The sequence below is a fragment of the Nelumbo nucifera genome, chromosome 4 (assembly GCF_055504915.1).
Source record: "Nelumbo nucifera cultivar China Antique chromosome 4, China Antique-T2T, whole genome shotgun sequence".
In the NCBI taxonomy this organism is placed as follows: domain Eukaryota; kingdom Viridiplantae; phylum Streptophyta; class Magnoliopsida; order Proteales; family Nelumbonaceae; genus Nelumbo; species Nelumbo nucifera.
In genome coordinates, this window is record NC_142652.1 from 20,584,040 (window position 1) to 20,654,124 (window position 70,085).

The following is a 70,085-nucleotide window of genomic DNA, read 5'->3' on the forward strand; positions in this document are numbered from 1 at the left end:
AGGGGGCGATGTTTTGAAAACTGGATCGAACCGGATGATCAGATCGGAAAACTGGGAACTGATCACTTGACTGGTTCTATTTCACCCTTAAATTGCTTTTTGGCCAAAAACTGTTGACTTGGTTAGTGAACTACTGACCTAGGCAGTCGAATCATCAAACCGGACAACGGTTTTTAAAAACCTTGGGCAGGGAGTGTGTGCCTTGCCTTGATCCCACTCAACACTAGGGATAGGGCAAGGAAAATTTGAGGATTCCTAGTTCTGGATGAGGAGTGTGTGCCTTACCCTGAACTCATATGACATCAAGGACGAGGTGGAGAAATTCAAGGATTCTCTGTTCCAAACGAGGAGTGGGTGTCTTGCCCTGAACCCACCTGACAATAGGGACAAGGTGGGGATGGGGTAAAATGTCTTGACTACAGGGTGGGGATAGGGATGGGGTGCCTTGCCCCCTTGCCATTCCTATATAATTGTTAATTATTAGTGAAATTAATAAAAATGTTAGCTTCTATAATTATTTTTATTTATGTAAAATCAATCAAAATTTCATTTAAAAATAATGAAATTAACAAACTATTACTACAAATGATTATAGTTATTAAAATTACTACAAATGATTAATAAAATTAAATTTATTAAAAAATATTTGTTGATAATAAATTAACAATAATTATTTTCTATAAATCAACATTAAATAAAAAATATAATTATTAAAATTTTAAATATTATCAATAACTTTGAACACTTTTAATTAATTAACAGAAAAAATTGATTATTAATTTATCAATTAATTAATAATAAATAAAATTATTCAACCATTCGGATTTTCCTATACATTGTATGGGTCCCCACTAATTAATTAAACTTTAGATCTCCTCTCTAAGAGAACTCTATCCACGTCTACTCACAATACACTACCCCATAAATTGGAAACATATGAGCATAATTTGTGTGGGCAGAATGACAATGGGATGTGGCTGTAAAGTCGGTACGAGGAACTTATTGCAAGGAGCAGATCCCAATTCCTACGGTCAGAGGACAAATTTTATGAGGAATGAGGATGGATACGCCCACTAGTGAGAATTCGGATCACCTGCCAGCAAAACACGTTCCAACCCTCTAGCTACCAACTTCATCTAATACCGCACATCTCATCATGGGACGTGTTTTGTTGGCAGGTCTCAACTCCACTTGTGATAGACTGATAGGTTAAGTAGCCCGTTTTATTGTGCCAACAGCAGATCCCGTACTGATCCCGACGCCTGATATAACCGGACGGGATCCGACCCTACACAGTCATCAACATCAACTTTGGTACTGAAGACTGAAAAAAGTTTATGAGATCAAAATGGTCGTCATCATCAAAGCAAATGGAGACATGGAGAGACTGGATTCTGTGGGACGTCAATTCCTTACTATTCGTGGTTGTCGTGCTGGATAAAGCTACTTATCAAATTCAACTCACTCCAGTTTGACAGATAAGGAAAAGCGATTGGTTGACTCGGAAAGTTTGACGAAGTAACGAAGTTGCTTGTTTTTCGGCGGGAGGAAGGACTTCCCTCGCATGGTTCCAAAGATTCCAGGTATACTGTATCTGTTTTTTTAGATTATATTTATTCCAATAGATTCTATCCCAACTGAGTTGAAGAGGATTCGGAGCTCATCTCAATTCACCTGCATCTTTTGAGTTCTCTTGGTGTCTTGGGCTCCGCTTCCATCTCTCTCTGCAACTACTTTACTTCAAAGTTGTACGATCAGTAAGAAAACTCTGTTAAATCGGCTTTAGAAAGATAAACCGACTTTTGGAGAGAATCCGAGGTTGGTATCTATGATATTGATGTTTATTGGAGATTTTATTCATTTGGCCTGGTTTATATACCATTTGAAGTACAGTGTTTCTTGTAGTGTCTTTCTTTCTTCTCCTTGCAGTTAGTTTGCTCCTTGTAAGGATCAATAAGTGCGGCTTCTGATAGTGTCTGCACTATAATTATTTTCATGTATTCCCTTATTCATTTATTTTCTGTGGATGGTCTTTTTTTTTCTTTTTCTAAATTTATTGCTCATAGGTGTTGTTGTTGATTGATTGGGGGAGTTTCAACTTAACTGGGTATTCCAAATTTTGTTTTACTACAATACTGTTGGGGCAGGGAATTTACAGATTGATATTCCTCGGTAGTTTTTGTTGAAGTTCTCCTTAAGAGTTTTGTTCCAGTATTCAAGGCTGATAGAGCTTTCAATTTTGCAATCATACTATGAGGATCTGTCTTTCTTTTTCAAAGTATCTTTTTGCCAACTGTTGTCTTCCAGGCAGTGGTCTGCTAAATTTCACTAAAAAGGAGATAAGAGGGTAGGGTCTTATGGTTACTTCTTCCTACAGGATTTTTCTTGTGTTGGTTCTCTGCTTCCCCTTTCAATCGAGAGTATCAATTTTGCTGTGTTGAAGATGTATGTGGTGGAGAGCAAAGGGGGTGCCATAGCCTGCATGTTGCTTGCCCTTTTCTTCTTGGGTACTTGGCCTGCTATATTGACTCTTCTGGAGAGAAGGGGTCGGCTTCCTCAGCATACTTACCTTGATTACACCATCACAAATTTCTTAGCTGCCATAATAATTGCTTTGACCTTTGGGGAGATTGGCAAAAGCAAACATGGCATGCCAAACTTCATAACTCAGCTTTCTCAGGTGAGTTCCTCCTTTTCTACTTTCTCTTTTTATTATCATTGCTTTTGGTTTTTTCCCATATCAAGCTAGTTTTATAACGTTTTGGCCCATTTCAGCGTAGAACTGTTGAAGAATTTATTGTCTGATCCTTTGCAGTTTAAGTTGTGAATTCAAGCTTGAGATTTTGCTATTGTAATTTTTTTGTTCTTCTATTGTTTTTACTAACTACTTCTCATGTGTATGTGTTTGCATTGCATATATATCTGGTTATTATATATCATATCTATGTATGTCAGTATACATTTATCTAGATAAACTCTTTCTGGTTCTTTATTGTGCAAACTTTACTAAGTATTGTAGGAATGGCGATAAAGCACCATAAAAGCATAATTGTTTCAGGAGAAATGTGGGTCTCATGGCAGTGATCATGTCACAGTTATCTTATCTTTCCTAGCCTGATACATTACACTACTTAATAAATCTCGGTTTCAATTTACCAGGAATCTCATGGGTTACTCATTTTCACTCTAAAATATAATGCTTCTTGTAGACATCCTGCTGAATTTGGTATGCAATGGTTTAACAAGATTGGATCCAATTATTTTGATCTAGTTATTGCTCTATGGGGCCAATTTTTATTTTACCTAGGAAGTATAGTCCATCTCTTTATTTCATTTTGGACACATATCACTTGAACTTGATCTTAAATATTTTTTATCACTTTAATGCAGGACAATTGGCCCAGTGTGATGTTTGCAATGGCAGGTGGAATAGTTCTTAGCCTTGGGAACCTGTCTACCCAATATGCATGGGCTTTTGTTGGTTTGTCAGTAACAGAGGTTATCACTTCAAGCATAACTGTAGTTATAGGTATATTTTACTTGAAACAATTTACATTTTCATAGATCATTGAGATTCCTTTGAAAATTATGCTGTATCATCACAGTACATTATTAGTATTACATTCTGTGTATAAATGTTTAGAATAGATAATATTGCGGCAAAAAGTTAAATCTTTCGCCATACTGGATGCAACAGGAACAACATTAAATTACTTTTTAGATGACAAGATTAACAAAGCCGAGATTCTTTTCCCTGGTGCTGCATGCTTCCTGATTGCAGTTTGTCTTGGATCTGCTGTTCACTCCTCCAATGCAGCAGATAATAAAGCAAAGCTCAAAGAACTGTCAAATAATTACAAGCATGGAACACGGTATAGTTTTAGCCTCTCTATACATCTTCCCAAGATAGGACTAGAAAGTATCAATAGCCAACATTCCCTAACATGTCAATCTTATTTTTTAATGCATGCTGCTCTTACTTCATCTATATTTTTTGGTGAAATCAACTTCACATATCACCTAATTTCACCAATGCTCTACTGGAATTTGTCACAGGTTTTCTCTTTCTTTAGCATATCTTCTGTTTTTCCAATATCTGGTTGTCAGGTTTATTATATTTCTGTCCATTCTTAAGTTTCTCATACAAAACTTTAAACTATTTCCATTTTCCCCTATTACTTGTATATTTGGAAACAAAATTTAATTTTTATTGCCACCTCCTATCCTATCATCCAGTCTTCATAACAAAACTTACATCCTCCAAAATTCAACATTTGTCAGGAATGTAGAAATTTCAGTGCTTAAAGAAACATTTCCAAACAATGGTAAGTATCTCTTTGGAGATCAGACATTTGATAATTGGGTCGGTCTCTTATTGCTGAACAAATTGGTAATATTCAACATTTCCTGGAAACATTGAATACTGATAGATAAGACAAAGGATCTGGAGAATGGAGATAAGTTTTCAGAGAAGACAAAGTTTGGAACGGCAGATTTTCTCGTGGAACTTGAAAACAGAAGAGCTATCAAGGTTAGTGTTAGAACACTTTAACATGTATCCAAATGTGATTGCTTTGGGAACTCAACAATGTGTGAGCACCATTCTGCCTGCATATTCATAAAAACACGCATACTGGTCATTGATGCCACCAAGACTTGTTCAGTAGATGATAACTGATTATTCCGGATGCATTAAGGACAGATAATGCAGCAAATCTAGACTGTCTAGATTTAGTGTTTCTTTTTTGTGTATAATACATGTCATTACATACATATCAGTACGAATTTACTTCCATAAGATTATTATTTTCTTTTATGTGTTTAATTTGCTACTGCTTCCAAGATCTAGGCAAAAATATCCTCTTTCTTGAATAGCAGCTAGACTAAACTGATGCTCCTCTTATTTAACAGGTGTTTGGAAAGAGTATTTTGATTGGACTGGGCATAACCTTCTTTGCTGGTTTTTGTTTCTCCCTCTTCTCACCAGCATTCAACCTGGCAACAAATGACCAGTGGCGCACATTGAAAGAAGGGGTTCCTCATTTGGTCGTGTACACTGCATTCTTCTATTTCTCGGCCTCTTGTTTCGCCATTGCCATCATCCTAAACATCACCTTCCTTTACCACCCTGTACTCAACCTACCAAAATCATCAATAAAAGCTTATCTAAGGGATTGGAATGGCAGAAATTGGGCCTTTTTGGCAGGACTGTTGTGTGGGTTTGGGAATGGTTTGCAGTTCATGGGGGGTCAAGCTGCAGGGTATGCTGCAGCTGATGCTGTACAGGTTAGTACATGTGGTGAATGCAAATGTGTTACACTTAAGGCTCTTTATACATAATGAAAATTAAGAATGAAGCAAACTTGGCCATCAATCAGGATTACCTGAATACTGGGCCGCCCAGGTTTTGTTGCAAGGGCAGATAAAGCTGTCTGCCTATGCAGAACCAATAATCACTGTGTGAAGAAATGGAACTCTGAATGTGGTCAAAACATTTGGTGGCCTATGGGTAATCCAGATTATTGGAAATGATTGTCCTTGAATGTTGTATTGTTGAATAGTCTGAAGTGTTCAGTTATATAGCTAATGCCTTTGTTAAAAAATAAAAAGCTAATGTATTTGTTCATGCATATCTACATATATACACTTCCATTAATATGCTATATGCAAGCATTTCTTGTTTATCTAAATACTATCGATTTACTCGTTTAAATTGCATATATTGCAGGCACTTCCACTTGTGAGCACCTTTTGGGGCATACTTGTGTTTGGAGAGTACAGGAGGTCATCCAGAAGAACATATATTTTGCTCGCGAGCATGTTGTTCATGTTTGTTGTGGCTGTAGCAGTGCTGATGGCATCATCAGGACATAGGAAAACATAATGTTAATAAGCATAGAAATGCAGGATCCTTAAATCTATAGAAATTTCCATGGAAATTAAAAGCAGTTACCATGACAAAAGAGATTGAACAAGGATTAAATGCTCTAAAGATTGTAAACTAATCTTCAAGGCATCCATTTGGAAAAGAAGTCTTTAATCAATTGTAATGCATTTATTATCAGATATCTTTTACTTCAATAAATACATGTTTTCTTTCTCTTTCTTTGATTACTCGTAAGGCTCAGTTTGGAAGGAGTACAAATGCAAATATGTACAGTACAAATATATACAAAGGGAAAACCTATGATGTGGAAAATAATACAAAATATAAGGTTTTGCACTCTACAAATTTGTATTTGTGCTCCTTTCAAACTGAGCATAAGCATTCCAATTTGGATTGGCATGTATATTCGTGTAAACAGACTAAAAGATTTAGGAAGGTTGAGCATGTGAATTTGGGCTGCATTTGTTTGCACACAGTATGAAGGGAAGGAAGACAAATGGAGATATTAGAGCAGAGTTACAAAGTTACAAGTTACAACCCGAAGAATGTATCCATGTCTCTTTGTATATATTAACAAAAAGGGAAAGAAAAAAAAGGAACACGAATTATTGCTTCTTGAAACTTCATTTGGTGACAAATCTATTTGAAACTTTGAAACTGTAAGGAGGTGTTTGACAATATGGTTGGTTTTGTTTTTTGAAAACCAAAAACAACTGTCACATTAGCAAAATTATATTATTTTTTGCTATGAAGTTGTTTTGTGTTTTTAAAAAACAAAACCAACCATGTGATTGTAGAAAACGAGAAATAGCATAGGCTCAGGGTTTCTTTTGTAATTTCTCTTTTGATTAATTTGATCAAATGGATGTTATAATGTCATTTCGTTACTCCCATTTATGAAAAAAATCATAAATAAAATGGTTGCAAAATGCAGACTAAAGGGGGCGTCTATGTAAATGACCCTTTATATTAGCATTCCTAAGACAAATTCTAATGCCTTTAAATGCCCCCATTAACTTGCAAGGGCCAGCACCATGCAACAGTGGATCTGTTCTTATTAACCCAAAGTAAGTAATTGTGAGGCCCAAGTTTTTGCCCTAATCATTACAGAATAAAAGGGTATTGTAAAATTTCAAGGATTAAAATATCGATATATTTCACACCCTCAAGTGGGTATTGGTGCATATTAATATGACCATAAAACATTGTTTTTTATTTATTTTTTATGTTTTTTTTTAATTTTACAGTTATTAAAGGGTGCTGCAGTGTGTTATAAAGTTTTCAAAAAAAAAAACTTTTATATCAGTATATCCACCCATATCTGGACGCATGCACATCACTTGTATCGATATTTTAATCCTTACGAAATATACCGAGGTTTTAAAAAGATAAAAAAAAAAAAAGAAAATGAATAACAATGATCTTTTACCTAGAGGCCCATTATTATCTAATGAGCACAGAGCAACCCTTAAACATCTTTGAATTCATACTGTTGCTTGGAAAGAACCCCTCATTGACTCCAAAGTGTGCTTTTCTTTGGAGTCAACGCATTAAGACACAGAGACCAAAAGCAAGGGGCGACCTATGCTAGAGCCGCCTGCAGTGGGCCAGTGGACCCACTGGTCAAACCAAGGGTGAACCCCAAATTTAATTTAAAGGGAGTTTTCAGTGGCCCGAGTTCTCTCTGCTACATGTTATGGGCGGCAGGTGGTATGAGACCCGTTTGCATGAGAAATCTTTACATAATCCAAGAGATTCAGGACCAGGAGAGCTTGACTGGTCTGACAGCTTGTGGGCTGTGATTGTCCATTAAAAAATTTTTACAGTTCGATTATCCAATCCGATCCAATTTTAAAAACCATGGTCTATAAAAATGTCTTGTGCTGGTTGCTCATAATCTATGAAAACGAGCGACTTCTTGTATCCGAAGTTCATACCTTAAGGATGGCATTGCTCTTACCAGATCCGAAGCTTGTAGCAATGCATCATAAGCCAACAGGTTGCTCGAAAGATGAGTTTGGCTGATTTTCAGACATGGGCAGTTTTAGACTCCGGCCCAACTATTGACTGGGCTTTGAGTCCAATACTGGCCCATAAGACTTAAAGAGTTATGAAATGACAAACCTGATATCTGAAACGATTAATAAATAGAAAAAAAACAGTGATTCAACAGCACACAAAGTTTCAGGTGTTTTCGTAGTGTGGTTGTGGCTCTTATCGTTGATACCAAAACACATCACAGAGAAAATGCATTTTTTATGGAATGGTGCATAGGAGTGTAAATGGATCAAATTCGAATCGAAATCATGTAATATTCAAATTTGAATTTGATCAGAAAATTTGATTCAATATCCATCAGATATTGAAAATTGATATTCGATTCTATTCGAATTCGATTAATTAATTATTTTAGGTAATTAATAAATATATAAAATAAATATTTTATTTATATAAAGTATATAATATATAAATTATTTATATAATTTAATTATTTTATATATAAATTATATAAAATATTTAAGTATTTTATATATTATATATAAGAATTAAATAATCAATCGAATTCAGATATTTATTGAATCAAATTAGGTCATATCTAAATTTGAATCCAAGTAGCTATTCGATAAGAATAGTAGAATATGATATCTGAATTTGAGTGATTAGATATTTGAATTAGCCGTATTCAATTTGATTATATCGAATCTCAAGTTCAAAATCAAATTTTCGAATACCGTTGATACTCCTAATGGTGCATCTTAGGTTGAGCTAGGGGGGGGGGGGGGGGGTTGGAATTGAATATATTTGCAAAATTTGAACTACAAAAAAATCTTATATTCTTTTTTTCTGGGTATTTGGTGCCACGTACCACTAATAACCCCTCTTTCCCCAAATGGGTGGTTGCAGGAATTGATTCCACGTCAATGCTGAAACGAACCAGCTAACATATCAACAAGCCACCCCTTAGTTGGTTCTAAAATCTTATGTTCTCAAACCCATCATACTGTTAGATAGGGGTGCAAATTGGGCGGGCCTAGCCCAAGCCTAAACCAACCCAATCCAGAATTTTACACAGGCTAGGCTTGGATTTTCAGTCCTCAAGCTGGGCTTTGGGCCTAGCCCTTAGGTAGCCCGATCCAGGCCCAACTATATACATTTATACATACATGTGTATATATGTAATAATGTAAATGTTGCATACATATTTACATATAGATATATACATATTTGTATACATATTTTGCATACATATTTGAGTTCAGATCTGTGCCCCACAATGTCCCACATCACATCCCCGTCGTGCATTAGGAACATCTCCCGATGATGACATCATTATTTCTGACATATCATCGGGAGATGTTCCCAATGCACGACGGGGATGTACTGTGGGACGTTGTGGAGCACCCCCTTGTGAGGCGCAAATATGAACTCTACATATATATATATATATATATATATATTACATAAATTACTGTGCGGGCTGAGCTTGGGTTGAAAAAATCAAGTTTGAACCTGGGCTCGAACCTTAAACTCAAATTTTAAGACCGGGCCTAGATTGACCATAAACCCGACCCAATCCACCCGACTTACATCCCTACTGTTAGAACACTTAAGACAATGATTTGAGATATTTTAATAAAATACATGTATTCCAAATCTCAAGGCTTTGAAACACATCAGGGCCTAGTGGCCTACAACATGTATTCCATTACGGAAAACCCCCCTTTAATGTGGTTCAACCTTATGTCTATTATCTAAGGGAGGAGTAGAAATCTATTATATCAATGAAAGAACAAAGGCTGTTGATGTTCAGCCTCTCACAAACCCTAGTGTCCTATATAGTATATACAACCATAAAACCCTTCCTCTCTCAATCTATCTGTGTCATTAAAGCCCTATAAGAGGATGCATGTATACAGGGCCCATAAAGTGAAAATAATAAGGTCCATACCGGAGGAATGCACCTTCATATAACATTCAAGAACAAGTTGAACAAAGCAACACTCATTGAGCTTGCATCCTCAATATGAAAATGAGAGGCATTTTCTGAAAATGGTGTTGCATGGACATCGTTTTTTCAGAAATTAAGAAAACATTTTTTGGGTTATTTATTTGGTGCCATTGTCGTTACTGTCACATAAAATGTTTTTCGATGCCATGTCAGCATAATATTACTATCAACGGTAAAAAAACCAGAAAATACCACAAATAGTGTTTTCTAATACCACACATTTCCCCATTTCAAGACATGGCCTGAGAAATCATTTTTGAAAAAAAAAAACAGCTAACCAAATCAAGGTTCAACATATTAATACGTCTGATATGCCGGTAGAATCGTATCAGGCAGTATTGGTGGTTTTTTTAGCTTTTTTTCAAATCCAGTTCAGAGGAATTGGTTTAAGTCCGTTCACCCTCTAAACCAATTAAAACCCCGATACACCTTCTATAAAAACATATCGAAAAGCTCATGATACATATGAATATTTTGAACCTTAAACCAAACCATTTTCCAAATAAATAGAATTCAGACATAATACTGATGTGATACTATTTTTCCGAAAAAACAGTATTAATGCCAAACACCTAATTAATTATTGGATGGCAGTTCAACTATGCCCTCTCTCTCTCCTTGTCATGCATGCACATGGCCGTGAAATAAGGGATGGTTCATGGTTGGTAGCCTCCCAAGTCATGACACCAGGCTATAGGCTGAGTTGGTTTAAATTTGTTTTGTAGTTAGTTACTCAACCAATCACGTTTATAAATTTGGTTTCCTCTATTTTTCTAATTGTTTAATGCTTGTTGTTTAGGCATACATTGGCGATAGTTTCTGGAAATATCTTCCATCCCTATCCTGATCTCTACCACATAATCCTCGCACATGTTTTTGGATGGATCGATGGCTTCCTTCCCCAGTCCCTACCCACTGCCAGCCTCACCCCCTTCCTGCAAATGCCCCATCAATTGATTTGACACGTTGATCCTTCCAATAAATCATTCATTTGGTTATATAAACACTGTCAGTCATATTGATTTTTCTTCTACTTTTGTCTGGTAATTCTCGTGCTTAGAGTTGGAGGCTTGGGTCCAATTTATAATTTATAGCTGTACGAGGGACCATTGAATGTATATGAGGCATATGACTTGCCACCTGTCCTATACTAGAATGTTCAGGACCCACCAAATCCTAATAGGCCCATCTCTTGTGTGTTTGTTAGGGATGTCAATGGTATTCGAAAATTTTTTATTTCAAATTTAAGATTCGACATAATTGAAATTGAATTAAATTTTGATAATTTAAATAGTTAATTGGTTGAATTCAGATATCCTAATCATACCAAAAAGTTATTCGGATTTAAATTCAGATATGATCTAATTCCATTCCATAAATATTCAAATTCAATCGATTATTTATTTCTTATATATAATATATAAAATTTTTAAATGCTTTATATAATTTGTATATATAATAATTAAATTCTATAAATAATTTATATATTTATATATTTTATATAAATAAAATATTTATTAATTACCTAAAATAATTAATTAATCGAATTTGAATTGGATCGAATATTTAATAGGATTCAGATTCAAATATTAATTTTTAATATCCGTCGAATATTGAATCGAATTCAGATATTAAATTTTTTAATTAAATTCACATTTGGATATTGCCTGATATTATTTGAATTCATTCCGTTTACACCCCTGACCTGTTACAAATCAGCTATTCCACTCTAAGTAGCTCTGAGCTAAAATAATGAAATCATGGCTTTAGTTAGATGCATTGCTGTGGCCCCACTTAATGTAAGGTGCACATGGACCGGATCATGATCCGGTTGATTCAAAATCCGATCTTATGTATTATATGTATTCATAAATATATTATTTATATTATTTATTTTTTATGAAAACATATATATATATATATGTCGGGATTTTCTGTATTTCTGTTATGTGGGCCCCAGACCACCCGAACCCGAAGCAGATTCATTAAACAGGTCATTGCGAGATGAGCGATGCGGAAAATGGAGAACCGATACTGACGTCTAACCGGACACTTTTGTTTTTTACTTCATTACTTAGTTGGAATTCTATTCGTGGGTCATGGCCTTAGTCCTCCCTTTCATTTCTTTGCACGCGTCCAAAAATGCTTGGTTGTTTGGTTTATTCTTTATCCAGAGACATCGATAATTACTGAAAATACAAGTTGGGCTAGATCTTTGTTTTCTTTCTGTGTCTGATGCTTCAATTTTATATTCAACAAACATGTGCTTCTTAGTAGACCACTAAGTGTCAACTGAACTTTTTTTCCATCAAACTTATCATGATTGTATCACTACATGAAAATGTGTTAAGTATATTTTAACTTTGTTTAATGAAGTAGTAATTTTATCTGATCGAAGGCTGTATCAGTAGCATTAGCAGAGTAGAACTGGGAACTTCATATATAGATATGTAGAGATTGCCTGTGGCCTTCAAACTCTTCTGTGTTCGGGTTTTCTAGTTCCCTGGTGAGTTGCGATTCTCAGATGACCTCCCTTCTCTTCCCTGCAGACAATGGGTTTGGGGTCTATTTTGATTTGAAATGGTTATATATCTAAGAGTCTTACCTCTTTTTCTGTAACTGACTTACTGCCCAGTTCTGTTCTTATGATTACTTCTGCAGGAGTTTTGTTGGTATTGATTGCTTGATATATCGCTCAGCTAAGAGGGTTGAAGATGTATACAGTGGAGGGTAAAGAAGGTGCCATAATTTGCATGTCGCTTGCCCTGTTCTGCTTGGGCACTTGGCCTGCTTTAATGACTCTTTTAGAGAGAAGGGGTCGGCTTCCTCAGCATTCTTACCTTGATTATTCTATCTCAAATCTCTTGGCTGCCGTGATCATTGCTTTGTCCTTTGGGCAGATTGGTGACAGCAAAACCGGCATACCAAATTTCATCACTCAGCTCTCTCAGTTTCAAGTGAGTTCCTTGTTTTCACCTTTTTCTTTCTTGTAAGCATCACTAATTTTATGTACTCCACCAAGCAAAATTTGCTGGGCTTTGGCTGAACTGAGATATTCTTTTTTCTTTTTTGTTGAATTTGATATCTTACAATGGAAGAATGAGGTATCTGTTTTCTTCCAATTTTTTCTTAAGAAGGTATTATGTGATTGGGTGGAGATTTGAGTGGGAGAGATCATTCTATTTTTACTCCTGTAACTTCTATTCTTGCTATTATTCTTCAAGAGTGATTGTCATTAACTATTTGTGGTTCTTCACTGAGTAAAACTTCATTGAGAATTGCAGATGGGACATCTGATTAGTTATAAGATGGAGTAGGACATCTGGTTTGCAATAATTCAAGGGTTCTTCATCTTCACAACCCACAACATTATTCAATTAAAAGAGTATTCCCTGGTCACAGTAACTGTATAAGAGGTCATTCTTCGCTCACACCAACTTAGAGCCTCATGACGAGCTAGATGGTGCAGCCTTGTAGTCTGTGTTTCGGGACATTGTTCCTAAACTAAAAAGCTAACAGGAATAATTCATTTTGTTATAACAAGAATGGATGTGAAAACAGGATGAAGGAATCCCCACCCCCCAATTCACATTCTGATGACTTCCACAGAGGAAACTACTTAAACATCCTGAATAAAACTCACATTCTGATGCTTTTGATGTAGGACAATTGGCCCTGTGTTTTATTTGCACTAGCCAGTGGGATCGTTCTGAGCCTTGGGGACTTAGCTGTACAGTTTGCCTGGGCTTTTGTTGGTCTTTCAGTAACGGAGGTGATTGCAGCAAGCATAAGTGTTGTTATAGGTACATCTTATTAAGTAACACACACAGACACACACACAAACAGATACGGAAACAAAGTTTTTGGTGAGGTTGCTTGGATATCTTAACATATTTAAATCAGATTGTACATAGTTAACTCAAGCATCACACTGAATGTAACAGGATCAACCTTGAACTACTTCTTAGATGGCAGAATCAACAAAGCTGAGGTGCTTTTCCCTGGTGTTGGATGCTTCCTTGTTGCAGTTTTTCTTGGTTTTGCTGTTAACTCCTCGAATGCAGCAGACAACAAAGCAAAGCTCAATGGTTTCTCAAATGGTTGCAAGACTGGGACAGGGTATGTCTTATTGTCTGTTCTTTCTGGAAAGTCTTCCCAAAGATATAACTGAGAAACCGACTTTTGAGATTGTCATTGATTGAGTGATACTAACTTCACATCATTTAAGCTCATAAATCCTCCAATGGTCTTTCTCATTGGTTTTCTCTTCTTTTGGTTTCTAAATACATTATAAAACTTGCACATTTTAAATCAATATTTAGTTTTGTTATTATTTTGTATCATCCAATCTTCATGATAAAATGATATACTTCAATACTCATTCTGTGCCAGGACTCTAGACTCTCCATTGCTTAAAGAAACATTTGAAAATGGAGGTAAGTAATGTTGTTTAGTTGGGTTCATTGGACCCCCATCTCTAAATACGTGGATAATATATGATACCTTCCATTAACAATGGAAAATGCTAGATGGTACGAAAGATGTGGAGAATGGAAATCTTCTTACAGAGAAAACAAAAGTTGGAACTGCAGACTTCCTCATAGAAGTTGAAAACAAAAGAGCAATCAAGGTTGGTGACTCCACATTTTGGCAATATACCCACATGATATTTAGGTACTCATACACATGCACATGTATAAGCATTCCTCATAAATATCATAAATGTCTCTGTACTTCTGCAAACTGTGTATTTACAATTTGACATGTATATAAAATGAAAGTCATATCAACATGTTAGTGGGAATTTTCTATAGTCAGATTCATCACATTTTTATAGTTTATAGTCTTCCAAGTACTGATCTCCTTTCCTAGGGTACTAACAAGGCTACTGGTCTGGCAGGTGCTTGGGAAGAGTATTTTGATTGGACTGAGCATCACTTTCTTTGCTGGTGTCTGTTTTGCACTATTTTCACCTGCATTCAACCTGGCAACAAATGATCAGTTCCACACAATGAAAGAAGGGGTTACACATTTGGCCACATACACTGCTTTTTTCTATTTCTCAGTATCTTTTGTTATTGTTGCCGTTGTTCTGAATATCAACTTCCTCTACTATCCCATACTTGGCCTGCCGCAATCATCACTAACAGCTTATCTTAAGGATTCATGTGGCAGAAGTTGGGCCCTTTTGGCAGGGCTATTGTGTGGATTTGGGAATGGCTTTCTGTTCATGGGGGGTCAGGCCGCAGGATATGCAGCAGCCAATGCTGCTCAGGTTAGTATATACTGTGTAGATAGGGAGCTACTGTTAGTCTGTTACTACTCTCCTTTTTGTTTGGGTCTCATACCTTACAAATTTTCCACTGCCATGAGTAAAAACCCCAGATATCATGTTATGCAATCTGTTTTTCTTAATTCTTAAAAGGCCATTACCCATATGCTGGTACCAGCTATCCAGAAGACTTTGGAAGGGTGGATTGGATGCAGACCTAACTTTTGACAGAAAATGATAGCTTTTAGACTCAAACCTACATTCTCATGCTTGTCAGCCTGAGAAATTACAATTACACTAAGCAATGACCCAGTTTTCCACTTATTCTTAATACTTAAAAATTAAAAGATCTGATTCAAAACCTAAAGAATCGATTCAAGGAGGAAGCTTCCTTGCGTGACATACTCAACTGTAGGGGAACCTCTTGATTTACCACGTATCAGATTCCCATAGTTCATGTCATCCCTATTACAACCTTGTTTTGAAGTTTTTGTCAATTGACAATAGCTCTCTAAATCTCCAATTTTTTAATCTAAAAGTTGCTCATAAAAACAGGCTCATATAGAACACAAGGAAATCCATCTACTAGGCCAACCCTGGATCAATTGCAACAAGATAAATGCACCATGAGAGTATTTGTTTACCGCAGTGCAAGTAGTCATCATTATGCCTGCATTTGGTTGAACTTAATATGAAGGAAAATGAATGATTTCCTATGAAAACTATATTCAACAGGAAAATGAATTATTGCCCTAATCTTGTGGTGTTTGGTCCAACTTGGAAAACAAACCTGAAAAACTCACGAGTTTTGAATCAAGATAACCAACCCTCTGGAAAATTTTAAATTAGGATTGTCCTTTTCCTACAACTACTACCCACTTTCTAGAAAATATCTATTTTCCAATGCCATTTCATATGCAACCAAACACCTTATAATAGCATGTTAATTGGAAACCATTCTTTTTACTTCACACTACATGCAACCAAACAGAGCCGCGTTAAAACGCCTGTTTTGGAACATTGCAATGAGCCTGTATGTATGCATCAATAGACATCTAATATGCCATTGTCTCTTTATGTTTATGTGCATCTATAGCAACATATATTATATAGCTTGTATGTCAACATATACAAGAACCTATCTTTCATTCTTTCAAATCGGGTACATTTACTCATGAATTGCGCATCAAACTATTAGGCATTTCCACTTGTGGCTACCTTGTGGGGTATATTTCTGTTTGGAGAGTACAGAAGGTCGTCAAGAAGAACGTATGCATTGCTCGTAAGTATGCTGTTCATGTTTGTTGTGGCAGTAGGAATACTCATGGCATCATCTGGGAATCGGTAGATAAGAAATTAATAAGCAGAAGTCTCATCAGTATACAGAAATTGCCATGAAAAGCAGAAGCAAGTTTTGTGATCAAAGAAAACTGACAAGGTTGGATGCCAAAATCTTGACACTCAAGTCTGAGTCCTCCTTCAGAATCAAATGTTCTTAAGGCTGCGTTTGGTTGCAATGTAAATAAACTTGCACTGATGCAAAACTATGACAGTGCAAATGATTTGTGTAAATTCTGACCTATTTTATTTCAAACTTTGGCTTATTTTGTTTGATTGCAGTACAAATGAAGTAAATTAAGATATGAAGCAGAATAAAGTAAAATCCAAAATAAAATTAAACAAGAATTTGCATTTTTTTACATTTGCACTGCAACCAAACACAGCCTAACGTGCTTGTTATGAGTGCATTTACCGTACATGTAGAATAGCTGCGATTTAAATAAAATAGAATGCTCTCTTTCTTTTGGTTGCTATTTGTTCAAACGTTCTACCATGTTTGGTTGCTGCAAACATATATTGTACTTTTGAAGCCCAACAGTCTGTTTGGATGCCATTGTTGTATTAAATCAACCCAAAGATCCGAGCCATTGATGAAGTATTCTCTTAATATCTATGAAATAATCTCAACCATCCAAGTGATGCACCAGATTTCAACTATAATCTGGTAAATAACTTGGATGGATGCAATTAATATAAGGTTCTGGGGCACCACTTCGATTGCCTAGAATTTGGGTTAATTTAGTAATTTTTTGTGAGATTGGTTCACTGATCTTAGATGGGTCACATTAGATGAAGTCTTGGCATGCCGTTTGGATGGCTGAGAATTGAAATTGATTGGCTGGTTTTATGAAACTACCTTGATGGTCTAGATCATATGTTGTATGCGATAATGTGGTTTGAATTTTTTAGAGATTTTTCGTGTATTATTTAAATGGCTAGGATTAATTGAAATCCTGGTACTTAGATGGATGAGGTCAATTCACTAATCTTTAGGAGGCCACATTGATGATCAGCCGGACTTAATGGCTTATACATGCCCCATTTAGGAGTGGAGATCTTTCTTCCAACAAAACACGTTCTAACCCTCTATCAATTTCACACACCTCACCATGAGACTGGGATACATCATAAAAGTGGGACCTGTCATTTATGAAATGTGCAGTGTAAGATCATGTTGGTAGAGGGTTGGAAGGTGATCCGGACTCCCGTTATGTTGATTGAGGCATGGTTGTTGAGGAGTCCAGATCTCCTCTCCATAAGAACTCTGCCCATGTTTATCTCAATAGAGAACATCTCATCCTCTGCATAGAATTATGCAGGGGGAGATGTTCGCAATTCACGGTGGTAGTGTATTGTGGGTAGGCGTGGGCAGGAGATCTGGAGTTGTTGTTGAGCACCTGTGTTCCAAACACGCTATTTGGAGTAGTTTTAATTTACAGCCATGTTTTTTGTCTCCCGAATCCAATATTGGTTTTCTGAATTTTCACTAAGGCTCAGTTTGGAAGGAGTACAAATACAAATATGTTAAGTTGAAAACATTGTATTTTGTATTATTTTATATGTATTTGCACTGTACATATTTGCATTTGTACTTGTAGAGTGCAAAATCTTGTATTTTGTGTTATTTTGTCTTTATTTGTATTTGTACTTCCATGTGGGGCCAGATCAATACATGAGAGGTTGTTCCCCAAAGGTCTTCCCAAATGGGCGCTTAAGAAAAATGGTAGCGCCCTAATCACTTCCCCTTAAAAATGCATTCGTTTTTCAATAAGTTATTTACCCATGTTCATTTATTTTCCAGGTAAATAAGATAATGGCCATTTTAGCCATAAATATATTATTATCAAAAGGGTCATTTTTGTTCCATCGGTGTTGGCAACTTTTTCCTAGATGGGAAAGTTAATTAACCCACCTAGGAGATGGGAAAATTAACTTTCTTTGGTCCCCACATAAATCTGAAACAAAGAACATGGGTTTTCTTTGTCAATAAGATCTCTTAGGCTATGTTTGGTTTGAAAGAAAAAGTACGAAAACCTTTACAAACCTTGTATAGTTTCCCTGTCTTTCCCTACTTTTTCCTTCAAACCAAACACATAAATGCGTTTCGGTAATTTCTCAAAAAGTCAAAATGTAAAATTTACAATACAATAAATACCGAAAAAAGGTAGAATATAAAAAGCTCCCCTATGTTCACTTTTCCTGCCATATAATTTTGAAAAAACATACCATAAGCTCCCATTTTGTTATTTTCCTTCACGAAACATTGGCCTAATGAATTTTTTCGAAAATATCCATTTTACCCTTATAGTTATCAATTCAGATAGATATTTACTAAAATACCTCAAAAGAATTTTCAACTTTTAATTAAAAAATTCCCCCAAGTCAAATTGAAAAGAGTAGCAAAATAATTTTTCTCTGCAAAAACACCAAGTCTAGTGAAGTTTAGAAGGTCAAATATGGTATTTTGAATTATATTGAAAGAGAAATTTCGTAATTTTTGAAGTTTCCGTCACTCGAACAAAAATGAAAGGGAAGTAATTGCAGATTTTTTTGAAATTAGAGGGATGGTTTTCATTAAAGTGAAACCTCAGGGGAGGTTATTTTTATTATTATTAGGGGAGGTTTTAAAATTTTACCCAAAAAAGTGAAAAACCTACAAAAGTTGGGGAGTTCGAAACAATAATGAGTAAGAAGCTTCGAACAGGAAGAAAATTTAAACCGGGGCAATCGAAGCCAAAGCCGTGAGGTTCTCTGCGTCCGCCAGAAAAAAGAAAGAAGGTTAGGAGAGTTTTCAGAATCAGAAAAGAGCTTGGAACGAAAAGCTAAAACACGCCGTTCAAGTTCAACCATGGCGATGGCTGCGCTGAGACGAGAAGGGAGGCGCTTCGTCCCCATGATCTCTCCTAATTCCATGAATGCCGCTCGATCTTCTATCCTTTCCGAGTAAGATATATCTCTAGTCTCTCCTGATTTAAACGATTCGATTTCACTGATGGCAATTACATCCTCTCGGATCTCTGCGTTCCTCTACAAATTTAATTTATCCATTTCGTGCAAATTTGTAGCTGGTGAAGCTCAAATGGTTTATATTGTATGTGAATGTTAAAAGTATTATCATCAATCTCTGCACCCGGTTTGTGATGGACACCTTTTACCGTTATTATTGACCTTCATTGTGTTTCTTTAATCATTTCTCCCCTCTCATTGTGGGCTGTTACTACGGTTACATCAAGGGAGAAAATTAAATAGAAGTATAAATAACATTCGTTCGTACGGATATTTATTTTATAAAGAAACTATATGATTATAGTTAGAGGTTAGATCGGTGACGACTGACGAGAAGGATAGATTTTTATTCCATTCTATCGTGGCAGTAATGGATATGTATGGCGTCGCTGTTTAGATTATTATTAAGTAGCAGTTAGAAGGTTCAAATATATCATTGTAGGTTATTATAGTCATTGACTTTCCTACGGAAACTATAATTGGAGAAAGTTAATTTGATGTTAAATGTCAGTTCTCTCACTTCTGAGCATGGTAGAGGTGGGATTTCTTTTTAAACCTTTCTCTTAAAAGGAATACTGGGAAAAATTAACATGATGTTCTTCCTAAAATCATGTAATGTCTCCATTTTTCTCAATTATCTGATTTATTACAATATAGAGAACAAGAATTGTGAATTCATATATTGTATCCTTCTATGGAACTCAACATCTTATGGAGTCTATCTGAGATTTCCAGGTTGACTGATCCATGGATTAGGATCAACTTCCCAAGGAATAGTGCTCATTGGAGCTCGGGGTCTGGGAATAATCTGATTATGCACACATAGGTAGCTAGTTTATTATGCAAAAACTATTGCAGAATGTCTTATGGTTGGTCGTATTTAAAATGTATCTTGTGGTAAGTCACAAATCCGGCAATTGCATTTGTTGCCTTATACTAGACTTTATCTACTTAGATTTGACCTAATGATATTTCTTTAAAAACTCGTAACATGTGGATATGATAAACATATTATGTCTGCAAGTGTCCATCATATCAACCTCCAAAACTAATGGTGTGCTGAAAACACCGATAAACGGTAATTGAAAATATAATAAAAACAAGATGCCAAAGAGAACCTTTGAAGGTGAAAGTGTTAACTCCTTATTGGATGTGTCTTTCATGAGACCACTATGCTTGGAAATATTTATTCAGGTTCTTTGCTGACTGAGCTTGGAGCATCACTAAGATTTTAGATTTTAGAAGATGTGTTGTGTCAGGTGCCAATAGTTGGCACAGTTAGACCCCTTAGTTTCGAATTTTCCTACTAATGCTGATATTAAGAGAATGTTGAGGATAGATACAATAATTATTTCTTATTATATCTATTGGTGTCTATTTGCAAATTCTTTGGTGCCTCTATTTGCTATTTCAGTCAACTTACTGAAGCTTGGGATGTGCAGTGATCTGGCCCCTCATGGCGCACGCTCTATTTCAACCCAAGTAGGTATGAATCACCATCCTACTTCAAATTTCTCTGCCAGGTTGTTGTGTTTTTTCAGTACTATAATGTGCTTACTAAATGAGTTGTTACATGTCTTTATCTTTCTTATGCAGTCAGAAATCGAATGAAGAGTGTCAAAAATATTCAGAAAATCACAAAGGCAATGAAAATGGTGGCAGCTTCCAAGCTACGAGCAATTCAAGTTAGAGCAGAAAATTCACGTGGCCTATGGCAACCATTCACTGCACTTCTTGGTGATACTCCTAGTAAGTTTATCTGTGAACCTCCAGCATTCATTTGCTATGCTCAAGTTCACCTATTGTTGCCTGCTTCTTTATATAATGTGGTATTACTTTATTAATGTTTAGAGCCTCAGACTACATAATTTGTAGTTCTGTGGACTTTTATTATCTAAAGTGTAATTTCTCTTTCTGTGTACTTCTTTTATGTGTTCTATTCTTTGGCCCTAGGTTTCTAGTGGTTGAAGTTGTTCATATGCTGCACCACCAGAATCATTTCCTCTATAGATCTTGCAAATAGACCCAAAACATTATTAGTATTTATGCAAATTGGGTTAGGAATATGTGGTTGACTTGGTGACTGAAAAATAGAGAACAGACCTCTTTTTTCATAATTTAGTAATTTTATTATTACTTATAAAGAAAGAACTTTGGTTTGCATCATTCTCTTGATTATCCTGTTAGTTGAAAAATGTTAAGATTTTTGAGGCTGAATATTCTTTAGAATAGCATTAATTGAATTTTGGATGACATATACCCATTACTCAAACAGAATACCTTTGAAGTCTGAAGACAAGGAGTTGTGCATTTTGATACCACTTGGAAAATTAAAATGATATAATTTCATTGGGTAGTACCATAGTAGTTGAAGGGTTTCTAAAAGTGTGGTAATTATCAATTCATGATTGATTGGAGATTGAACTATGGCCTTTTTCCAATGCTTTTGGTAATCACATTTTGTGGTGTTCCCCTAGAGAAGGAACTTTGGCAATTTCTTGGCGAACCTTGCAAATTGAGGGCTTATTCAAGCTTTCAAAGAGAGAAGCAGGGATTAGATCACTTCTGTTTGGGCACTTTATAAAAGTATGACTGAAAAGGCTGAAGTAAATAGTTCTCTATCAGGGGCCTACAAGTTTTTTGCAGCCTTCAATTTGGAGATGTTTGTTTCAGAAAGCAAATCTTCCAATGTATAGGCATTGTGGAAACAGAAAGTTTCGCAGAAATTGACTAATATTATAAAAGTATTAAAGTAACCCTTAATTTGGCTTCCTTTATGAGCAACTTGTTCTCTTTTATCCTGAGGTATGCTAATGCTAATCTAAATAATGGCAGGATGTTATTGGTATCTACATAATACATACATATTGGGTCAAGTAGGGAATTTCCCTACACAACCTATTATATTCATCCCATAACCCATATGGTTACATGGTGTGACTAATTTGAACCATCCACTTAATGGTTGCCCTCTGGATTTGCCACATATTTAAACCTCCAGTCCACATAGGCCCTGCACCCCACCTTACGTCAAGTTTTCTCAATTAATATTTGCCATTAAAAGCTTTAGTTTAAACTTGTCCATAAAAGGTTGGCTTTTTTGAAAATATAGCAAGTCTTTTGGGCCCTTTTCTAGGAATATAGAGTGGGAAGAGCAATACACCAGTACCAGGAGTCCTCTTGGACTAACTCATTTGCCACATGGAAGATTCCTAGGTCATTCAGTCCTACATTTAACCTGTTTTTCCCTCTCCTCATTTGTGTTATTTTTCCTACAATCATTACCAATTCCTATCCCCTCTACCAAAAAACAAAGAAGAGAAAATAATTCTTGTTGATTTAATAGTGTTAATGCAGGCTTTGTTGTTATATTATGGATCACCTTCATTTTTTTCCCTTTCACAAATCATACTTTCGGTAAGATACTATTTCTGAACTGTATTTTATTTGGTTAATTGTAATGTTAGGTGTTGATGTCAAGAAGAATGTTATTGTTACCATTTCCTCTGACAAGGGTCTTTGTGGTGGAATAAACTCTACATCAGTCAAGATCAGCAAGGCTCTTTACAAGTTGAATTCTGGTACTGCAAGGAAACATCTGTACTATTGCCATTTGTTTATTTATTATAATGCCTGCTAGGATAATGAATTTATTGCAAACTTAAATTCGATTTTCTGACATCAGGTCCTGACAAGGAAACAAAGTATGTCATTTTGGGCGAAAAAGCAAAGGCTCAACTTGTACGTGACTCAAAGAAGGACATTGATATATCTATAACTGAGCTGCAAAAGAATCCTTTGAACTATACCCAGGTTATTTTCTTCCCATGTCAATTATTTTGTCATAGGAAGCATAATTTATTTTGATATGTTATAATTCAGGGAATTATAATTTTTCTTATCATTTTTTAAACTCTGGCACAGAGACGTGCATGCACGCGTGTCTGTGTGTGTGTGTGTGTGAGAGAGAGAGAGAGAGAGAGAGAGAAAGAGAGAGAGAGAGAGGTTCTTGGCAATAGGGTTATTGGTGATTACTTCCTTCCATTCAAATTCAATTGGAAATCCCTGCTCCTTCCAAAATAAATAAATTTGTTGCAATATTCCTCACAAGGAGGTCACTGATGGCTCTGCTTATCCAATAAGATGTGGGCTATGAGATGCTAATGCTTACTTGCAGTATATCTTTGATAAGATTGTCCTATCTTTCTATCTCATGAATAATTCATATTGTCCTCCTTTTCAGGTTGCAGTTCTTGCAGATGATATATTAAAGAATGTTGAATATGATGCTTTGAGGATTGTCTTCAACAAGTTCCATTCAGTTGTCTCTTTTGTGCCAACAGTGGCAACTGTACTATCTCCTGAGGTGACTAGATTGATTTGATACTTATAGTGTACCCTGGCTGGTTTTAGAAGCATTCTTCGAAATTTTTTTAAAGTTTCTCTGTGATTAGGTTGTGGAGAGAGAAGCTGAATCTGGAGGCAAACTTGGTGACCTTGATTCCTATGAAATTGAAGGCGGTGAGACAAAAGGGGAAATTCTTCAAAATCTTGCTGAATTCCAATTTTCATGCGTAAGTATTTATTCTTTTAGAGAGAAGAATACATTTTTCTCTTTCATTTCTTCCTTTCTCCGGGAAGGGGGCAGAATAAAATTGAACCTGTCTTATAGCCACTGGTAAAAAAAAAAAAGAATTTAGGTGTGACCCTGTTTAGAAGCTAAAAAGAGGTAGCAGTCCAATTTCCATTTCTGACTTAATTCTTCTTTATATTACTGTGCATATTAAAACCTGGAGGTGCTAATTTTTTTCCATAGAGGTGTTTTAGACATTTTTCTCAACAAATCTTAGGACAATCTTATTCTGTGCCAAACACCAGAACTACCATGGTTATTGCATAATTTATCTGATGCTTTTCTGAGATCTGCGCTTCTACAGGTTTTGTTCAATGCGGTATTGGAGAATGCATGCAGTGAGCAAGGAGCAAGGATGTCTGCCATGGACAGTTCTAGCAGAAATGCTGGGGAAATGCTTGACCGCCTCACTCTTACTTATAACAGGTCTGTGTGTGTGTGTGTGTTACCATACTGAAAGAAAAAGAATAGTGCAAAACTAAACTGTCCTATTCTTAGTTGGGACCATGGTGCATCATTCACTTCCTTAAATTGAGGCCTGAAATCCTGTATTCCATGTTCTTTTACTTTTCTTTCTCCTGTCTTTATATATTTGTGCAGTGACTGATCATTTTTTCCTTTTTGTGGTCTTGTTTAATAGAACACGCCAAGCATCCATTACCACAGAACTGATTGAGATTATATCTGGAGCTTCAGCACTTGAAGGCTAATCTTGCCAAGTCCAAGTCTACTTGACAACTGTGAAAATAAAACCGTAGTAGGAGATTACAATTGGTGGTACCCTTTACTGACTAAAGATTTTTGTTGAGATACTGCAATAATGTTCCCAAAATAAAATTAATTTTAGGTTTCTTGGTGACCATCTTTTTTGTCTCATCTTTGTGGAGCTCATAATCTGTAATCTTATTTGATTACTGGTCTAAGGATCCTTACGTTTCGTAGTTTAAATATAGGCCTTGTTTTTCATGCACGAGGAAAGATTGTAGATTAGGTGTTCTCTTTGTTGGTTTTGATTCATTGGCTAAATGGATTTATGTGTCCTGTACGGGACTGGCTTGGCTAGTGGGGGCAGAGGACAGCTAGTTGCAGTCTGGGATCCTCATAATCAATGAATGGTGGGTCCTAATCATCTTACTCTGGGACAGAAGACTTGATCTGGGGAGTTCACATCTGCGCCCCGCTAGAGGGCGCCCCACAACGTCCCACAGCACACCCCCGCCGTGCATTGGGAACATCTCTCGATAATAGTACCAGTCCCGACATCATCGGGAATGTTTCCAATACACGGCAGGGGATGTGCTGTGGGACACTGTAGGGCGCCCCCTTGTGGGGCGCAGTTCTGAAATCTGATATAAGGCTCTATACAATCTGAGTCCTTTGTCTAATAATTTAAAAGAGCTAAAATTGATTGAGGTTATTAATTTATTCTGTTCTCATGGTTGTGTTGTACGAGTTCACATCTGCGCCCGGGGCGCCCCACAATGTCCCACAGCACATTCCTGTGTATTGGAAACATCTTCATCATCGGTTTTGGTACTATCTTTGGGAGATATTCTCAATATACGGCGGAAATATGCTGTGGAATGTTGTGGGGCGCAGATTTGAACTCGTGTTGTACTGCTGAGCGGCACAGAGAAGTTCCGTTACATGGATACTGAATCTTGAACTTCAACGTCCACCTTTATCGAGAAAAACAATGCTATTATGGCCTATGGGTGTTCTAGTGTTTCAATTGAAAGGTTATAATTCGTGGGTCCGGTTTATGACCAAGATTCATTCAAACTTTCATGGTTTTGGCATCATAAAGAGTATCGGAAATCAATTTTAAGAGATGTATGGGTAAGAAATCCTACAAATGCATCAATAATATTAAACTAAGGCTGCAATTTGGGTCGGGCTAGCTCGAATCCAACCCGAAAAAGTTGGATTGGGTTGGGTCAGGTTGATGCCCGGGTTAAGGTTAGGGTTGAAATTTAAGAACTGGCTTTATTTTGGGTTGGGTTAGGGTTGACCCCTTAGACAACCCGCCCCAACCCAACCTGACTTTTTCGGGTTGGGTTGTTTAGATGCATGATAGTTGTATAGCCACTACCACATACTATCATTTATTTCATTTAAGATAATCACTTCACTTAATCCTAATTGGAAATATTAAAAGCTTGATAACATATTTTATGTTTCTTGAATATTTTATTCTTTATTTCCTCTCTGTTGTTTGCCACCCATAGCTTTATTCCCATAAAAGATCTATTATAAGTCATCATAATAAACTATATTCATTTCAAACATTTTTTTTTGAATTTTGTATTTAAAGGATCAATAAAAACATCAACAAACAAATACTAATAAAACATACGATTAATATATGTAATGAAAGTTGAGTTAAGGTCTAAGATTAAGAAGTTCTACAAGATTTTTAGGGATGGGAAGAAGGTAGGGTTGGGCCCAACCCGAGCCCAACCCAACCCGAAGTTGACTTTGGGTTGGGTTAGGGTTGAAGGAATTTAATTAGGGTTGGGGGTTTAAAACTTAGGGTTGGGCTAGGGTTGGCCTCAACCTGACCTAACCCGGCATGACTTACAACCCTATATTAAACCAAAGACTCAAATTAGTGAGATAGATCTGCTCTCACATTACGTATGATGGTCAAGATTGATCTTTCAAATTATTGATATTTTTTTGAAGGTATACTTGTTTCAACTTTAAACAGTCTCGAAGAGCAGTTTTATGCCTATTTGTATCGATCAACCCAAATTGTTTCATACAAGAACAGCAACAGTTCCAAAGACAACCTAAATAAGTTATGAACTCAGAAAGCGCATATTGTAGTAGTATGTGAAATGTGAGTTATCACGGTATATTGTTGGGATTTGGGAAATAAAAGAAAAAATTAAGATTTTCATTGTAAATCAATATAAAATTTAGGGTAAATTAGAAAGACCCCCCTGTACTATGGGGTCTGTGACAAAGATCTCCCTGTACTTTGTTTTGCGACAAAGACCCCCCTATACTATGGCTGTGAAACAAAGACACCCTTTTATTAGCTTTCTGTTGAAATCCGCCATTACAATATTTTTTAATTCCCATACTACCCTTATAATAAGGACAATTGTTCAGCATCGCCTAATCTAGCTGCGACGCTATCTTCCTCTCCAAAGAAGCTCGACAATCGTCTGAGGCATTTAATATGTTCATCATCCTTAATAACCTAAACAGAAACCCCGTCATAGTAGATGAAGATGATCCCAAGCATGACCTCGAGCTCCTTTCCTGGGGTAGATTCATAATTATCAGAAATAATGGATGCCAAGGATGGTTTCCTGTTGGAACGTGACAGACCTAGAATTGATTTCTTTGCGTAGGATAGCAGAGAGCTCTCAATGATTTTCGAGTTTATATCTCAAGCTTTCATTGCGGAAATCACTTGTATGTATACCAACGAGCTCAAAATGCATGGATCTTTGAACCAAGGTTCGGCATTGCTAGCAACAGTGTTCTTGCTCTTATTCCTTATTACAAGGGTAGTATGGAGATTAAAAAATATTGCAATGGTGGATTTCAACAGAAATCTAACAGAAGGAGGTCTTTGTCTGACGGTCATAGTACAGGGGGGTCTTTGTCACAAACCTCATAGTATAAGGGGGTCTTTATAATTTACCCTAAATTTTATTAATAATTAAAAGAATTAATTTTAAAATTCATAAAATTAGGTTGAAAAACATAAGACCTAATAGTTTTTCTTTTTTTTTCCTGCTCCATGGGCTACACAACCCGTAGGGGGAGCCCATCCCCCAAACACATAACCCCCAACCCTAGTGCAGGTAGGATTTGACCCCAAGACTTCGTTACGACCAGCTAGAAACCTTACAAACCGACTAGATGGCAACTTGCTTGGTGGGTGTTGGTATCGTGGTGAGATGTGATACGATTGAGGATGAAATAGATAAATTACATACTATATATGCGTCGTGTGTCCGTTTTGTCCTAAAGCATTTTGGTATGTGTTGTAGGAAAATTTCTACTTGAATCACATTATAACCTAGGGATGTAAATCCGATCCATTTGGGTATATTCGAATTCAATCCGACATTGTTCATGTTGGATCCAATTCGATTCGAAGATCTAATTGAATTTGATAGGACTCGATTTAAATTCGAATCCTATCGGATCTTCGGATCTGATTTGATCTGACTTGTTTTCTTTAAAAAATAATATATTATTAAAAGAAAAAATAAAATATATCAATTTAAATAAAAAAAATACAAATATTTTTTAATTATTTTTATCATATATATACATGTTTTTATATATACAAATTTATAAAAATACAATATAAACAATATATTTATAAATAAACAAATAACATATATATGTATTTATATTTATAAATATATAACACATCGGATTGAATCTTCTCGTATCGAATAGGGGTGATCCGAATTCGATCAAATAGGACCGGATCAGGATCCGATCCATTTGCACCCCTCACTGCCATATAATAAGCCAGGTAAAAACCACATAATTTGAAATGCAACAGCTCCAATAACTAATAGCTGTTGGAGGAAACATCCATTTGATATTTAAGCTGTTGCGTTGTGACTTGTGAGGCACGGCCAATGTAACTTCAAACAGTCTAAATGTCTAACCAAACACGTTTTATTCGTGTGAGGACTACGACTAGAAAGCAAAAAATACTTTCTACGACGAGACCAAGAGTACTGGCACCCGTAACTTCACTAGCGACAAGATTGATTTCCCTAAGACGCTTGAGCCGAACGTGTTTCCGACTTTAACCAGCTCTACTCAAGGACTAGACTGACTCGCCTACTCCCTACGCCCTACAACTCGAAGGACGGAACAAAGAGTTCTCTCTGCGGCTTAAGGCTCAGTCCTCTTTTCATAAGTTCAGTAGCCAAAGCTACAAGAAAGGGAATTTTTCAAAGCGTGCCCCTGAGTACCGACACTCGCTTCCCCTTTTTTACGGTCATTCTCCTTGTCTCTCAAGCATCTTGCTTGTATATTTTGTCTCCTCATGAATGAATATTCTTGTTGTTAGCTCTCCTCTAGTAACTACATCTGTATTTTAACAACAAAGAACTTCGAATGCACAAAACAAATGATCTTTTATAAAGAATAATGGATAATCAATATACGGTTGGGCAATGCACAAACATGATATACAGGGGACAAGGTATGAACACAATAAACAAAAAAAGACAAATGCACAGGAAATACAGCACAATGCACGAAATCACAAGGGATAGGTGATTGATATGGAGATGTATAATCATACAAGGAATTGAAAATGAGACCTTCCGTCCAGTGGTTAGGACATCGTCTTTTCATGTCGAAGACACGGGTTCGATTCCCGTAAGGGATAGAGGTACTCATTCCCGGCCGGCGGTATCATTGCTGAGTGATCTCTCGCTATCTGGCTGGAAAGGGCGGTCCGGAGGCTTCCTCTCTCCCAGCAAGCAAGACGAGATCACGCCTCCATAGTCCATACCAAACATCCCCTCACCTCAGTTCTGCCATATTATTTTTAACCTCGAACATTTCTAGCAGGGATGGGTACATCAACGGCCTACCCTGAAACCGGATGGATTGTGATTGGGTTCTGTTCTCGAGTATATCTAGTATTATGATAAAATTAGCTCTTTTTTTTTTGTTCTTGATCTCATGTTTTAACTTTCCAGTTTCCACTCTATGGACGAGTGTAGTTGAAGGCTCCAATTATCAAGCCATCCAATCAACGATTTGGTGCTTCATTCTTGGGCAAATACAGATAACCGAGGTTTTAAAAACCGGATCAGACATGGAACGGTTTTCGGGTTGAATGGTCTGACTGTTTGGTTTGAACGGACGGGGCATTCTGATTTAAAAGAAAGAAATAAATAAAGGACAAAAACATTGTTCAGGTCACCAGGTTGACGGTTCAACTGCTTGGGTCAACGGGTCACTGATCAAATTCATGGTTTTTGGCCCAAAAGCAATTTTAGGGTGAAATAGAAGAAGTTACCTGACCGATTCCCGGGTCAACTGGTCTAACTGTGATCCGGTCTGATTTTCAAAACCATGCAGATACCATATAACAGTTTTTCTTAATTTTTACTTATAATCATTTATGTGATTTAACGAAAAATGTTGTTGAAATAAGTTCAAAACTTCAAATAACGAATCAATTTAACAAAATTTTATTCCAACGAATCTTGTTATTTTCCTGGTCTAGTCCAGACGGTTTTTCAAATAGACCTGAAAATAAAACTGCTTTGGCCACCGGTTTCAGTGTCAGTCACACAGTTGTTTGACCATTTGGTTCGAATGGAAAAAATAAAAAAAATGGCCTAACCATTAACAGTTGTTATCAAGGTATATCAACAAGTGATGTGTTTATTTCTGATTTCCGTGTAGCAGCAACTGTTATACTTGCTTGTTTTGGGTGAGGGATTGAACCAATCAAGAGTAATATTGTTTGTAGCAGATGTTGGACCAGCTTCCTCCAAGACGCAATCCTTAGAATTCGGATTTCGTCCATGAATTGATGAATGTATATACAACAACGGTGCTGCCGACTGTAGATTCAGATTCCATGCTTTTTATAAGAATCTTTTTTGATACAAACCTTCCGCTGTCACTGGAAGGTTGTATCTGTCCTTGAGCTTTAGTGTCGGAGCACCGATCAAAGAGGGAATTTTGACAATCATGCCAACGAAACAGACAAAGAAACAAGCTTGATCTGGCAACCGAAGGTAGTCTAAATCCAGATGGAGATAGGATTACTCGACAGCCCATTCACATTATCATTTCAGGTTGGCTGATCATTCTTTGAAGGTAGAAACAGGCAAAGAAACTACTCTCACACAATTTGGAAATGGATGTGTTCTATCATACTTCTTGATCTGGCAAGCCTTAATCGACAAGGCAACACAGTACCTTAAGTCCGTCTAGCACAGATTGCACCCTCAGGGTCTTCTGCTGCATCATTGCATTATCATAGCTTACGGATTGTCGGCTCTTTTGATCCTGCAACAGGCCGTGCAGGAAGAACATTCATCATCAAACTCGAACAGGAGGGACCATTGCTGAAGGTGCACCGTGCTGGGCCGCGTCCAGTTATGATGATAAAGTGAAAGCTCTAACGGCAGGTCTTGAAGCAGCTTCAAACAACTTTCTATCATATATTGTGATATATAGTAACTCTCTCAATCTAATCAACCTTTTGAAATATAAGAACAAGCTTATGGAATTGGTGGAACGTATGCACTGGTATCGTCTCACCAAACTTCTTGCTCAGTTTAGCTCCAGCTCCTTTTGAAGGAGAAAAAAAAACGGTATATTTATAATTGATCACCAAACCCTTTTAACTGTCTTTATCGTTTCTGGAGCATGAGAAGACACATCACCAAACTTACTTGGGTCTCGGAAATGCAGTGATAAGTGTGAGGATGCCCTCTAAAATTGTTACCCGTAGGCCGTAACATTCTTGTTCAGTTACAGGTCCAAATCACGAGGCCAATATTTCAATCCAACTATTGCATTTGGAATGTGGGATATACCTGTGATCTATGGGAAATTGGGAACTACTCCATTCCATCACCTTAACCCAACTCAGGTTTTTCTCAACCGGAAAACCAGCTGGGCTCTCTCGGGCTTCGAGGCAGAGATCTGACTGAAGAACGAAGCAGGGATAGGTATTCGCGGGAAATTTTTGAAAAAAAGTACAATTTTTTTTTTTGCGTTTATTTGGAATGTTTTCTTCAAATGCTTTCTTTTTCTTGGATGGTTTTTGGGTTCTCTCTTAAATTTCTCTACAAGTTCTGTATAATGATCAATACATATTGGTTGCTGGCGATTATGTTACCTTTGCCACTGTGTTTGTTTTTACCTCCAAGAACTACATTGATGGATTTATTGGCTCAATTTGATTCATTTATATGTTCGGTGGAATGTTTACGAGGGACATGTTCTTTAATTTATTGAGAAGCAGATAATCTGATGGAAGGGTTGATTAGTGCGCGCCTGACTCCGGTTTGTCCTCGCATTAGTCATCAACAGTATGCTTTTTCTTCTTTGAATACCCTCCGTTTAGCAAAAAGTTTGTATAAGAACCCTCTTCAGATGATAAACCAATCCAAAAGCTTCAACTCAGTTTCTGCTTCAATTCAACAACCGTTGGAGTCCGCCGCTCCTGCTGGCTTCGACAACACTGTGCCATCTAAAGGTTGCATTGGAAAAATTCGGCAAGTCTTTGCTTTATTGTTGATCTATATCAATGTTTGTGAGGATGGCTAGGAGCCCTGAAGGGCCTATGGATTTGTGGATTCGACTTAGCTAATCAATGAAAAATCACTAAAGTGGAGTTTGGCGTTGATGCTGCGGCCTAAGAGGCCCAATAGTTAATTGTTCAAGTGGGTTTTGAATGCCAATCTAAATAATGATCCTTTGAGAGTTAATGTCATGGATTGTGTGTGCTGACAGATGTTCTTGACACCTGGAAGAATGCCAATGCAGTCTGCTTTGACGTGGATAGTACTGTCTGCCTGGATGAGGGCATTGATGAACTTGCAGAATTTTGTGGAGCTGGAAAAGCTGTGGCAGAGTGGACTGCCAGGTTTCACGTCATCCTAGTTTTTTCACACCAAAACTTTTTAGATGGTGTGAAAAAACTAGGATGGTGTGAAAAAAGCTGTGGCAGAGTGGCAGATGAACTGGCAGAATTTAGATGGAAAAGCTGAAGAATTTTGACATTCATTTTCTTTTTGTTTGAGGAGTTTCCAGGGTAATGAATGGTTCTGTTCCTTTTGAGGATGCTCTTGCTGCTAGATTATCTCTGTTAAACCCTTCTTTGTCCCATCTACAGGATTTCCTTGAAAAGAAAACCTCTCAGGTGTGAGCCCCTTCTTTCATTTGTATTGCTTTCAATATCTGGAGTATTTGTTACTTCATTTTTAGAAGGACGAATTCTTCTATGGCAAATGCTGAATTACAATGGCTTGAGGTTGCTGCTATCCTTGCTTGCACATCTACATTGTATTAGCCTTCTTCTTGCCTCTTTAGTGTTCAAAGATCTGGCCCTTCTTTGGCTTTCCCATTTGAAGGATATTAGAGTTCTGATTTCTCAGTTATGACATGTCTAACTTCATGAGGTTCCTTTTAGATCTTATCTATAGAATGAAATGAAAGCTTAAGGAACCACATCATGTCTTGCAACTTTTCTTTTTCCTTGATGGAATATGAGAATTGCTATTTCTCCTTACAAGTTTTTTTTTTTCTAATAGTTTAATATTGTCCATACAATTAGAAGTAGTTAAACAGTACAATCTGTTAATGCTTTACCAAATTATAGAGAATTTAGTCTGATGATCAACCAGTAAGAAATTTCTTGTAGACAATAGACAGCCATCCCTTTCTCCTCCATCTGCCTAACAAATCTTAATTCTTGGTTTGTGGCTTGGTGGAGTTCTAATTTCATGCTTGTTTAAGTACCTTGTTCTAGAAACCATCCATCTTATGTTGTTTGGAATTTGCATTAACATGGTAAGTAAGACATTACAACCATTTTTTTTTCTCTGAGTAGCCTTACTTTTTTTTTTTTTTTGGCAGTCAATGTGTTTACTTTCCTCAATGACCTGTCTATTTTTTCCCTCCCATGTCAAGTACATTCTAGTCAATGTAACTTGGAATTAGTTTATTGTAATTTTTAGGATTTTCCAGGCATAGATGAGTTGATCAAGAAGCTGAAGGCCAATAACACTGATGTATACCTGATCTCTGGAGGGTTTCGCCAACCAAGTATGCTCTTTAACTTTAAAGAGGATCTTTTCTCTACTAGATGACCTTTCTCTAGTGTGACCCTTGACCATAGAAAAGGCCTCTTATTTCTAGGTGATTATTTTAACATTAACTCTAAGGAAACTGCCATGTGATCAATTTAATTATTTAACTTTGAATCTGAAGAAACTGAACCTGGAAGATGTTCTTACCATGTACTGTTATCAAATACTGTGCACAAAGCCTGAAGTTTTGTATTATTAGCTTGTTTAAAAGTTTCAGCCATCTAGTGAACTGTTCTAGGTGGATTTTTTTATGGTCTTGTGCACTGAAATATACATTATTGAAATGCCAAAACATTGCATGGTCTTAATTATTCCATGGACAATTTTGATAGTATTGTAATTATAGCACTATTCCTTTCTGGCTTGCACATGGTCATTCACACACACACACACATATTGAATTAAAAAAAAAAAGGTCATTATCCTCTCAAATTATGATACCCTGTTCCTTCAAATTCCTGGAAACTTTTACTTTTACCGATCATACATGGCCATGTGGGATCTGTATACTGATAATGGATGAGAAAGTCACAAACAATAAATAGAATAATTGCTTATTCAGGAGGAAAAATATTGTTTAAGCATGGAAAGGAAAAAAGTTAGTTGCATTCTCATACTTGAAAAGTCTAAACATATATCAATAAAAAAATCCTTCATAGAATTGTCTAATTACACTTTAAAACCATCAATTGGGTAGCTTGGATCCATGACTTTACAGCTTTTTGCAACTCCTAGGAGCAAATTTCTGGTTTCTAATATTTTCCATTGCTGAGACCTACAAGAGATCTGTACTGTTTTGTTTGATCTGAAGGTGTTGTTGTTCATATTTCAACATGCAGATATTTTGGAAACTGAATTTATTTTGAAATTAATAACTAGAATATTTTTCTTTGAAGCTGTTGCATCACTTCTTGGGATTCCATGTGAAAACATTTTTACCAATCAACTACTATTTAGAAGTTCTGGAGAGTTCCTTGGGTTTGACAGGAATGAGTTTACTTCAAGGAGTGGTGGGAAAGCAACTGCAGTTCAACATATAAGAAAGGTCAGTCTTGGAGATATGCAATTAGATATTGGTTAAGGTGTTTGCAACTTTAAATTCTTTCTGATTATGTTGAATTTTTAGGTCCATGGATACAAGAGCTTAGTCATGATTGGGGATGGAGCAACTGGCCTTGAGGTAAGAAAATATACCCAAACTTCATCATCATCTTCACAACTATTTTGGAACAGTTATGATGCAGGTCTTGGCTTTGATACCAAACTGAGATAGGATGGACCTGCAAAATACGAAAAAAAGAGAAGAAAAACACTTGCTAATGAGCACCTAGGCTTCTCTAGGAGTTAAGACCTAGAGCAGCTATTAGGAATAAACACCTAATAGCTTCTTAAAGAAATCAAAACCATCGAGAAAATTTTGGCATCGAGGCAAAAGAAAATTAAACCAAAGGCAAAATTGTATTCTAATTCTTGTCAATTCTTATCCTCCTATTTCAAAGCAAATATATGGACCCTATACAGAATCATTTCTCTGATTTAACAACTCCTAATTGCTCTCCAACTTATACCTATAGGCTATAGTTGTACTGTCTTCAAAACTTACTAGAACTCCTAAAAAGCTTCTAAAATTGACTTTTAAACCAATTAAAATTTTGATATGAATTTCTAACAAGGAAACAACTCCTACAACAATTACATATCAGAATAAATTCAACATTACACAAACTTGAACAGATTTTGGCAGATGTCTGAAATCAGCCATAACTTGCTCGATTCATGTACAAATTGCATGATCTTGGACAAGTTTGATGGATGGCTGAATAAGCTTTCTAATGACACCAGCATTGAGCCAATTAAGCAAGTTCTGACACCTAAATTCTAGCTGCAAGTAGAGTGACGAACTAAAGATGTTTTCTCTTTGATTTTGACTTGACGCTCAAGTAATTCACTTATAATTATGAATTTAATATCATTGGATGTGTATAATAAACAATCTCCTTTGTTAACTTGCAGATGTAAATGTAGCAGGCTGTGTTGAAAACATATTGTATATGGTCATTGATCTGGATTCTATAGTACTTAGTTTAGATGTTTACAATGCAAAATCACAATGATTAGATATGTAGTTTGTAGATTAATGGAAACATTTTATCAGTTCATTGGCGAAAATTCCTTTGTTTATAGTGTCTTATAATTTTATTTCTTTGTTATTTTATTTTACTTGAGAAACTTTTGGGGCCAATATGATATTCCTCTTTCTACATTGCATTATACAGGCTCGTAGGCCAGGAGGTGCCAACCTGTTTATCTGCTACGCAGGTGTTCAACTTAGAGAAGCTGTTGCTTCAAAAGCTGATTATGTTGATCTAAGTGGCCAAATGCCCTCGATTTAGTATAACTTTGGTGTATGGATAAATCCTACGGCCGATGGCATAGCCTACACCAATGGGTAAATAATCTTGTCTCCTATCTATTGTTATTTTTTGTTACTTTGCAAGTTAAACAAACTAGTGCCATGTCAGCATATTGCTTGTTTGCTGTGGTCAAAGTTTGGCAGGATAGTTGATAGATTGTGGGCAAATAATCCTACCATGTAGGACACTTGTCCCTTGATCAAAGAGGCCAAACAGTTCCAAGTGGTTGCTTTTATTCTCGGATTGGATAAGCTCTCTCCAATAGAAAAGTTTTATAACGTTGTGTGTCAAAGGTTTCGATAACAGGATTGGATGTAAAAACTGCATTTTTAAATGGAGAACTTAATGAAGAAATTTATATGCAACAACCAGAAGGATATTTAATAAAGGGACAAGAAGGAAATCTATATAAATTAAAAAGGTCCTTGTATGGATTAAAACAATCTCCTCGTATGTGGTATTATACTTTTCATAATACAATCATAAAACTTGGTTTTGTTCCAAATACCTTTGATCACTGTGTTTATGTCCTAAATAGAGGGAGTTCCATTGTGTTGTAGTCTTTCTATGTGGATGATATCTTGATTGCTGGAAATGATATGAATTTAATAGAAAAGACAAAGAATTGGTTAAACTCTCAATTTGAAATGAAAGACTTAGTCTTGAAATAAAAATAGAGAGATAGAAAAACAAGAACTTTGACCCTATCACAAAAAAGATACATAGATTCTATGCTTAAGAGATTTAGAATGGAAGAATGCAAATAGATTGACACTCCAATACTAATGGGAACAAAACTAACAAAAGATATGTGCCCAACAAATGAACAAGAAAAAGAAGAAATGGCTAAGAAACCTTATGCTCAAGCTGTAGGCAGCCTTATGTATGGCATGCTCTTTACTTGGCCTGACTTAAGTTTTTGTTGTTTACTTGGTTAGTAGATTCCAAAATAACCCAGGAAAATCTTATTGGAATGCAATAAAAAGAATCTTTAAAAATAGAGAGACTTAGGTGATGCTTCATTTATTCTTGGAATAAAAATAGAGAGATAGAAAAACAAGAACTTTGACCCTATCACAAGAAAGATACATAGATTCAATGCTTAAGAAATTTAGAATGGATGAATGCAAACTGGTTGACACTCCATTAATAATGGGAACAAAACTAGCAAAAGATATGTGCCCAAAAAATGAACAAGAAAAGGAAGAAATGGCTAAGAAACCCTATGCTCAAGCTGTAGGCAGTCTTATGTATGCCATGCTCTGTACTCGGCCTGACTTAAGTTTTGTTGTTAGCTTGGTTAGTAAATTCCAAAGTAACCCAGGAAAATGTCATTGGAATGCAATAAAATGAATCTTTAGATATCTCCAAGGAACTAAAAGTATTAAACTAAACTATTATTGTGATAAGTTAGAACTGATAGGATATATTGATACTGATTTTGCAGGAGATGTTGATGATATATATATATATATATAACTTTGTTTTCAATTTTATTATACTATTTCATTTTATTATTGTATATTGTATACATCAAAATTCATATAAAATAACTTTAAGACTTTTTTATTTTTTGTCTATTTTATTAATTTATTTTAAATCTTTTATTACTTTTTCAAATTTTTAAAAAATATACCTTTCATGGCTTAGCCTGGTCTATAGCTCGGCCTACGACACAGCATAGCACGAGCTCATGTAGGCTCGAAGTGGGCCGTGCCGGGCCGGCCTCCTGAAATATCCCAAGGGAGGGAAACACATCCCAATCACAATATAAAAAATTTTGTATTGTGCAATTTAAAGGGGTTATACTCTTATATTAAGGGGTGGAGCCAGGAAATTTTTATAAGGGGGGCCAAAACCTAAATGAAGTATGGATGGACCCATAGGGGCCAACCATTGAGGTGGAGAATGGGGGGAGGGGAAAATTTACATAGAAAGCTGTATTATAGTGGAGATTTTCTGAACTATAGAGGGAGCCATGGCTCCCCTGGCTCAGCCCCTGATTATATTATTGTTGTTATTATTGTTATTGTTATTTTTAATTTCAAAAATTGAGTCAAGAGATCTCCTGGACCTTCAAAAGTGGTCAGATATCCTAATTCATAGTATCTACTATTTTGCATATTGATGAATTCAAAAATCGATAGTATTATATGATACACACCACTAGATATTTTGAACCTTGACAACAATGCAAGGTGAGTAGCCTAAAGAAAAATGGTTATTCATTAGGTTATTGAAATTGAAGCTATTATCACCACTTCATCAATCTCATCTTCAATCCGGGATATGTAGTTCCAAATTACTTTCTTTCAACTTATATAAAATACGTCGGGTTCAGATAACATGCACGAGTTGAATCCCATCTCCACCTTTCAATTTTTAACAAGTATCAACTTTCTTATTTGTCCAAGTAATTGATAAAGAAGTTAAAATAAGATTATCATCATAATCATTGTCATATAAGCCTCTGTCTCAATTATATGGGATTGGATATTGGAGTGTCAATGGTATTCAAAAATTTGATTTCAAATTTGAGATTCGGCATAATCGAATCGAATTCGGATAATTCAAATATCTAATTGGTCGAATTTGGATATCCTATTCATATCAAATAGTTAATCGGATTCAAATTCGAATATGACCTAATTCGATTCAATAAATATCTAAATTCAACCGATTATTTAATTCTTGCATATAATATATAAAATATTTAAAAATTTTGTATAATTTATATAAAATAATTAAGTTATGTAAATAATTTATATGATTATATACTTCATATAAATAAAATATTTATTTTATATATTTATTAATTACCTAAAATAATCAATTGGTCAAATTTGAATAGAATTCGAATATTACTTTTCAATATCCATCGGATATTGGATTTTCTAATTGGATTCGAATTTGGATATTGCCTGATTCGGTTCAAATTCGATCCGTTCACACCCCAATTGACTACATGAAAATGTAAAAAGGAAAAAAAATATGTTATCTTAATATGCATTTTTCTGCCAAATAAATATGTTTTCTCTGCTTGATAAATAAAAAATAATAGTTAAAATCTGGTCGAATTTTTATATTTTTTTATTTGATTTCTTTTATTGACAAAGGAAAGAGGTAAAGAAGTTTCATATGGAACAAAACATGGAGTTGACACCCATTAAGGGGGTGTTTGCCAATATGTATGATTTTGACAGTTGCCATGTCAGCAAGAAAAGATGTGGCAGCTTTTTGTTTTGAAAAATAAAATCACATATACTTTCATGGAACACCCCCGAATTGAAAAAAAAAATCATTGAAATTTATTTTTTTCATATAAAAAAGTAGAGATGATTTATGTTTTCCTACCAAACAGTAGTTTATGTTTATACCTCTAAATTTCCCAAAGCCATAAAACTCTAAATATTGACTACCATGAATCTCTTTATTTAAGGTCATATATCCACGCAACGCATCAGGGTAGGATTTAACAAAGGCCCTTGCATGGGTGAATGATGTGTTTATTTATCATCAGATTGGAATTTCAGTTTATAAGAGAACTCTCCCATTTCTCTCTAAGAAAATTGTACTCCCAAATTTTTATTCATAATAGAGAGACAAAATCTTTTAACATATCGATATGTCCAATACCTTCAACTGGGTGTCGGTGTGTATCAAATTATTGATATAATTGATACCTTTTTCTTTTACTTTTTTTTTATAGACATTAAAAGGTCCCACATATATATTTAAGGCCTGAACATTTAAAAAAAAAAAACTCTTGTATCGATATAATCAGATATATTTAGATACACCAATATCAATATTCTAATTCTTGCATCTAATTGAAACTTATGCCCACCATTGTAATAGGATTGGCTCTTGAGGGAACGTGTCTTACAACACATTCCAATGCACAATTGGGATGTGCTATGGGACATGTGTGGGGTGTGCTATCATGGAGTCAACCCAAACTCCACCAAACCCACTTTATATTCAACTTCTACCTTCGGAGGTAGAACAACTAATGGGACTGGATTGACCAAAGATAAAATCATACACAATTAGTTGGGTGACCTATCACGAGTGGACATGTTAGTGTTTTGTATATAGACCCATTATAAACCCGTGACCCGATCCGATAATCTTGAATTTGTATGAGGTAAATGTCATATTGGATCGGGTTCAGATGGAAGTAGAATCTGATTAAAAATCAGATCGAGCTTGGATTCACCCCATCTGATCCGATAAAAATCTGAGTCCGATGTGTTTATAAATATAAATATATTTTATATTATATACTTTTATTCATTAATGGAATAGATAAAATTTCTTAGGAGTAAATGAGGAAATCTGTTCCTCAAATCCCCAGTCGGCCGGTCCTAAAATCTTAAACCCTCACTCGACACTTCAACAGTCAACATTTTCTTCTCACCTATCCTCTCTTGCTGTCACCTAATTCACCTTCCCATTTGCCAAGTTGATGTTGTTCTCTCCTCTCTCAACTCTCACTCTCTACAACAACCAAGTTGTCATTGCCATTTTTTTTCTCGTCACCGTCATTTTTTTCTCGCCTAAGTTCTCTTCTTGACCATAGAGCTCTCATGTACCATTTTCTTCTTGACTATAGGTTTTCATTTCTTCTAAATAAAATATAGATTATTTCAAGATTTTTGAAATAAAAAATTAAATTTTACAGATTACAAAATCGTTTCAAAACTTTTGAGTAAGAATTACTGATTATAGATCTTGTTTTAATGATATTACATTTGGCAATTGTGACCATTCAACTGCTGAAATAGGTAGCTTTAGTTGGAGTTGGATTAAAATCCAAAAAATCTGATCAGATTCAAACCCGGATTCCCTACACATAAGGATTTTAGATTAGAATCAGATGCATCCAACAACATGTCAAATCGAACTTAGATTTAGATGAATCCAATCTGATGACAGGCCTATTTGTGTGCATAACATGCAAGTAGGGGAGGACACGAGCCATGCCGAGCCGAATAATTGAGTATTCGAGCTCGGTTCGGTAGAAAACTGCAAGGCTCGAGCTCGATTTGAATCAGAAATGGATGCTCAAGTTTGGCTTGAGTACAGAATGTATGTGTTCGAGCTTGATTCGGCTCGAGCTCGATAATTAACCAAGCTCAAACTCAAGCGAATTCGAGATTTATGAAACACTGTTTGGAAAAATAACACTTTTAAAAAAAATAAATAAATTATGTAATCACTCTTTCATCTCTTCCTCTTTTCTTACAAAACAACTAAGTTTGCAAAAATGAATGGTTTTAGGCGGTTATCTACAACAATAATGTTTTTATTTATTTGTTATTGAAATCACCACATCAACAAAAAAAATGTTCTAGAACTGTATTTCTGTTTTGAGAAGCAAAACAGAATGAAAAGAACTAAAGAAGACGAAAGCAAACCTAATATGTCCTTGCCCTTGTACCAATTCACTGTGAGTCTATGAGTGTTGCAAGAGGTTGGATAAGTGGAGAGGCTGCGGCCTATGGCTAAGAGTCTGCGATCTACGAGCTATGGCTGCGACCTGCGACTTGCGAGTTTGGAGTCTTTGGACTGCGATTGCGAGCTTTAGTTGAGAGCTGAGAGGAGAGGAGAGACGAGACGCAGAGCTGTGGTGGTGGTGACCGGTGAGAGGCTGAGGCCTGACTGCCTGAGAGCTTGAAAGTTGAGAGGAGACTCGAAGAGGAGAGACAAGAGAACAGAGAGGATAGAGAGGAGAGGAGAGGTGAGAGGTGGAGCTATGGTGGTGGTGAGTCTGGTGACTGGTGAGAGGCTAAAGCTTGAGTGCTTGACCGCCGAGACTGAGAGCTTGAGAGGAGACTCGGAGTCGGAGAAGAGAGACGAGAGAGTAGAGGCCAAAGAGAAAGAGGACAAAGATGAGAAGAGCATTGAACTTTCGAAGGGTTAGGTTAGGTCGAAGGGTTTTTGGTTTCTGAAATTGTACCGTGTATAAGGGATTATCATTATAAAATAGTTTCACAAATAAAATTTCTTAAAAAAGGTATAATATATATATGAAAATATAAATTATGCCGAACTTCAAAATACTTGGACTCGACTCGATTACTATATCAATATGGTATAAAGCTCGAATTCAACTCGAAGCTCGATTTGAGCCGAGCCGAGCCGAGCTCGAATGGCTCGTGAAAAGCTTGACTCGTGTCCATCCCTACATGCAAGTGTTCCACTTGTGATAGATTGCCTAGTCTATGATCAAATTTGTTGCCATTAGGGATGGATTGGCCATAGTGTAGCATATGATACCTCTCCCCTCTCAAAAAAATCTATTGATTGCTATAATTATTTAGAATTTCACCAAAATTAACTAGTTATTTGTCTTTGTACTTTCTATAAAACTAAAAAAATATAATTTTTTTGCTATTTATATTTATTTTATTTAATTAACCATTTATGTATTTAAGTTCTGAACAGCATATAAATCCTAAAAGAGTAAGCTTCATTCCTCGTAAAAGGTATAAATTAACCCTTTCTTATTTTTATTCATAACTAATAAAAACTTTAGAACCAGGGAAAATTAATGAAAAAAGTTTTTAGGCATTTATAGTTATAGGAAAATTGAAATCACATTTTTTTTTTCGTATAACCCCTTTCTTTTTTCCCCTCACACATTTATTTATTCTGCTATTTCATAGATAAGGAATAAGCTATGAGGTGAAGTCGTTGAGTGCTATCCTACAACAATTAGGGTGAGCAAGAAAAACCGTAAAACCAAATTGAAAATTTAGTTAATTGAACTGATCGGTTTGGTATTTTTAAAAATCAAAAGTATCGATTCAGTTTTGGTTAAGCAATATAGAAAATCGACAATTAACTGAATCGACCTATACACATATATTTCTATTATTATATATTTTACACTTTCGATATTTTATAAATTAATAAATATACATTATATATAAATGTATTTATAATATATAATATAATATTTATTATTTAAAATACAATATTATATATATTTCTAATTTTTTATTATATATTTATATTTTAATAATATATTATAAATATAAAAAACCAAAAAAATCGACGAGCCAAACTGATGGTTAGCTGAACCGGTATTTCAATTCGCTTTTAGTTACCAATTTTCCATAAACCGATAATACCGGTTCGGTTTAAAAAATAGGCCCAGGTTCGATTAACCGAACCGTGAGCACGCCTAACAGCAACAGCAACCGGTAGATCTCAGAGGTAGGTGGATCAGATCAAATCCAGTCCCAATGTACATGTGGGCCCGGTTATAGACGGTAAGATTGGTAAAGCTGAAAGAACCCCCTATACCCTGTTTCACAAGTCACAACTCATCCAATCGACCGAACCTTCTTAACCATCGGGGCCGTCCAATTGATGGATCGTCACTTCTTTCACGTCAAAGGTGGGACAAAATGGACGGATAGGATCAATCCTCTTTGTTGCTTATAAGGTGTCTCACGCTTATTTCATTCCTAAATTATCCTTCATCCCGCTCTGAAAAACGAACTATTTTACAGTTAGAGCGATACGACGTGAAGGGGGTACTTCGGTTTTTGTGTTCTTCGTCTTCCCAACACAAATCCCAGGACCATGACAGAGGATAGTTGCCCCAAAGCTTCAGAGGAGAACACGACTTCAGCGACAAGACAAAGGTATATCTCTCTTAAACCCTAATTTCTCTAATTAGGATTCTGAAGCTAATTTGTTACAGGTACGATTTTTGGCTTTGGTTTGTTGGAATTCGTTAGATCTAGGGTTTTACTGATATATGTAGAGTTGCTATTCTTTTTTAGATTGAGCTAGTTTTTTTTTCATAATCTCGATCTTAAATCATCCGTGTTTGTTTGCTACTTGCATAAAGAAATCTGGATAATGGGTTAAGTGAAAAGGATAGGATTTCTAACCTCCTCGCCCTCGTTGTCGTCCTCCTCCTCCTTCTGTTATTGTTGTTTATTTATCTCGGAGCAATAGAAGAGCTTGGTTTCGGGATAACAAGCTAGATTGATGTTTATTTTAGTTGTAACTTTTCTATTGTATGATAATAGAGCTACTGTATCGAATGAGGAGTCAATTTTCTTTTTACTGTTCCTACCTTTTCTCTAAGCAACCAGTTTATTGTTTTATAAAATATTTATATTTTGCTGGTGCTTTGTTTTTAATTTTACGACACGATTTGTCTTTGAATCCTTGTACCTTTTGGTTGTGATAAATGCTGTTTTTCCCTGACCGATCATTTGGGGTAAGCTGCTAATCTTTTATAAACTTCCGAAGGAGGACAATTTTGTGGATCGTTTTTTCTGCTTTCTTTACGAAACCTTTATATCAATGACAGGGTGAGTATGCATGTTTCTTACCTGTTTCTTGACTTGGTCAAGCAAGGGTTTTTTATAACTTACAAGTGAATAAGGTCCTTAAAATGACAAACACAGAAAAATCTACTGCTGAATTTGTGGAACTGAATCATCGGAAGTGCTTTAAATATACAAAAACCATGCTAGTTGGGGCAAGGCTTTGTTAAGTTGAACAGAATGGAAATGAGAGGCAGTTTTTCTCCAATAATTTACAATTCGTATTACTGTGTTTGATTTGCAATGCTAAGATTGTTTTGTGCTAGATATTTGCACTTGGAGGCTAAGCTTTTAGTAAATGTCAGCAGGAAAAAGAGAAAGTGGGACCAACCTGCAGAATCCTTGGTATCAGCTGGACTAGCTGTGCCCGGAGTCCTTCCATTGGGAAACATGGGAGCTCTTGCTGGAATTACACTTCCAGGTGTAGTACCACTTTCCAGTGCCATGTTGTCAAATCAACTTCCTGCTACTTGCGCAGCTATCCCTCAGGTGTTTCAGGCGCCCTCCATCCAGCAGAGTGCTTCTGCAATCGCCCAGAAGATAAATCAAGTGAGTTACCTGTTAAATAGGTTTTTTATTTTATTTTTTATTTTTTTATGTCCCTATTGTCCTCATGATGTCCATTTTGCTTTTCCCTTTATTACTCCAATTGCATTTATTAAAATAAAAAATGTAAATGGGTGATTATCTCCATTCATTTCCATCGACAAGAATATGCTTTTAGAAGTACTTTGGCAGTTTCCTTTTTGATGATTTTATATGAGAGGTTAAATGTCGTTGTAAGCATCTTTGTCCATTTGTTTCTCTGTTCATGTTTAATAATTGTAAATTCTGCTCTTTCAGCCAAAGATACAAGATGAACTAATAGCCCGTGAAATTGTCATAAATGATGCTGAATCTTCTGTTCGTTACAAGCTTACAAAACGCCAGACACAAGAAGAGGTGAATTCTTTTAGATTCAGTTTTCATAATTAAACTACTGATCTTTTAGGTTGGAACTTCATACTTCTTTTCATGGAATAAATAACTGAAACATAATTGTATTGACTCTGCAGATCCAGAGGTGCACCGGTGCCGTGGTCATAACAAGGTGAGCATATTCTTAAATATCAGGGGTTGTGGCCATCTTTTGGTATATTAGGAATATGCATGCTAATATGATGTAAAATTGTCTTTACAGGGGCAAGTATCGTCCTCCTAATGCATTGCCTGATGGTGAAAAACCACTATATCTTCACATTTCTGCTGGAGCTCATGTAAGTGGTGATTTCTAATAATGAATTAATAGTTAAATGGTTTGGCATGTAATTTCCCAAAGGACCTTGAATTATTTACTACAATTTTTGATAGGTTCTCTTAAAATACATCAACTTGTAGCATTGAAATTTTCCTTGTACTTGTTATCAAACTGATAAATGTCATAGGCATCATTATTTTTGTGAAAAAATAGTACATTGTCAAATTGATATCTATGAGAAGATGGGGTTCTGAATATTGGTTTTGGTGTACTTTTGAGTCCCTTGGGAAATGGGCAAATGCTTCTACAAAGCATCACTGGAGTCATTTTAATACAATATGATTCAACAATTCAGCAGAAATGGAGACGTTTCCAGGTAGGGAAACATGGGCTGATATTTCCAATAATGGAAAATAATGCATGATCACACTCGTAATCTGGTTCTGCATGGTCAGTGCCCCCCGATCCCTGGTTGATGCTTATTGAGAAATGAAGAATAGATCAAAATTATAAATATTGATCACCTCTAACCCTTCCCAGAATAAGTCCAGTAAATAATAACTGCAACCTGGTGCAAACCAGCTCAGAAACAACTTGACAGTGTTTTTTAAATAAAAATGGATCATTCATTTATTTATCATATGAGACTGCTACAGATGTTATCTTTTTAAATAAAACAAAAGAATTAATCCCTTAAGGGAGTGTCTATCCAACACTGTAGTTACCAATGGAGTAGCTTCATAGTTGTTTCATGGATCTTATATGCAGCAGCCTAGGTGGCCTGTAGATGAACTTTGGTTGAGATTGGGGGATTTGTCAATGGAAGGAATATTTTTTGGAATTTTGTAAATAACCTCAATGCCCCCCCCCCCCCGGTTAAGATGGGGAATTCAAAGTCGTTATTGGTATAAAACTCTAATTGCTGGATTGAAGGGGCAAATGGGAGGAGGAACCCAAAGAAAAGTCTTATAGTGATCCTTGCAAGAGAAAGGATTTAATCCGTTGAGTCGAGCTGCATCTATGTATATGGGTTCCTTCTATGATTGAATGCGACATATGCTTGGCTTTACTTGACAAGGTCCTTGTTTGGCTCATCTTTGTTTGAATGTGTTTCGACTACTACTACAGTAGTCCGAACAGGAGGAAGAAGAAGAAGAAGAGAAGAAGAAGGGTCAGTCGAAAATCTGATGGTTAACCCATCCAGTCGATCCCCTTAATCTATATTAGATTCTAATGATGTTTACAAAGACAGAAATGCCCTTACTTAAGTGTGGGGCAGAGTAACTCTAATAACATTGCCACATAAGCAAGTTACTTAATAAACAGAAGAAGACTAAACTACCCCTATTCGACATCTTAACACTCCCCCTCAAGCTGGAGAATATATGTCATATAATCCCAGCTTGTTACATAGATAGTTCACTTTCCCTGAGCTTAGAGCTTTTGTAAACAAATCTGCCCACTGGTCATTGGAGCCCACATGTTCTGTATTTATCTCTCCGGCAAGAACCTTCTCTCTCACAAAGTGGCAATCAACCTCTATGTGCTTTGTTCTCTCATGAAAGGCAGGATTGGATGAGATATGGAGTGCATCTTGGTTGTCACAGTACAATTTCATAGGTTTATCCATGTGAAACCCAATTTCTTGTAGGAGATTCCTCAGCCACACTAATTCACAGGTAGTGTGAGCCATAGCCCTATATTCGGCTTCAGCACTGCTTCTGGCTACAACCGTCTGCTTTTTACTCTTCCATGTCACAAGATTTCCTCCCAGAAATGTGCAATAGCCTGTAGTAGATCTTCTGTCACTCACTGAGCCTGCCCAGTCTGCATCTGTATACCCAACTACTTCAAGTTTTCCTCCTGGTTTATACAATAGCCCATGGCTTGGATCTCCTTTCAGATACCTCACAATTCTAAGGACTGCATCCAAGCGAGGTATACGAGGGTTCTGCATGAATTGGCTCACCGCACTGACTGCAAAGGAGATGTCGGGTCTCGTGATAGTCAGATAGTTCAGCTTTCCCACTAGTCGTCTATACCTTCCAGGATCTTCAAATACTTTTCCTGTATCACTGCTCAACTTAACATTTGGTTCCATAGGGGTTTCAGCCGGTTTTGCCCCTGACAGTCCTGTTTCTTCCAATAGATCAAGGACATATTTCCTTTGGCACAGATTCACACCTTGTTTTGACCTGGCAACCTCTATTCCCAAGAAATACTTTAATGTTCCAAGGTCCTTTGTTTGAAAATGATTTTGCAGAAATACCTTTAGTTTGCCAATCCCCAATTTATCACTACCAGCGATGACAATCATCCACATAGACCACTAATAAAATCTTCCCAGCTTCTGAGTCATAGTTGAACACTGAGTGATCAACCTGGCATTGCTTCATTCCAAAACTCTTCACCACTTCGTTGAACTTCCTAAACCAAGCACGTGGAGATTGCTTCAACCCATAAATTGCTTTCTTCAGCTTGCACACCTTACCACCCTCCCCCTAAGCAACAAATCCAGGTGGTTGCTCCATATATACCTCCTCCACTAGATCACCATGGAGGAAGGCATTCTTTATGTCAAGTTGAAGGAGAGGCCAATCATACATAACTGCCAAGGAAATTAGGACACTAACGGAACCAATTTTAGCCACCGGAGAGAATGTCTCCATGTAGTCCACACCATACAACAGTGAGTAACCTTTAGCAACAAGTCTGGCCTTCAGACGCTCCACACTACCATCTGGCAAGTATTTCACAGTATACACCCATTTACAACCCACAGCATGCTTACCAGGTGGGAGAGTAGTAAGTTCCCACGTTTGAGTATGTTGAAGAGCAGAAAGTTCCTCCTCCATTGCCCGCCGCCATCCAGGTGAACTAAGAGCTTCTTGAACATTGTTAGGTATGGAAATAGAAGACAAAAGTGAAACAAACTGGTGATGTGAGGTAGAAAGACGAGATAATGAAACAAAATTGGAAATGAGATGGAGTGTAGAACTACGTTTACCTTTCCGTAAGGCAATGGGTAGGTCAAGATCTGAAGGTTCAGCAATAGGAGCCATGAGAGGATCCGCAGATGAGGTAGAAGCAGGAGGAGGGGCCGGTGTCGTTTGACGTGTATACACTTGTCGGATCGGTGGTCGTTCAGTGGTGACCTGTGCTGGATGAGGAGATGATTCTACTCCAACAACAGCCTCTGGAACGGAATCACTGACAGGAAGAGGAAGAGGAGGTAAGGGTGAGGACAAGGGTGCTTCATGATTGGAGAAGAAAGGGGACAAACTCAAAAAATGTGACATCAGGGCAGACATAGCACTTTCGGGCAATGGGATTATACCACTTGTACCCTTTTTGAGTCCGAGAGTAGCTAAGGAAGACACATTTAATTGAGCGTGCATCTAGCTTGTCTATTCTAGGACTCGGATTATGAACAAAGCACACACAACCAAAGACACGATGAGTTAATGGAAACGGAGATAAAGTGGGAAACAAGATGGAGAAGGGGGACTGACCATGGAGAATAAAAGAGGGCATCCGATTAATGAGAAAACATGAAGTGAGTACAACATCACTTCAAAACCGTTTAGGAACATTCATGTGGTGAAGCATAGACCGAGCAATTTCAAGAAGATAACGATTCTTCCGTTCAGCCACCATTTTGTTGAAGGGTGAAAGCACACGAGGTCTGATGAATAATGCCATGTTGTTCTAAATACTGTTGAAATGCAGTAAGAAAGTATTCACGACCATTATCTGAACGGAGAACTTTGATTGGAACACCGAATTGTGTGCGTATTTCAGCATGGAATTTTTGAAAAATGGAAAATAATTCACTTCTTTCTTTCATTAAGCAAATCCATGTCATTCTTGAACAATCATCAATAAAGGAGAGAAAATACTTGTACCCATTATAAGACTCTATTTTGATTGGACCCCAAACATCTGAATGAACCAAAGAAAAATGACTCAACATACGACTCTCAACTCTTGGACTGAAGGACACATGACGGTGTTTACTAAACTGACATGACTCACATTGTAAAACTGACAACTGACTCAATGATGGAACCAACATCTTGAGAACCTTGAGAGATGGATGTCCCAGTCGGCAATGCCACTGTAGAGGAGTAAGGGAAGTCTGAAGTGCAATTGAAGATCCACCGCCGTCAAGGTAATACAATCCACCAGCTTCATGCCCCCCACCAATCTTCTTCCCCGTCTTGAGATCCTGAAAAACACAAGTGGAAGGAAAGAAGGTAACAGAATAGTTAAGAGCTTTGGTTATTTTACTAACAGACATAAGATTGAATGGAAACTTAGGTACATATAAAACAGATGATAAGGGGACAGAAGCCAAATCAACATTACCAACACCACAGATGGGAGATGAGGACCCATTGGCAAGTGTAACCGTTTGTGATGTGGAGGTTTCAAAAAGAGAAGAGAACACACCTGGAGTCCCGGTCATATGATCTGAGGCTCCAGAGTCAATAATCCAGGAAGGAGTTTTAGATGACATGCAAGCAATACCTGATTGGGCATATGTGGCAGTGGTATGCTGTGAAGTAGTTTGAAGGAACCGTTCATACTCATCACACGAAACACTCACCATATCCCTCCCAGAAGTAGATGTAGATGTGGGAGGTGTTCGGTCTGCCAGTTTACTGTCACTAATAGCAACCTCGCCTGCTACAGCATGATTAGCCCATTTAGAGGTAGGGCCATGTAGGTCATAATAGAAATTCACCTGTGTGTCCATCCCTACCACAATGAGTACACTTCCTTGTAGAGTTATTTTTTCCTCTGTCACGGCAACCCCGACCAATCATGGAATTGCCACGGCCCCCTCTGGAATGACTTCCCCCTCTTGTACTATGTCCACCACCTCTAGCTGTCACAAGTGCTGATCTATCATACTGTGTGGGGTTTTCTGTCTGGCCCAAAGAAATTCTACGAAGTCTTGAGAATACTTCCTCAAGTGTAGGAAGAGTAGAGCCCCCCAATATTTGAGCTCTAACTGGTTCATATTCCGACTTCAGCCCCACTAAAAATCTTGTAACATCTAGCTGCTCCCTTTGCTGTTGCTGAACTTGAATATCTGGAGTAAGGGGATGATAAACATTGAGTTCATTCCTTATATTCTTCATGCAGACATAGTATTCTTCTAGTGTTTTGTTTCCTTGTTGTAAATCAAAGTACTCCTGATACAGCTGATATACTCTTGTTGTGTTATCTTGTCCAGAATATAGCTTCTTAGCATGCTCCCATATATCCTTAGCTGTATCAAGGAACATGAAGTTGGCACTGATTTTGGGTTCCATACTATTCCACAGCCAAATCATGATTTGAGCATCTTCTTGTTCCTAATCATCAAACCCTGGAGAGTCAACCGGTGGCTTCTCATCTCTTACATGCTTTACTTTCTTCTTTGCCTTGAGAAAAACTTCCACTGATTTAGCCCATGGAACATAGTTCTCCCCATTTAGCTTAATTGAGGTCATTTGTACTCTTAGGTAGTCGGAGGAAATTACTACACTAGGTTTCTGATCATTGTAGCCATCTCCTATTGCTGCCATTGTACTCTTTCACAGTTGTCTCTAACTTTACTTCTCAGCTACAAGCTGATTGATGTTGTTCACAGTTTGATATTTCAGCACCTATTGCAGCCTCAAAACACCACAGTGGAAGCACACACTTGTTCTTATTCACACTACTGCTGACTTCACACACTTATGTCCCACATAAGCATCAGTTTACCATTCACTAATCACAAGTAGAGGCCCTCTTACAACCACTCAAGCACCACAACACAGCCAAATCTGCTGCACCCAGTTCAGACTTGTTTAACACACTTAAGAGGGCATTACACAACCACAAGGAGTTTGGCAAGGTCACTGCATTCTACCTTACACCACTCGGCCACTTACAGCAGCCCTAACACCATTCAACAACTTATAGCAGCCCTACACCATTCGGCTACTGCACACACAACCCTTCCTAGGGCAACAATGAACCTAGTTCTCTAGGTTCTACTCAATACTAACAGCTTCTTGTAGGGTTTCTACCCAGAAATATAAGTAACACTAGAAGAAGAGAGAACCGTTCCTTTGAGAATATTAATCAACCATTCACTGCTGAAGTCACTTTCCTTGTTGAAGAAGGTTATGCGCAACAGAGAGACAAGCTGTAATGTTCATGACCTAGGGCGAACCAGTTCTCTCCATCGACTGACCAGAAACGAAGGTGAAGAGTCACGAACAATGCTGAGGTGCTATACCAATTGACGTAGGTCAGGAGCATGGCTTTGATACCATGTTTCGACTGCTGCTACAGTAGTCCGAACAGGAAGAAGAAGAAGAAGAGAAGAAGAAGAAGAAGAGAAGAAGAAGAAGAAGGGTTAGTTGAAAATCTGATGGTTAACCCATCCAGTCGACCCCCTTAATCTATATTAGATTCTAATGATGTTTACAAAGACAGAAATGCCCTTACTTAAGTGTGGGGCAGAGTAACTCTAATAACACTGCCACATAAGCAAGTTACTTAATAAACAGAAGAAGACTAAACTACCCCTATTCGGCACATCTTAACAGAATGAAATAGTTATCATTTCTCAAAAAAAAGAAAAGAAAAAGAACATCTTTGTGTGGCTGCTAGTAGTCTCATCACATGGATTGGTCCTTAAGTCTGAAGGATTTTTGTTATTCATAGAAGGGTTTGTATTTACTTGGGAAATCATATTGGGTGTGCATGGTAGTACACTATTTATCAGTTAGTTTTTTTTTTTTCTTTTCTGAACTGAAATAACTTGATTGATAAAAAAGTCTACAGAGTACAAGAGAATGGCTTTCTTCAGGTTAAAGAGATGGAAAATGAGAAACAAAAAGAGAGTACAATAATATTATCCAAGAAGGGAGAGGCTAAAAATGATAGTTTGTTTGATGGTTCAGATTACTCACCATGGCATGTAAGCTGGAATTGCCTGTATGCCAAAGAAGTGACATATTCAGAGGTTACCCTGTGGGGTGGTCAGTCTGGATGAGCGCATCTTTATCTTGACCAGTTGCCTAATTCCTTAAAATTTTGGTTAGTTATCAGTTCTTCTAGAGAACTGCCAGTCATCACAACTGTCTAGTGGAATGTTCTAGATGTGTTTGCAATCTGTCAGGTGCTTCATGATGATATGTTTGGGCTTATATGGAGTTGTTATTTTTTTCTCCATATAAAAAGGACAAATTACTGCAGATACGCTCTTTTTACCCTTATTTTCAGTATATTCAGGATAATTTCCTCTGTAGTAAAGGACATCATTGAAAAATCATTGTAAGGGTGCCTCATTGGTTCATTTTCTCTAGGAACAATACACATTCTGGGGCATTTTGGCCTGTGGGGTGGCAGGGGGTGTATCCATCTGGGCCAAGGTTCTTTTTTTTTTTTTTTTTGATAGATCATCACGGAAAAATATTAATGGGATTTTGGTTCTCATAAAACTCTATGGATCGCTTTGCAGTTAAAAGAGACAGCAGAACGAATTAAAGCAGTTGATCGTGCAGCTGCCATGGTTGAAGAAATGCTGAAGCAGGGCCCAAATTCACAGCCAACTTCTACTTTTCATTCTGTTCTGAACAACGGAGGACAGGTATTTCACACAGAAACTCTACAAGCTACTGCATTGAGATGATAAACATACTGACATTTCTGACTTCATGATTGACTCAGGTTACTCAAGTGCTTAGTGCATGCGTGTTTTTGGGCTTTGACCCTGATCCAGTAACAAACATTGCTGCCCGTATCCGTGGACCAAACGTAAGTTTTGCCTCCCCCACCCTCCTCTTTCTCTCTCTCTATTTGTCTGTTTATCTTTATGGATTGATATTCAATCAGTTAATGACTACATCTACAAGGCACCGGTCTTTCTCAGAGAATTAATAAAGAGATGATAACATATGCAAGATCATCTCTCTAGGACATGCCATTCTATCTCCTTTACTTTGTATTAGCCTGGTTTGCTTGTTTGGCTTTTCCCATGTCCATCTATTTGGCACTCCAGTTCTCTTCTGATGGCTCATCTTTTCATTTTGGGTTGTTGTTTTTATGAATTGAAAATTTCCATTGCATATGGTGAAGATAAGAGGTTCTAATGTTTGAAGCTTTCTCTGACATCTCCATTCAATTGGGAGAGAATGTTTTTGTGCTGCTGGTGGTTGGGATTTGTACATGCAGGACCAGTATATAAATCACATTATGAATGAAACAGGAGCAACTGTCTTACTGAAGGGACGGGGTTCAGGAAATTTTGGAAGCTCAAATGGTGAAGGTATTTTACATACAATTTTACCTGATATGAAACTCTTTTTGATGAATACCTGATATGAAACTTTATTAATTATATCTATTTAACTTATCGTTCATTGCTTTACCTTTGCTGCAGAGTTACAGCAACCATTGCATTTATTCTTGTCAAGTAACAACCCTAAGAGTCTCGAAGAAGCGAAACGCTTGGCTGAAAATCTTATGGATACAATCAGTGCAGAGTTTGGTGTATCCAGGTAATCAGCTATAACTTATATTGAGACCTGTCTGACTTTACAAACTCATCTGAGGGACCAGCTATTGGGTGCATGGCCATGGCTGTTGTGGTTATTTCTGATCTACTGTAAAAGAAGTATAAGTGCCAATATTCTTAATAATAGTTATATGGAGACTAGTCTTTACATTCCTATACCTTGTTCAAAATCCATGAGATTGTCCATTGTAGCAGATTCTTATTGTTCCATTACGCTGCCAAAGCAGATTTTTTTTTAAGCATGTGCAACTCCAAAATTAATACCTATACTTGCAGTTGTTGCTTTAGATTTTATAATACCATTGCCACTTGTTTCTTCTCTTTTTCCAAAGCATGGTTATATCTCATCATGCAAAGACAGTTTTTTTATTTTTCATTGATACAACTTGTGGTTATCTCCTGTGGTGCAGAGCCTCTTCACCAAAGGTTTATAATGCTGTTCCACCACCACAGCAGTTGTTGGCTGGAGTTCAGAGCTCTGGTAATGAGCATAGAGTAAGCACAGCTCCAGTTGCTGGTTTGATGTCATCAACTGGATTTTCTACCCCTTCAATACCGGTTTCCTCAGCTACAGTCCCTGCAGTTCCTAATGCCTACCCTCAGGTGAATGTTTCACAGTCTGGGGGGTTCTTTAATTATGGACAAACCCAACCAAACATGGTTTCCTATCCCCAGCCTTCAGTAACTGGTGGAACTAGCTATAGTGGATATGGTGGGATATATCCCCAAGCCACACCTTTGCAACAAGTAGCCTTAGCCCTTAGACAGACACCATCTCCTGTTGCATCTACAGTTGCTTCTGCAGTGTCAACAGGAAATGCTTCATCGAATACAAGTTCAAGTTCCACTGCCGATAAGGAGAAAAAGCCTGCACAGAAGCGGAAGTTTCAGGAGCTACCTGTTGCTTCAAAGGGGCTTGCAAAACCATACCAGGTAGACATGCAATTCCCTTCCCCCTCTATCTATTGATGAGTTTTGAAATTATCTCTTTTGTGTGAATGTCTTTAATCCATCTTATAAGTTTCAAAAAAGGGGGTGGGGAGAAGAAGGTGAAAAGGGCCATTTGAGTGGCATTTCAATGTTGATGAGCATTTAACTTTTTTGGAACTTACAAGATGGATTAAATTTACTGCAACTGCTATATATATGTTTGAATCTTTTATAGCAGTTGCAGTAAAACTTATTACAAAGAAACCAGAATAGATATGAATTATCTAATGACTCAAACTTTCCTTTGGTTAAGCTCCGTATATTTTTTTCTTTTTTCTTTTGTTATTAAGTTACATATTATAGACTATAGAGTGCTTTCAAGGAATCTTAGTTCTCCAACAACATTGCATCAAAGTCGCAATTTGCATGCTATGTCTATAGGATATAAACATTTGGACAGTCTAGAAACTGGGATTTTGAATCTCTCTTAAGGAATTGTCAAGCCTTTTACTAGTGCCTGTAAATGTATCTTGTTAGCTTTGTTGAACACTTGTACTACCCTTCTCTGTGCATATGATTCCCGGCTAGCCTTTAGTGAAGTGTCGGTCTTGTTTGGGTGATGGGCGTCGGGTGTGGCCTAATTGTCAAACTTTCCTGTGGCTGTTTGTCTGAGTGGGGGCTTTGAAGTTGTCATTTCAATTTTATTGGAGGGTAGGAGCTTTTTTCTATTTCTTTGGATGAAAACTTATCACCTCTTATTGTACCCCTCTTGGGGCCTAATATATTTTCTATTTTATTTACTACCAAGAAAAGTGCCAGCCTTGTTTGGATATGATCATTGTCATAAAAATTGCATTTGAATATTTTATTTGAAAATGAATAAATACCTAAGATTGCTAAAATAATGAATAGTAGCTGAGTGGTTGCTTGGCTTAATTGTTTTGTCCTTCTCTGGATGTGATAGTTGGTTATGCTGACTGGTTTTACTTAATATTCCAGGTATTTTCTCTGACCTTCTATGAAGCTGACAGGCTGATAGTGCACCTGTCTTTTGGACTACTGGTTTGTAGTTTCACAGGGTTTCAAATATCAATGCAACATGACAAGGGGTGCTTGCTGGTTGAAGGCTTGAAGCTTGACCAGAGGCTTATCCAAGATTTCATGTTTTTTGCTTTGAGTATTTTGTTCATAGTGTGGGAGATTAGTTTAGTAATCCAGATACAGATGCACGAGTGCATGCAAAAAACACACTCACACAGCCACACATGCATCTAAATATTCTGCTTTTACCATATTTTGAGGGAAAAAGTCGGCCATTTCTTTTGAATGCCAATTCCACAAGTTGCACCTTAGCTGTGGTACCTAACAGTAGAGTTTTGTATTTTTTTCCCATTCTGTCCATTCAGCATCATCAATAGAAACTGAGTGTTAACGGTACCAGTTGTTGGGGTATCCTGATTCATTCCCTTGGTAGCACCTCTTTTTCTTCTTGGCCTTTTCTTAGACGGAAGTCTTTCTCATTCATTGACTTGAGACTTTGGACTGTCATGGTATGTCAGTATTTTAGTCCATAACTAACGGTTGTTGAGGGTATTTGAATTTGTTTTTCTCAGAACTCACTACAGGGATCAGAATTTCTTAAGCCAGGTGAACCTTTAGAAGATTCGGGCGTGAGAAATATTTCAACCATGCCTCCTCCAAAGAAGTTGGTGGAGCCAGCAACCAATGGGATGCCACCGCCACCTCCAAGGGACATGCCACCACCGCCTCCACGGAGCATGCTGCCACCACCACCACCTAAGTTCACGTCATCGACACCTCCGACAAAATCAAATGGACATACTACCACACTAACAAAATCAATAGCTGATCCTGTCCCTGGTACCGAGGAACTTTTCTTTTCATTTTTTTTTCTGCAATAAATTGCCCACTTGGAACAGTTATAAGTCGATTCGTAATCTGCAAGTTTATAAATATATGATGTAATTTTGTTACTTTCAGATACTTTGTCCAAATTGATGGAATATGGAGAGGACGATGACACAGAAGGAAGCAGTGTAGAATCGCCCAAAAGTAATCATGAGCGTTCAACAGCTCCAAGACCGTTCTGGGCTGCTCCATGAAAGATTGCAGTGCTTAAAAGATGGTTTCTGGCAACGGATGTTCTTAATGCCGAAGAACAACTGATCAAACTCTTTTAAATTATGGTGTAGCCTAACTGGAAAAGGTACGTGGCAGAAAACTATTGGTCTAACAGTGTCAGAATATTCCATGGTGTCACCGGCTGCCCAGCTTTTGAGGTTCCAAATGTGGAGTTGTATTCTACCCCCCAGCCGGCCAGCCCCAAACAAGGGGATTGGGCGAGGGTGAGGGAGCATAGCTATTCTGTGCCTTTAGGTTATAATTTTAAATTTTTAATTGTTAAGTGGGGAAAGGAGGTGCCTGTATTAATCCGTGATTTTTTTTTTTTTCCTCCTCTCCTTGTAGGCTATTGAGCCATTTGATACATTTAATGCAACATCGTGGAGCACCAAAAAAATCACGAGTTCGGATTTGATCGCATTTCTTTGTTTTTGCTTCAATTCGTCAATTGATACTAATTTGGGGAAATCTTTTTTAATTTATTTTTATTTTTTGCTACCAGAGAAATTGTTCATTATTTTAAAAAGATTTTCATTAAACATAGGGCCCGTTGTTTTGTTCATAAGAACAGGGTTCTGGAATTGGAATCAAAATGGGTGTCATTCTGATACCGTGTGCTTGGGTAGAATTGGAATTCCATTCCCATTTGTGTTGCAATGGTTATTCCCTCCTCTCTTAGGAATGAAATCCCACTCCAATTTATTTCAATTCCTGTTTGAGCCAAGTAGGCGAAATAAATAATTCTTATTTCAATTCGGAGGGATTTTGATTCTGATTAGGGTTTGAGGTTTGGCCAATCCAAATCTGGCACTATTTCATATTTATAGGTGTAAATGTTATATAAATATGCATCTATTTATGTAAATATTTGTATAAATCAAGGTTCAAAGTATTAGAAATGCTGTGTATCGGAAAGGTAAATTTAAGAGATGTGTTGGGATATGTCTTGGATATGTGTGAATACGGATGAAGAATTAAGATAAACATGGAAACACATGGAAATGCTATAAATACTCTAATAAATCATAAATAAACATCAATATCACTAATTAATGGGTTTTATGAAAAAACATATCATAATCAACAAATGGGAATAAAAAACATACTATCTAATAAAGTACTTAATTCAGTTCCAATATTCCAAATTCCAATTTCAAATTTTAAATCAATTATAATTTACAAATTCAACATTTGAATCCTAATATGATTTTTACAACAACTTTACATGAATTACATAAAAATTCAATTATTATATAAATTATCCAATTTTAAGTCTTAATGCGTTAGTAAACTAATTTTCAATTGTTATTATGAAATTTAAAAAAATTAATTTTTCTTTTTCAATTATTATATAATACAAGTACAAAGTATCCAATTAAACTAATAATAATTGTTTTCATATTTCTGAGGCCACGATTATATTCACATTCAAATTATAGATTACCATATGAAATATATCAATGCCTTTTATTCTGTATTTTTTAAATATTTTTAATTATTTTAAGCATTTTTCCAAGTGTTATCTAATCCAATTAAACAATTAACAATTATTGAATCAAATAATTATGTAAAATTTATAATGATTGAATCAAACATTTTTCTGTATTTTAAAATAATTATTTATTTTTATTCAAATAAATATTTTGCATGTTTTATTCTAAAAAATAAACAAATATTTTTTTTGAATGGCTTCATGGACATCTATTATTTTTATTCTAAAATTAATAATTACTTTGCATGTTTCATTCTAAAAACTAAATAATTATTTATTTTATTCAAATAATTATTTTGCATGTTTTATTCTAAAAAGTAAATATGTAACATAAAAATTTAGTGGATTTATAGACATAATAGATGAAATACTTATTTTGCATGTTTCATTCCAAAAACTAAATAATTATTAATTTTTATTCAAATTATTTTGCATGTTTTATTCTAAAAATTAAACTAAAAGTAAAAAAAAAAGTAAATATGTAACAGAAAAATTGAATGGTTTTATGGACATAATAGATCCTCCATATATTTATTGTAAATATTTATTATTAGAATTTAAATCATAGAAAAAAATTAGAGAAATAAATAAATATTTATAATCTAAAAATAAAAAATAAATTAATTTTTTCACAAGATATTTCAATATGTTGATGTTAGTCTTAGCTCAAAACGTACTCAACCTTTAGGGTTATATCACATAAATTTGAAGAAATTATCTATATATTATATATTATTCCAAAAATTAAAAAAAATAAAAAATTAATTATTTAGAAAAACTTTCAATTGATTTATGGATATGGTAGATCATCCATAGATCTACAACATAATCAATTTTTAGAGGTAGATCACAAGAAAAACCTAAAATTTTCATTTCTTTTAGATTTTTTACTATTCTAGAATTTCTCCAAATATTCACAAAGATCTATATATAGGAGCAAAATATGTGGAATTTTTTGCACAAAAATAGCATATCAACATAGACAAAGAATTTTCTAAGATCCAAACTAAAACACACACACACACACACAAACATTTTCTAAAATTGTAAAAAATAAAAAAAATACATATTTTTACTTATTTTTTAACAATATTGAAAAACTTGTTAGATCTTGCAAATTTGTGGATGTTTTGGTGGATTTTGGCTAGATTTCAATCTCTAGTAGGGGTGGCAACGAGTTGAGTTTTTCACGAGTTGCTCGACCTCGGCTCGTGAAAAGCTCGGTTCGGCTCGGTTTCAACCGAGATCGAGCTCGAATTCAAGCCTAATTCATTGGCTTGATTATTAAACGAGCCGAGCTCGAGTATACTAGAGCTTGGCTCGTGAGACGGCTCGAATATATATATATATATATATATATATATATATATATAAAATAAAATTATTATAATTATTAATTATTATATATAAAAATATTTTTATATATAATTTTTTATTTTATAAAATATTTTTTTTCTCAAAATCGAGCTCGAACCGAGCCAAGCTCGAGCTTATGAATTTTTTACTTGAGCCGAGCTCGAATCGAGCTTGAACCTGTACTATTCAGCTTGGTTTGGCTCGAACCCACCCCTAATCTCTTGGAATAGTATGAAGCTTTGTAGAGGGTTTGGGGAAAAAAGAGGGCTTCTAAAATGGGTTTAGGAGCCCTCTTTCGAATGAATTTTTTTTTCGCAACAATAAAATCACATTGTATTGACTAATACAACACTTAAATAGGCTGATACTCACTGAAAGTCTGAAACATTACCGATACGAGCACGATGAGAAATTATACTAAAAATTTGGTACTGTTCTCCATGCCATAATCTCAAAAATACGATATGTATCAATCGATACAGGCCGATACATAATAAAATTTTAAATATTGGTATAAATATATTTGTGTATGTGTATGTATATGTATGTATATTGAACACCCCAATTAGTGAGAAAATGAGAGAAATTGGAGTAAGATGGTTTGTTATAAATTGAAGGGGCTAGAGCCTAAAAGGACTAGGGATAAACAAAAGGGATATGGGAAAAAGTAGTAACAGATGATTTAGGCATTATTTGGTATGGTTGCGTGGTGTTGCGTTTTTGAGTACACATGGGACATGAATTTAATGGTCAAAAATCATGTTTAGATGGACCGTCTTAGGAGAAAATGATAAGAAATGCAAATGCCTTGGAAAGTGTGCAGCTCAGCACGTTCGAAACACCACATCAGCCATTAATTTCTTCAAATGATTTGGGGATATAGTTCATCTATTCCTATGTATTTGCAACACAAAAGGGAGATGTTTCCAATACAGGGCAGCCGTGTTCTGTGGGTATAGATTCGGAGTCACATAAAATGTCTCACTCAAAACACCAAAAATGAGTTTGGATTGGCACCCCACAAGTACATCTCAATGTGCATTGGGAACAATACATCATCCGAATTTTTCATGCGGAGATATTCCCAATATATGACTGGGATGGGCTGTGGGGCCGTTTTTAATGTGGCGTGGTGTTTTTCCTTTCCTACAGAAAACATCACACTCAAACTGCCATGATAACCAAACACCATCTAAGGCAATGTTTGATATGTCGCTAGCTGAAGTGGAAATGCCACCACATCAGCACCAAATGGCATTTCCACTTTAATATGGGAAAAAAGACTTGTTTGGTTAAGAACCATTTTGACACAAAACGTCCATGCAACTGTATTATTAAAAAATCTGTGAAAAAACGGAATACAGAAGAGCTGAGAGAATGATTCAGTGGTGTATGTTCCATCGGGAAAAAATAGAGTAGGGTTTGAAAAGAATTATTTTTGAGAAAAAAATAATATCTTGATGGAGAAAAGGGATCTGCTCCTCACAGAGCATGCCTCACACCGACCCCACACCACATTGCACCTTGTATTGGAAACATCCCCCATGAATAATAGATACAAGTATGGGAGATGTTTCCGATGTGCGGCCAGGACAGACTGTGAGGTCAGTGTGAGGCGTTCTTTGTGAGGAGCAGATCCGGACTCCTTACTAGAGTGATACGCTCAAGTTATCTAACAAGAGGGAGAAGGATCTAGAATAAGGAGAAGAGAGAGAGAGAGAGTTTGTTTGTAGAAAAGCCAATGCCAACTCCATTCATTCAGGCTATATTTATAGCCTTATGGTGCTACAAACTGGGAGTAGAAATAGGAACTACTGCCCCTTAATCTTAGGAGCTTATCAACAAAAAAAACAGAATGCACTTATCTAGGAAACAGAATGCACTTATCTAGGAACAGAATTGAAGACTTATCTAATGCACTTATCTAGGAAACAGAATGCACTTATCTAGGAGCAGAATTGAAGACTTATCTATTCTAACAGAACTAAAACTGAATGGATAAGGCTTATCCCAACTAAGAGCTAACATGACCGGGTCTTCTGCTGCTATCCACTTTGATCGGGTCTTCTGCTGCTATCCACTTTGACCGGGTCTTCGGCTGCTGCATGCATGCACGTATCATTTTCCTCCCCCCCTGAAGGACCCTTGTCCGCAAGGAAGTCGGGATAAGATTTTCTGAAGCGCCATTCATTCTCCCAGGTTGCATCCTTAGCTGGCGCCCCAATCCATTTGACCAAGACTTCGGATTTTGGGCGGTATTTGCCCTTGTGAATAATACGACGATCCAGGATTGCTTCCGGTTGGGGTAGGATGGTCGAAGTATCCGAGATTGGAGGAAGCTGAGTGGAAGTAGGGGTGATGGGTCCCAAGTGCTTCCACAGCAAACTGACATGAAACACATTGTGGATTTGAGAGCTGGGGGGCAAGGCTAAGCGGTAGGCTACTGGACCAATCTTCTCAATGATTGGGTACGACCCAAAATAACGTGGGGCGAGCTTCATGGAACGCCGAAACGCCATCGAGGTCTGCCGGTAAGGCTGTAGCTTCACATACACGAAGTCACCTGCTACGAACGAGACTTCTCGTCGGTGCTAGTCCGCTTGACATTTCATCCGGTTCCGGGCTACCTAGAGGTTATGTTGTAGCTCACGTAGGATGATGTCCCGATCACACAAGTATTCGTCAACTGCCCTTACTCGAGCTGTACCCGGTACATAGGTCAGGAAACTAGGGGTGAGATTCCGTAGACTGCTTCGAAGGGTGTCATTTTGGTGGAAGAGTGAGTGGAGGTGTTGTAGCTGTATTCTGCCCAAGGAACCCACTCTAACCATTTTCGCAGCTGGTCACCTGCAAAGCACCGTAGATATTGCTCCAACGTTCGATTAACAACTTCGGTTTGCCCATCGGTTTGGGGGTGGTAACTTGAGCTCATACACAATTTCGTCCCATGCAGCTGAAAAAGTGTCTGCCAGAATGAGCTGATGAATACCTTGTCACGGTCGCTAACAATGGATGTTGGTACTCCGTGTAGGCGGACAACGTTGGCAACAAATGCCTTCGCGACTGTGGTGGCAGTGAATGGGTGTTTTAAGGGAATGAAGTGGGCATATTTTGTCAACCGATCCACAATTACCATGATAACCGTGTACCCATTGGAGGGAGGCAATCCTTCGATGAAGTCCATGGATATGTCTGTCCACATTTGAGTAGGAATTGGTAATGGCTGAAGCAATCCCGTTGGTCTCATGCAATCTGTTTTGAAGCGCTGACATACGTCACATTGTTGCAAGAACTCCTTCACCGTCCGACGCATGTGGGGCCAAAGGAAGTTGTGCTTGATGCGAGAGAGGGTCTTATGAAACCCAAAGTGTCTCCCTACAGGGGATGAGTGGTAGTCTGCCACCACCTTTGAAATCAAGGTGGAGGCGGGGCTCAAATAAATCTTGTCCCCCTTGAACCATACCCCATCCCGTTGAAGCAACTTGTGGGAGGGTCGCCTTTTCATCAATTCCCCATAAAAGGTGTCTGGTTTGACCTCTTCTTGTAGCGTCGGCCACTAGTCTGCGTGTGGTATAGAGATGGAAAGAAACTGAAATTCAGCCATACGTGACAAGGAATCCGCACCTTGGTTCTCAGCCCCTTTTTTATACTTGATCTCATAGTCGTAGCCCAGTATCTTTGGCAGCCACCGCGTTTGTGCCGGTGTGGTTATCCTCTGCTCGAGTAAATATTTAAGACTTTTTTGGTCGGTGCGGACTGTGAATGGTTTCCCAAGCAGATATGGGCGCCATTTCTTAACGGCTTTGACAATAGCTAACATCTCCTTCTCATAGGTGGATAATGCCAAGGCTGAACCTTTCAATGCTTCACTGAAGTAGGCCACCGGTCGGTTTTGCTGGATGAGGATGGCGCCAATCCCGGTTCCACTCGCATCACATTCAATCACAAACCGTTGGGAGAAATCTGGTAGACGTAGGATTGGCGGTGAAGTGAGTGCCTTCTTCAATTGCTAAAAGGCCAGCTCTGCTGCCTTGTTCCATTGAAATCCCCATTTGGTCAACAGTTGGGTTAAGGGAGCTGCAATGCTTCCGAAGTCGCGGATGAACTTCCGGTAATATCCTGCTAACCCGAGGAAGCCACGGACCCCCTTTGCTGATGTCGATGTAGGCCATGCGAGAACAGCTTGTATTTTGGCTGGATCAACGGACACGCCTTGTTCTGAAATCACATGACCCAAGTACTCGACCTGCGAAACCCCAAATTGACATTTTGACATTTTTGCAAATAATTTGTTAGAGGATAATACAGTTAGAACAACTCTCAAATGAGATAGGTGGTCTTCCCATGATTTAGAATAAACCAGAATGTCGTCGAAGAAGACCAAAATAAATTTCCGGAGGTATGGGCGGAAGAGGTCGTTCATGAGGCTTTGAAAAGTTGCAGGTGCATTCGTCAAGCCGAACGGCATCACTACGAACTCGTAATGCCCTTCATGTGTTCGGAAAGCCGTTTTAGGAATGTCTTCTTCTTGCACTCGAATCTGATGGTATCCCGACCGTAGATCTAGTTTGGAGTAAAATTTGGTGCCGTATAGCTCATCTAATAATTCATCAATCACGGGAATGGGATACTTATTTTTAATATTGATTTCGTTCAGTGTTCGGTAATCCACGCAAAACCGCTAAGCTCCATCAGCCTTCTTCACTAGCAAAACCGGCGATGAGAATGGGCTATTGCTTGGTCTTATCAGCCCTGTCTGCAAAAGCTCCTTCACCATCTTCTCTATTTCGGTCTTCTGGTAATACGGGTATCGATATGGCCTCACACTCACCGGTCCTTTGTCGGGAAGCAGTGCAATCTGGTGGTCATGTGGTTGTTTAGGAGGCAGGTTTGTGGGCGGCTCAAACACATGGGAAAATTCAGTGAGAAGGTGGTCCATCTCGGGTGGAAGAAAACCTGGTTGGCCGCTGCTATGTGAAGGAACTATTTGAAAAAAAAATCCCGTACCTTGTAACCCATTGCATTCCTTGTTGGTTAAGGCTTCGATGCTGGCTCGTCCCAATCCTTGGAAGGTGCAAGAGAGTCCCTCCTTTTTGAACGTCAAGGTTAGTTGTTTGTAATCCATCTCGACGGGTCCAAGCGTCTCTAGCCACTGTACTCCCAACACCAACTGGCATGCTGCGACGGGAAGAACATAATAGTCAGCGGTAACGGGGTGTCCTTGAATGGCGAGGGTGAGAGATCGGCACTGCCCCATGCACTCGATCTTTTCACGGTTGGCCACCATAACTTGAAATTTCTTGTCTCGGTTCACTGGCAACCCGAGCTTGGAGACGATGGCTTGGTCAATGAAGTTGTGGGTGCTGCCGCCGTCAATTAATACGGTCACGTTCTTGTTTTTCAGTTTCCCAAGAACACGTATGGTTTGCGGGTGCTCAGCTCCTGCAATAGCGTGGAAGGAGATTTCAGGAATGGCTTCTTGGTTTTCCTCCTCTGATTCGACAGTCACCGCGTCTGCCGGTTCCGGATCCTCAATCATGAACAGTTGTGGACGTGCACAATGGTGGCCGGAGGTGAACTTCTCATCACAGTAGTAACACAGCCCCTTCTCACGACGTCCTTGCGCCTCCTGGTTGGTGAGTCGCCGGAATGTTGGGGAAGGAGCACTGGAAACCTGGTTCGTGCCCGAGCTTGGTGGAGGCCCAAGTACACCGGCCATGGGGTTGGGCGACGCCTTCTGGGTTGTCATGGCTGATGGGGATCAAATCGGTTGGCTAGCTCTCCGCTGTAAGTGATTTCGTTCCTCAATTAACCGGGCCACTCCAATCGCCTCTATCAAAGTTCGAGGCTGCTTGATCTTCACATCTAAACGAACGTCATCACGAAGTCCTGCAATGAAACAGCCAATGAGAAAGCTCTCGGGCAGGCCGTCAACTTGATGAGAGAGCCTCTCAAAGGCTTCTTGATAAGCCGTCACAGTGGTGGTTTGCTTTAGGCGGGTTAATGCCTCTGATGGGTCCTCGTAGTCGGTGGGGCCGAACCGTTGTAACACCGCTTTGGAGAGTTCTTCCCATGTGAGCGGTCCGCGATGCTTGGTCAACCACCTGTGCCACTATAAGGCGATGCCTTCCAAATGGAAGGAAGCTAGCTGCACCTGTTGGTCCAGAATAATATTTTGAAATTCAAAATACTGCTCCGCCTTGTAAATCCAACCGCTCGGATCATCCCCATTAAATTTTGGGAATGACAGCTTGACGTGTTGATGAGGGTGGTCATGGGTGGAGCTTGAACGGGAAGTATGGGGGTGTGAGGATTCTTCATGGGCGAAGGGGTTGGTCTCGGGAGTGGTATTGGGAGTGGTTCGTGAGGCTCGAAGGGCTTGGAGTTCAATTAACACTGCTTGTAAGAACGTGTTCATTTGGTCGAAGCTCGATTCATGTCGTGCTAAGGTTTCATTGACCTCATTGCGGAACTCCGCGTTAGTCTTTACACGGGTGTCCATGGTCAAACCGGCTCTGATACCAATGATATGCTCAAGTTATCTAACAAGAGGGAGAAGGATCTAGAATAAGGAGAAGAGAGAGAGAGAGAGTTTGTTTGTAGAAAAGCCAATGCCAACTCCATTCATTCAGGCTATATTTATAGCCTTATGGTGCTACAAACTGGGAGTAGAAATAGGAACTACTGCCCCTTAATCTTAGGAGCTTATCAACAAAAAAAACAGAATGCACTTATCTAGGAAACAGAATGCACTTATCTAGGAACAGAATTGAAGACTTATCTAATGCACTTATCTAGGAAACAGAATGCACTTATCTAGGAACAGAATTGAAGACTTATCTATTCTAACAAAATTAAAACTGAATGGATAAGGCTTATCCCAACTAAGAGCTAACATGACCGGGTCTTCTGCTGCTATCCACTTTGACCGGGTCTTCGGCTACTGCATGCATGCACGTATCATAGAGCCAGTAGTGATCACAAGAAAATGATGATTTGGCCATTTGGAACCTCATGTTCGTAAATTCACATATGTGCCCCACAGAATATACCCTCAAAACACACATGCATAGGGAACATCTCCCATACTTGTCATTGGGAGATGTTCTCAATACACGGTTGGGATGTGCTGTGGGGCGTTTTTGGGGCTCAGATGTGAATCCCATATTTGCATGTTGCCTACTTGCTTGTAATAAAAAATTCGACATAAAAAAATAAGTTGATTTCCTTTGGGGCAGTAGTGATAAAAGCTGTTACTCACAGAGCGTTCATCACACTGACCTCACAGCATGTTCCAGCCATCCATTGGAAACATCTCTCGTTCTTGTATATTATTATTCATGGGAGATATTCTTAATACAAGGTGGGATATGGCTGTGAGGTCGATGTAATGAACGTATTGTGGGGAGCAGATCCCAAGTCCATTATCATTTCACAAAAAGTATACTGGTGCCAATACAATTATACAAATATAGAAATGTGTCCCATAAAAATCCAAACCAATACCTTAAATGCCTAATCATTGTTTAAATGCTTAATCAGCATACAATTTCAACTAAACAAGATACATCTCAAAGTGTTTATGCTTTTTTGTTATAAATGGCATTGTTGGGTGTTGAAACACCAATAATACCAAACACTACCTTAAATTCTAATGAAGATATGGCTTTAAAACGAACGTAACCACTCTCATAAGTTTTTGTATTTCATGGCTTTCAAAATCGGACCGAACCGGATGGTCGGACCAGAAAAACCGAGAACTGGTCAAATGACCGGTTCTATTTTCCCCAAAAGTCGGATTCCCCCCCCCCAATTATTGATTTTGGTCAATGAATCATTGAACCGAGTGGTTTTGACTATTTTTTTAATTTTTAAGTTTTTTGTCCAAACGGGCTGAGCATTCAGTTCGAATGGTAGGACCATTTGACCCGATAACCAAACCCTTGACCGGTTCGATTACCGAATCTGCTTTAAAAACCATGTTATATTTTTTTTTCTTGACATTAATGACACTTTAAATGGTCGTTACTTTTTAGCAGGATTCAAAACTACGCACCAATCTCATAAATTGGAATAACTATGTATATATATAATCTCCAACCTAACCCTGCCTCCTTCCACTGTTAATACCCTTCATAATATTGATAATGGAGAGGTAATCCTCTTGTATTGGTTGAACTCAGGTGGAGAGACAAGTCATGTGCACCGCCATCACTATCCCAATGCAAAAGTTTAAATCAAACTTGTAAATGATACTCAAATTAAATTAAGATGGGGTGATTAATGTTAATATTAAACACCTATTAAACTTTTCTTAGTTTCCAAAGTAAAAGTTTGACATAATGTAATATATAATAATTATTAATGATAAATGGGGAAATTCCGTTCCCCAAGTTCCATAGCCACGCCATTACTACTCTACAAGATTACCATTCACCATGCAAATTAGAAAAGACAAAACAAATCAATGTTTTAAAAACTGATCCAAAATTGGTCGGGACCTCTTTAGTAATCGGTTTCAATTTAAAAATTAAAATAATAATAATAATAATAGTTAAAATAATTAAAAAGGTTAAAAAATGTTGTTTGGATTGAGTGAGTTGATGGTTCAATCGTCTGGGCCAAGGGGTCACTGATCAAGTCAATATTTTTGACAAAAAAAAGGTTAAGGGTAAAATAGAACCAATTAGCTAGATGGTTTTTGGGCCGAATGATCCGATTATCTAAATTAATGATGATTCAAAAACACTAAAACAAACTCAACTCAGACCAAATCAAACCCTAATTGATTATTTCTTCTCTTCCCATGTCTAAGAGTAACCCACTAGCAAATCATTCTTGTTTCATGTACCATACCAAACCAAAGGTACAAGCCGGAGCACAACAAGCTTTTAACACCATAAATGAATGAAGTGGGATCCCATTCCCATTGAGAGGAACCCCCAAAACATTTTGCCTTTTTTTTTAATAAATGAGAATAATTAAAGAAGATTATTGAACGAAAAAAAAAAGTATTTCTTTCTCTTCATTTTGTTTATTTTTATTCCTCTTTTGCCTATGATCATCAGACTTGGATTCAAATCCGATAAAAATCAAACTTGAATCCATTATTCATACATATGATTAGATTTTAGATCGGAATTGGATATTATAAATTATCAATCGATCCAATCTGGATTTAGCTGCATCCGATCCGAATCACTACGATTCCCTCGCTTGGATTGATTGTAGTGTAATTATAATAAATATAGTGAGCCTCCAATTATGCTTCCGTCGAATAACATCTTATTGGTAAAGATTTGCTGAAGTGTAAAGCCAACCGATGACTTGCACTCACAGCAAAAATAAACAAATACAATTTTATTATGTTTGACTTTGAGCTTCCTTTGATGCTCTTTATATCCGAATAATCCTTATTTGAACCACGTTTCCTTCCTTCCGCATTATATGCTACCATCCCGAATATTCTCATTTAGGAGGTGTTCTTTTTTGGAAGAATGACGGTTCAGCTTAGCCTAGCCTAGGTTAGAATTTGTAGGCTTTCAACACTCGAGTTAGATAAATATATATTTTTTTAATAATAGATTTTTATAATTAAAATGATTATTTCCTT

The 70,085-nt window shown here is 37.2% G+C and overlaps 6 protein-coding genes across 11 annotated transcripts; 5 read left to right on the plus strand and 1 right to left on the minus strand.

Moving 5' to 3' along the window:
• Positions 1 to 1,431: 1,431 nt before the first annotated feature.
• On the plus strand, positions 1,432 to 6,104 carry LOC104597953 (ureide permease 2-like). Of its 3 annotated transcripts, none has more exons than XM_010259759.3 (8): positions 1,432 to 1,583; positions 2,378 to 2,680; positions 3,391 to 3,529; positions 3,698 to 3,872; positions 4,282 to 4,325; positions 4,431 to 4,531; positions 4,912 to 5,286; positions 5,729 to 6,104. In XM_010259759.3, exons 2-8 carry the CDS (start codon positions 2,444 to 2,446, stop codon positions 5,882 to 5,884), a joined length of 1,227 nt encoding a protein of 408 aa, XP_010258061.1. In that variant the 5' UTR covers positions 1,432 to 1,583; positions 2,378 to 2,443; the 3' UTR covers positions 5,885 to 6,104. The 3 variants fall into 3 exon arrangements, with proteins under 3 accessions (XP_010258061.1, XP_010258060.1, XP_088742612.1); XM_010259758.2 differs by lacking the exon at positions 1,432 to 1,583 and adding an exon at positions 1,620 to 1,818; XM_088886486.1 differs by lacking the exon at positions 1,432 to 1,583 and adding an exon at positions 1,930 to 1,953.
• Positions 6,105 to 12,171: 6,067 nt separating this feature from the next.
• LOC104597952 (ureide permease 1-like) lies at positions 12,172 to 16,794 on the plus strand. 3 transcript variants are annotated; one of them, XM_010259757.3, is made up of 8 exons: positions 12,172 to 12,402; positions 12,558 to 12,853; positions 13,561 to 13,699; positions 13,841 to 14,015; positions 14,289 to 14,332; positions 14,426 to 14,526; positions 14,797 to 15,171; positions 16,367 to 16,794. In XM_010259757.3, the coding sequence occupies exons 2-8, from the start codon at positions 12,611 to 12,613 to the stop codon at positions 16,514 to 16,516; spliced, it is 1,227 nt and encodes a 408-aa protein (XP_010258059.1). In that variant the 5' UTR covers positions 12,172 to 12,402; positions 12,558 to 12,610; the 3' UTR covers positions 16,517 to 16,794. The 3 variants fall into 3 exon arrangements, with proteins under 3 accessions (XP_010258059.1, XP_019053470.1, XP_019053469.1); XM_019197925.2 differs by having other exon boundaries at positions 12,262 to 12,402; positions 12,596 to 12,853; XM_019197924.2 differs by lacking the exon at positions 12,172 to 12,402 and having other exon boundaries at positions 12,481 to 12,853.
• A 2,125-nt stretch (positions 16,795 to 18,919) lies between these two features.
• Positions 18,920 to 25,118, plus strand: LOC104597951 (ATP synthase subunit gamma, mitochondrial). Its single transcript, XM_010259756.3, has 9 exons — positions 18,920 to 19,452; positions 20,958 to 21,001; positions 21,112 to 21,264; positions 22,983 to 23,096; positions 23,201 to 23,328; positions 23,759 to 23,881; positions 23,970 to 24,089; positions 24,453 to 24,574; positions 24,789 to 25,118. Exons 1-9 carry the CDS (start codon positions 19,358 to 19,360, stop codon positions 24,856 to 24,858), a joined length of 969 nt encoding a protein of 322 aa, XP_010258058.1. The 5' UTR covers positions 18,920 to 19,357; the 3' UTR covers positions 24,859 to 25,118.
• Positions 25,119 to 30,587: 5,469 nt separating this feature from the next.
• LOC104598170 (phosphoserine phosphatase, chloroplastic-like) lies at positions 30,588 to 36,984 on the plus strand. The gene is made up of 7 exons (XM_088903110.1): positions 30,588 to 32,369; positions 32,627 to 32,759; positions 32,927 to 33,035; positions 33,853 to 33,940; positions 34,881 to 35,029; positions 35,111 to 35,164; positions 36,261 to 36,984. Exons 1-7 carry the CDS (start codon positions 32,144 to 32,146, stop codon positions 36,375 to 36,377), a joined length of 876 nt encoding a protein of 291 aa, XP_088759236.1. The 5' UTR covers positions 30,588 to 32,143; the 3' UTR covers positions 36,378 to 36,984.
• A 6,889-nt stretch (positions 36,985 to 43,873) lies between these two features.
• Positions 43,874 to 58,044, plus strand: RIK (RS2-interacting KH protein). 2 transcript variants are annotated; one of them, XR_016085488.1, is made up of 12 exons: positions 43,874 to 44,056; positions 45,061 to 45,301; positions 45,596 to 45,694; positions 45,808 to 45,842; positions 45,933 to 46,008; positions 53,497 to 53,625; positions 53,706 to 53,792; positions 54,210 to 54,303; positions 54,418 to 54,535; positions 54,963 to 55,485; positions 56,482 to 57,363; positions 57,484 to 58,044. XR_016085488.1 is itself a non-coding variant. In XM_010259754.2 (12 exons), the coding sequence occupies exons 1-12, from the start codon at positions 43,995 to 43,997 to the stop codon at positions 57,603 to 57,605; spliced, it is 1,854 nt and encodes a 617-aa protein (XP_010258056.1). In that variant the 5' UTR covers positions 43,875 to 43,994; the 3' UTR covers positions 57,606 to 58,044. The 2 variants fall into 2 exon arrangements, 1 of the variants encoding a protein (XP_010258056.1); XM_010259754.2 differs by having other exon boundaries at positions 43,875 to 44,056; positions 57,096 to 57,363.
• Positions 58,045 to 65,153: 7,109 nt separating this feature from the next.
• LOC148792069 (uncharacterized) lies at positions 65,154 to 66,221 on the minus strand. Its single transcript, XM_088903716.1, has one exon. It carries the CDS (start codon positions 66,219 to 66,221, stop codon positions 65,154 to 65,156), a length of 1,068 nt encoding a protein of 355 aa, XP_088759842.1.
• Between the last annotated feature and the right edge of the window lie 3,864 nt (positions 66,222 to 70,085).

Excerpts from the sequence above, each read along its gene's own strand:
- LOC104597953 (XM_010259759.3), top strand. The coding sequence starts at position 2,444 with ATGTATGTGGTGGAGAGCAAAGGGGGTGCCATAGCCTGCATGTTGCTT. Across the intron at positions 2,681-3,390 it reads TCATAACTCAGCTTTCTCAG|GACAATTGGCCCAGTGTGAT; the intron begins GTGAGTTCCTCC and ends ACTTTAATGCAG. Across the intron at positions 5,287-5,728 it reads CTGCAGCTGATGCTGTACAG|GCACTTCCACTTGTGAGCAC; the intron begins GTTAGTACATGT and ends CATATATTGCAG.
- LOC104597952 (XM_010259757.3), top strand. The coding sequence starts at position 12,611 with ATGTATACAGTGGAGGGTAAAGAAGGTGCCATAATTTGCATGTCGCTT. Across the intron at positions 12,854-13,560 it reads CTCAGCTCTCTCAGTTTCAA|GACAATTGGCCCTGTGTTTT; the intron begins GTGAGTTCCTTG and ends CTTTTGATGTAG. Across the intron at positions 13,700-13,840 it reads AAGCATAAGTGTTGTTATAG|GATCAACCTTGAACTACTTC; the intron begins GTACATCTTATT and ends TGAATGTAACAG.
- LOC104597951 (XM_010259756.3), top strand. The coding sequence starts at position 19,358 with ATGGCGATGGCTGCGCTGAGACGAGAAGGGAGGCGCTTCGTCCCCATG. Across the intron at positions 23,097-23,200 it reads TCTTTACAAGTTGAATTCTG|GTCCTGACAAGGAAACAAAG; the intron begins GTACTGCAAGGA and ends TTCTGACATCAG. Across the intron at positions 23,329-23,758 it reads ATCCTTTGAACTATACCCAG|GTTGCAGTTCTTGCAGATGA; the intron begins GTTATTTTCTTC and ends CCTCCTTTTCAG.
- LOC104598170 (XM_088903110.1), top strand. The coding sequence starts at position 32,144 with ATGGAAGGGTTGATTAGTGCGCGCCTGACTCCGGTTTGTCCTCGCATT. Across the intron at positions 33,941-34,880 it reads TGGAGGGTTTCGCCAACCAA|CTGTTGCATCACTTCTTGGG; the intron begins GTATGCTCTTTA and ends TTTTCTTTGAAG. Across the intron at positions 35,030-35,110 it reads CAGTTCAACATATAAGAAAG|GTCCATGGATACAAGAGCTT; the intron begins GTCAGTCTTGGA and ends TTGAATTTTTAG.
- RIK (XM_010259754.2), top strand. The coding sequence starts at position 43,995 with ATGACAGAGGATAGTTGCCCCAAAGCTTCAGAGGAGAACACGACTTCA. Across the intron at positions 53,793-54,209 it reads CCCGTATCCGTGGACCAAAC|GACCAGTATATAAATCACAT; the intron begins GTAAGTTTTGCC and ends TTGTACATGCAG. Across the intron at positions 55,486-57,095 it reads GGCTTGCAAAACCATACCAG|AACTCACTACAGGGATCAGA; the intron begins GTAGACATGCAA and ends TGTTTTTCTCAG.
- LOC148792069 (XM_088903716.1), bottom strand. The coding sequence starts at position 66,221 with ATGACAACCCAGAAGGCGTCGCCCAACCCCATGGCCGGTGTACTTGGG.